At 41.4% G+C, this 58719-nt stretch overlaps 4 protein-coding genes and 1 long non-coding RNA gene across 19 annotated transcripts in view; 3 read left to right on the top strand and 2 right to left on the bottom strand.

The window, feature by feature from the left end:
* LOC111243169 (uncharacterized) overlaps nucleotides 1-4768 on the bottom strand; it is an 11840-nt gene extending 7072 nt beyond the window's left edge. For 3 of the 4 annotated variants that reach the window (XM_022788324.2, XM_022788326.2, XM_022788325.2), the window contains exons 1-5: nucleotides 4497-4768; nucleotides 3780-3936; nucleotides 2863-3006; nucleotides 698-870; nucleotides 222-329 (exon numbers count right to left, since the gene is read on the bottom strand). In XM_022788324.2, coding sequence (XP_022644059.1) covers nucleotides 222-329; nucleotides 698-870; nucleotides 2863-3006; nucleotides 3780-3846 — 492 coding nt within the window. In that variant the 5' untranslated portion in view covers nucleotides 3847-3936; nucleotides 4497-4768. The remainder of the gene's footprint in view (nucleotides 1-221; nucleotides 330-697; nucleotides 871-2862; nucleotides 3007-3779; nucleotides 3937-4496) is intronic. The other variant, XM_022788328.2, reaches the window with a different exon arrangement.
* Nucleotides 4769-5234: 466 nt separating this feature from the next.
* LOC147758192 (uncharacterized) lies at nucleotides 5235-7783 on the top strand. Its single transcript, XR_015318413.1, has 2 exons — nucleotides 5235-6224; nucleotides 6659-7783. It is a non-coding gene; the product is annotated as an uncharacterized LOC147758192 (long non-coding RNA).
* A 5798-nt stretch (nucleotides 7784-13581) lies between these two features.
* Nucleotides 13582-19980, bottom strand: LOC111254246 (uncharacterized). Of its 6 annotated transcripts, none has more exons than XM_086983371.1 (9): nucleotides 19890-19980; nucleotides 19417-19719; nucleotides 16419-16556; nucleotides 16236-16304; nucleotides 15902-16020; nucleotides 15442-15543; nucleotides 15070-15185; nucleotides 14541-14743; nucleotides 13582-14219 (listed from the first exon to the last, which is right to left on the bottom strand). In XM_086983371.1, exons 2-9 carry the CDS (start codon nucleotides 19589-19591, stop codon nucleotides 13864-13866), a joined length of 1278 nt encoding a protein of 425 aa, XP_086839497.1. In that variant the 5' UTR covers nucleotides 19592-19719; nucleotides 19890-19980; the 3' UTR covers nucleotides 13582-13863. The 6 variants fall into 6 exon arrangements, with proteins under 6 accessions (XP_086839497.1, XP_086839490.1, XP_022670626.1 ...); XM_086983364.1 differs by having other exon boundaries at nucleotides 19878-19979; XM_022814891.2 differs by having other exon boundaries at nucleotides 15902-16008; nucleotides 19417-19944.
* A 278-nt stretch (nucleotides 19981-20258) lies between these two features.
* On the top strand, nucleotides 20259-40599 carry LOC111242905 (uncharacterized). Of its 7 annotated transcripts, none has more exons than XR_015323528.1 (5): nucleotides 20259-20744; nucleotides 24229-24363; nucleotides 25216-25565; nucleotides 25910-26014; nucleotides 26332-27199. XR_015323528.1 is itself a non-coding variant. In XM_086983390.1 (4 exons), the coding sequence occupies exons 1-4, from the start codon at nucleotides 20672-20674 to the stop codon at nucleotides 40438-40440; spliced, it is 303 nt and encodes a 100-aa protein (XP_086839516.1). In that variant the 5' UTR covers nucleotides 20259-20671; the 3' UTR covers nucleotides 40441-40599. The 7 variants fall into 7 exon arrangements, 1 of the variants encoding a protein (XP_086839516.1); XR_015323531.1 differs by having other exon boundaries at nucleotides 25216-25250; nucleotides 26332-27196; XR_015323532.1 differs by lacking the exon at nucleotides 25910-26014 and having other exon boundaries at nucleotides 25216-25250; nucleotides 26332-27195.
* Nucleotides 40600-57349: 16750 nt separating this feature from the next.
* The window catches only part of LOC111255554 (uncharacterized), a 65035-nt gene continuing 63665 nt past the window's right edge, over nucleotides 57350-58719 (top strand). The window contains exon 1 of the mRNA XM_086975000.1: nucleotides 57350-58264. The gene's annotated coding sequence lies outside the window, so the exon portion shown is untranslated. The remainder of the gene's footprint in view (nucleotides 58265-58719) is intronic.

Raw genomic sequence — 58719 nt, 5'->3', positions numbered from 1 at the left:
TGTGCGTATGTGTGAGTATGTGTCTCTTTCTTTGCCTGCCTTTTTCATTTTTTTTTAAATTCAAGAAAAAGGCAGGGGATTATACGCATATATATATATAAGCATTAAACATAAGAAAAAGCTAAGTAACGAGGCTGTAATTTCTTAAAAAATTATATTCAAATAGAATTCTAGGACAAGAGAAGCGATTGAGGCCAATATTTTTGTCTGTAATCTCTTACCTTGTAGGCGTCTTTCTGCATCTCGATCTCAGCAACAATCTGCTTTTTGCTCACTTCAAATTTATGGATCTTTTCCTCAAGCTCAACCTTTGCCATAGCAGATGATCGCTAGCAAGCAGGTTCGTTATCAGTAATTATTTAATGTACACTTGAATATGCTTATACGCGCATACGTTATGAATTTTTTTTATCTATATTTATTCTATTTTTATTTATATGGGAGTGTATTCGTTACGATCTGGTTTTTCGCTAACTATTTAATTAAATAAATCTATAACGATCTTTACGAATCAGCCACAATCAGTATCAATAAGCAAAGGAAAAGATTCATATATGTCTCAGTGCCTATTTTATAAGCAATATACTTAATACGTTATCTGGCTGTTTTTTTATCCAAAACAATCAATTTTTTGAACGCGTTACCGTTTACTGCTAATGATCATAATAGCTGCACTGGTCTCTTTGGAAGTACATACCCGCAACAGGTTCTTTTCATATTCAATTTCCTTTTCAAGCTGCTCATTCTTTTCCTGCTCAGACGAAATTACCTTCTCGAGTTCACGAGACCTCCTGATTAGCCCAGCTAACTCTAAGCGCTCGTTTGTCGCTCGAACGGATCGATATTGCTGTAACTTCGATAACAACTTGGCTAAAAGAAACATGATGAGATTATTAAATTATGATTAAATTAATCCAGGTAAGTTTACAGATGGCGCACTGGACTTAGGGGTACCTGGGGTGATCTCGAAGGCACACATCGTTTGATGGTGAGGCCAGCCGTATAAATCTAAGAGCAACGCCGGACGTAGAACTTGAAGCATTTCTTTATGGGTAGCGATCAAGTATCTTAGCCAGTAAAAAGAAAGTGATTGAAAGAGTATTGTCGCATTATAACAGAAGCTTGATTTTATCGAGGGGACTGTGCTCACGGCTAAATCCCGGAACCTACTGGATATCGAAACCTTTGATATGTAGCGTGTTCAGTATTAGGTATCAAGTGCGATATTAAGCATATACTTAATGTATCTTCTTATTCCAGTCCATGATACATATTTGCTCATAGATAGATAGCTATTGCCAATAGATAAGATATATTTATAGTCATCTAACGGTTAACTGAATAGCCTCGCTTATAAAACGAAGCCTGCCCCCGTCATTTCAAAGTTATCCTCAAATATTATTATTGGAACTTTTGACGTCAAAATCAGTTAGATTCTTGCGTTATTTGCGTTAGAATCAGATGAGCCCGGCTAATCCTATTGATTCGATCTATAATATAATATAATAATAATCTTCTATAATAAAAGACTGTAGACATATATTGGGGCTGTACCAGTTGATTTCGGGCAAAAAAGCTAAAGGGATTCTATGTTCGAAATAAGTAAATTATGTCGGAATGGATGTCGTCACTTTTGTATTGATCAGTAGAGTCGAGCAGTGTATAGGTAATAATGGAGGAGTAGACGATGTGGGTCAAGCTGACCCCGATAACGTGTAGTGGCTACTTGACAGTATGACCAATAACTTATGAATGAAAGCTTTCGTTAACAATTCGAGAGTTACTAATGCCGCTGGATAAGTTTTGTTGCCGTAAAGCAGGTAAGGGTAGCCGTAGTTTAGTTAAATAAGGTGTCCGTACAACGGTTTGTCTAGCAGGACGTCACTTCATGCGTATTAGGCTGCCCAAAGCTAATTAGCCGGTCAAAAAACTTCAAATGCCCCTGAACCATACAGACAAAATTCATCTCTATCAGGCCTATTGACGACTATAAGCTGATTGTATGTTATTAGATAAAAATGAATTTAGAAGCGAAGATATATTTTAGTGCTAAAAATCAAGGCTTAATGACTACCTAGTTTATATTTTGCGAGGGTGGGACTGCTGGTCGGGCACGTCGAGAGCTGACGAAAATATTAAGCAAAGAGACCATTAGTTCAGCTGTGGTCTATTACCGATACAAATACAGAAATTGGAAGGTAAAATACGGCAGAAAAAAATGATCTCTGGGCCTCGAACGAACTATAGTGAAGACGCTGAAGATAACTCTAAACAGAAACTGGGAAGAGTTTGATAGTATTCCCGCATATATCGGACTTCACTGATGTTCGCATTCGCAACCAATCTAAGCAACATTTGTCATTACTAAATATTTAAGGAAAAAAACACGATCAATGTTGCTAGATATTCTGAATTATAAAGAGTCTCATGGATGTGTTATACGGCATTCGATGGTTCTCGGTGGGATTATTCGACAACAACATACGACCTTATCATCGCAGTTCAACAGGCTTAATCAAGGAACACTGAATCTCGTCTACGCTTTGCGCTTACGCTTACGCCTACGGTTTTGACTACCTTCTGATTTAAACAGGGCGATAAATCATAACGCGTATCTTACCGTCAAACACATTATCGGTAGCCAGATTCAACGTGGTATTGCAGCTCAAATTCTCCAGAGCACTGAGTTCAATGTATGAAAAATAAAGGGAGTAACTTAACCCGAATTACCCTTGTGAACCCTTACACGGTTAGAAAAATATTCAAATTTTCCCGCGCGCTAAACAGCTCCAGACAATATATATATATATATATATATATATATATATATATATATAAGCAAACATTTGTGTATTAACTCACCATTTTCTATGATAAGTGTACAGGCTTCTTGTTCTTGCTCGGCATGTTTTTCCATTTTACAGGCCAACACAGCGATGCGGTCCTCAAGTACCTCAACAGATACGTCGGTCTTTTCATCGCAATTTTTATCTTGATCGTCATCTCCTAAAGGATGATCGAAAATATAAATCAAAAAAGTTTCTGCAATGATCAACAGACTCAAATTTTAAACACTCTTATTCATACGCTCTCTAAAGAAAGTGTGCTGGACATTGTTTCAAGTAAACAAAACGAAAGGTAACGTTCAGTTCTAGCTACGTTCGTTTTTTGTAACTTAATCAAAAACCATATAGCTCTTTTATGCCATTGACGCGATTTGTACAAGACAGCCTCTACAAAAGATGAACGAGACGCATCGCTGTGTCGCTTAAAAGATACTATCGATAGATAATAAGTTATATTCTGAATAGAGCATAAAAGGTTAGAGAAAGCACGCGTACGGTTTAAAGGATTAGTGTAGTTACCGAATCATTTGCTTTGATATAAGCTTTTCCAGTTTTTGGTTCAAACGATGCTACTCACGCTGGGTTCATATACAGTCTAGGGTAAAACACCTCCAATCATTGCTCAGTTATTTTCAGCTCCTACTCAACCAGTTCTGGTTTCCAGATCCGGACATCCATCTAGAGGCCATTTATCGCCAACTAACTACCTTTGCACTTCGACAACTTTCTCTGGTATACAAATTCGTACCTCTATTGCGGTTGCCGTTTGTTTAACGATTTACTGCACTTATCAGTTAAAGTTCTACGACATGAAATCCCATACAAGCCGCCTTATTTGCCAAAAGTCCAGTGTTTTCTAGAGAAAAAATGCAAAGTTTCGGACAATTCTTCCGCTTCTATTTTGGCCGTCAGAACGTTGTTTTGAAAACGCACCTTTGCACGTAGAGTTTCGGTTATCGCATCCAGCTTGAACAACGTTATCTTTCGATACGCTTGCCATAACAGCGGAGCGACACTGGCAATCCGACACGGAGTTGATAATGTACTCTTACCATTTCAACCACACCACAGATTATTGAAGCACAACATCCTACAAGTAAATGTCGGAATATTTTCAAGTTCTCCAATTTCTGCATGCTTAAACTCGAATCAACACAAACAGATTGCTCCTCTTTATTCACACAGATTGTGCGTTATCTACAGTCTTTGCAGAGTTTTTTTGTTTATTCAACTTTTCAGTCAGCATAAGTGTGTATCATTTCAGCTGTTATGTTTGTCTGAGCATGACAGCTGAAATGAAACGAAGACCTTACGAATCGCTCATGTTACCGTATACGGCATAGCTCAGTAGTATGCACGACCCGTGAGAAAAACCAACCAGGAAAAAAGACTCTGCCGTACGCGCCACACAGCTGGTGGTCGTTTAAGTTCCGTGACGATTTAAGGCACGTCAATAAAGATACAATAAAGCTTATGAACGTAAGCTTTCTTTTCTGAACAATCGTTCAGCCATAAGCTATCATATCATTACTAATTACGAGGATAGCTTTGAGCAATGCTTGTCACACTAATAACGATTACAGTTTGGGTAATCTGCCTGGCCAGTAACTATCCCTAACCTATCCACATTACGATCCTATTCGAACGTACATCGGACGATGCTTCCTCAGTAGAACGTCAGCATTGTTCAACAGAATCGTCGCTGTCGTTAATGCCGGATACGAGTCCTTCAAGTCGAGTCGAACGATGGCGTATCCGGCCTTCGGCAACCGCAAAAGTTGATCAGTGACTCAACAGGCATCACCGTCTATGACCCTCGGGTACTATATTTCACTCCTGTCCTCGATGGAGAACTTTGCGTTATCTATCAGCTCGCCTGTTTGCTCTTACATTTGTATTCCGTGTAGGGCTTTCCGGCTAGTAACGTTTCCCTGCGGCAAAGTCTGGAAGGTGGCCGAAAGAATCACCACTACAGTAACGAGGGGCAAAGTAAGACGAGGACGATCTTGTAATAGTCTGTAAAAGCCACGTAGGTCAGCTTGCGTAGATTGATCATTGGCCTAGTTAAATATCCACTGTGTTGAGAAACAACCCTGAAACCACACGGTGAGCCCTTTTTTATCCATTGCAGATCCGCTACGCCTCTAACGACAGTGTTAGAATTTCACGGCCAATTATTAATGCCGATCTCTTCTAATGATTATCTTCCCTTTCGGAAAAAATATCCATTTCAGCTGATTTCCTAATTTGCGAGTGCACTGATCACTTGTGCTACTCGTTACATTAATTTCTCTACGAAAAAAAAAAAACAAAATACACACGCCGAATACAGAGATATTTACAAACTGCAACCGGTACATCTATGCAACAAAAACATAGCCAATTCTAATTTGACATTTAAAATAACGAAACCACGTAACTAGATCGTATCGAGACACAAACTATAGTCGCCAAATTAAGACTCGAACTACATTTGTGTTTTTTTTCCGTAAAACGGTACCAGTTCCCGTGACGGCCGCTGTCTTGAGGTATCGTGAGCTACCTCACACAGCATCCCTTCACGCAAGTGAACCATATTCGACATAAACATGTATTACGCTGGCCGACAAACGCCTCTATTAATGTCGCCGTATCAAGTTCAGCCACCCAGCCACATCGTGAGGCCTTATAGGATTGAGCCTACATTCCGTGATAATTTTGGTGGGGACTTGTCATGCCCTGGATGCGCCCCGACACCACTCCGTGGTGGAGAACCCTTTCAAAATTTTCTGTGCAATAAATGGATGTTGCTTCCGTTTGCCATTGGTCAACTAATTATGTCAGCAGCGTTCATTTACCTGCTTGATTCGTTTACGAGCAGAACGTTTTTGCCCGCGCATCGTTCGAGTACCGGTTCGTGTAGCCACGGTTACTTGCCGTACGAATATCTGTAGGAAAGCCAACATGATATCGTGCCGACTGTCGGCCTGAGTCTTGGTCAAATAAAACTTCGGTGACAGCTGACAGTTATTATTCTTGTTTGAAATAAGTGTTTATTGGTGGGCGGGCGGGGCGAGGGAGGGAGTGTTTGTTAATAAAACACACAATGTGTAAATTAACGAAGTTAACATTCGATGTACAATAGAGGAGCATCCTCCATGATTTTTTCTGCGCTTTATACGGATGCATAAATTTCTAATCATGGAATAGTTCTCTGGTCCCGCCATACCATGGTTCCAAGCGATCCGTGTATATTATATGTCACAAATTCGTTTCGTGGAAATACGACCACGCGTTTGTTACGTACATTTCTTTTTAGCCAGCGCATCTAAAGAGCTGACGCTTGTTATTGGCGGGACGCACTGCTTATTCACGGACGATTTTTGAGCCTCTCCTAAAGTAAGGTTCATAGAAGTCTATTATAAGTAAAATTCATAGAAGTCTATAGTGAAATCTTTGCTACTTAGCTTTCAGTGTAGCACATGTACTCATTGTTTAGGAAAAACAGATTTCTATGAGACAGGACGGACTAATGATCGTTGATAAGAGATGAGTAACCGTGTAAAGTTTTCTTTACTAATTCCTTAATCAGTCGAGATCTGGACCATTGCAAGTAAATAAGTGGAATTGAAAAAAAAATATCTGTCAGACGTGACAACAGTGCTTAATAATTATGCAAGTGAATAGAATTCTTAAACTAATTTCGGTTGGGCTAACGGGGGCAAATCTGACTTACGCTGAACAATCTATCGGCGGCTCTCTTGTTCAAGTTAGCACCTGTTTCAATTCACCTTTGTTGCTCTCAAGACTAACTTTTCGCTCTCTGCATTTAGACATTTTTTCTATGGTTACGCGGTTTAAGAACGCAGCCAACGTCAACGCTTCAGCAGTCGGCGACAACGAAAGTTGGGAGCCAAATCGACACGAGCTATCACTGCTGCTCTAACAGCATTGGCGTCATAAAGACTGGGGCGTAGTGATAGAACTGTGTCACTCAAAATTCACCGCAGCGATCTTTTATATCGACGATACTTACCGTCCCGTCGGCGTTCGGACGTTCCTGGTTTCGAATCCGTATCAAAGAGGCTTATGTACCAAACAAACAATGGGGAGGACCCCAGAGTATCAGCATATCAACAGGTACCATACAGAACTTCCTACCACCCGGAAGAGAGACCTCCGCCAAGCTACATAGCAGGTCAGCCGTATTCGGCCGGGCCATTGATCGTTGGTAATAGTTCTCCTGCAAGGACAGCGTGCTGTGTTGCCTTCGTAACAGGCACTAGACCCACACCTAATCAGACGTTTCGTGGAGGTGGCGAATGGAATCTGTTTAGTGCATTTCCAGACAGGTTAAAGGCACTGCCTTTTCTAACGAGTACGATTATTCAAGCGATGTGTCTAATTGGGCATATTGCAGGTGTGAATACTTCTGGGACATGCTGTGGCAGCACGCCCGAGTTGATAAGCGCGCATCGCCCCAGCGCATTGCCGCAATACCCCAGATCTGGGCCAAGCTATTATTAAATAGTGAACGAGGTGGGACTGCGTTTAATACTGATCAATGAACTCGATGGATTGCGTAAAATTGCCCGATGAAATGTGCATGAATAAGAGTGACTGTCTGCAATGATGGACGGAGGCAACATAGTAATATTGAATTGTTTTTAGCGAAGAGCAGCTTAGATCGATCGGTTATTAGCGAGTTGCTTTTTGCGAGTAACTGGGTCAACAATGATGTCAGGTGAGCTTCGCAACCGTGCGGTACATACAACAGAGATTTACTAATAATAAGCGAAAGTTCTACCTGAGCTGTGTGAAGTCTACCGAGTTGTATATTGCGGTACCTCAGGGAAATGTACCTTCGAACTTCTGCCTTCGCAAAAGCTAAATTGCGGATTTTTGGGTTTCTACGATGCCTAATAAATGTGCCTAAATATTTGGTTCCGTCAGAAAAACCTGCGGTGTTGTCAGTAATAGATACATCAAAATACATTGTTAGATAATTACACCTGAGGACGGGTTATTTATTGATCAGGTATTTATTTATTAATTTTAGTTTAAATAAACTTTATTATTAATTATTATTAATAAATTTAAGTTTATTAATTCATCCTCGAATATATTCGCGACATTTTGCTACCTGACACATCAGTCATCGATCCATCAACTGAAATTAGATACCAATGTCAGTCAGAACAGCTATCAAGCTCGGGAGACATCTTGGTGTATATATGAAGTGGCTGAACATTGATAAGGGTCCTTTGATTTTCTTTTGAATCAATCAGTTGCAACGATAATTGCGTTTCCTACTTTTTGAGCTGAAACGTGCGGTCCATCCGGATCAACCAAATCTGAACGGTTTACTTTTGTTCTTTTTCGGCTTCTATAGCGAACCCCAATTCACAATGGTCCGGCGGGGGGTCCCTACTAGCGACGAACGGCACGACTTCAAGCATACTTATATCAAAACGTTTTTGGTTAATCTACAATAAAGCTTTCTTACTCAAGTATCCTATGTATGTTCTGAAGTTTTCCTCGAGGCCATGACAATCGCTAGTTTAAAATGTCATTGAGGAAACGCTCAGATTGTACCTCGCGAACTCGCGTATTACGCGCGCCAACGAAGGGTGCAGTAAGAGCAAGCTGAATGATGTTGCGCCCACATAACCTCGCGCAATATGTGGGGGCAAACTCTACGGTACTCCTAGGCCTAAGTTTTAATACTTCGCAGTGAATCTTTATGGTTGGGTCGTAAGGCGTTCTTTCCCCCAGCATTTTATCGAGTTGGATAGGTTCGTCTTTTATAGATAGGCCAAGGTTATTTTGAAATGCCTTAAATATAATGCGGTATGATACCAGGACCTGGTTTAACACCCACAACTAACTTCAATGATCTGTGGAACTCTGCGCAAACCAACTGGGACTTGCGGGAGAAATTCTATGTTTTTTTTTTTAAAAGCAGCTTTGGCTCTCGGGACAATTTTAGCTTTTTTTTCGAATACGTTTTTTCTACTTGTTTTGTTAGTTCAATAGTCATCCAGTGATGAAAATGTCCAATTCAGTTCCATTTCGTATTTGTACATAAATTCTACAATTTATGTAGCTGTACTGACTTGGCCTTCGAGGGCGGCGTTACCCCAAGTAGAAGGCTTATGATAAGATTTTCTATTACGAGGCACAGACTCTAATAAACTGATCTGTTGTATTCTATTCTGTTTTCCACGGAAGTGCTGACGGGTTCCTATAAATCTGCCGTCAAAACGAACGCGGATCTGAACATTTCTCACATGCTGCTTTAAGTATCGAATACCACTGAATGAGCCAACGGATTTTTTCTTAATAATCGCACATGGAAGACTCTCCGATTCTATATACGCCTAGACTGCGTAAACTCTTCCAGCATCCGGCAATAACCCCATTGACGGGAGGTCGAAGATCGAATATTTCCATGTGTTGAATGAACACGCCACGCGCCAATCGCGTCGTTCTTCACATCAAATTGATAATCCGTCGTTTTACTATTTTACCAGATCTTTTTTAGCTTTTTCCCCAAGTGGCCTATGAATATGAGCCTAAAACACTGTTTTATCCGGTTGTAACAACCCGCAGCTGGTTTTTCCAGGGCCACAAATAAGGCTCAAATAACATATTATTATCGCATAGTGTAATGTATGTAGTTAAAAGCACGATTTGTTCGTTAAACATTTCGCGGCGACGAAGCGGGTAATAGTGCGGTCGAGAAGCCTCCGTCAGGTATTCGTGTACAAATAGGCAAAATTCCTTTTGAGACCAAGGGTTCCAAGCGTGACTAGCTTACGACATCGATTTAATCGCCGCGGAAGATTATTAATTAAGGATGTGTTATATAGATGAATCAGGATGTTGTCGTCAAAGAACCTCATCGAATCATGCTTCGAGCGCGTATCAGGACTTAAAACCGCAACAGATCCAAGGATTATATCAAGCCCCCGTTTTCTATCAGGCTCCAGTATCCTGTCAAACTCCGGTATCCTGTCAAACTCCGGCGCCTTACCAAGCTCCGGCGCCCTATCAAACACCTTATCAGGCTCCGGCACCTTGTCAGGCTCCGGCACCTTGTCAGGCTCCGGCACCTTGTCAGGCTCCAGCACCTTGTCAGGCTCCGGCACCTTATCAGGCTTCGGCACCTTATCAGGCTCCAGCACCTTATCAGGCTCCGGCACTTTATCCGGCTCCGGCACCTTACTTGGAAACCCAGCCAGTTCCAGCGTCCTCATACAATGACGATATTCCCCCCGGTACAACCTTCGTTGGGTTCGTGAGCACGAGCTTTCAGCCCGGAGCCCTTCGTGGAGGAGCTGTTACGATACCTACCGATACAGGTTTTAACAGTTCTCCCTTTGCAACAATGTTAAGGGAAGGAATAGTGTTTCTCTGTGCACTACGAAACCTGTTTTCCAAGCATGATTTCTAACAACAGTGAGAATTGTATTGAGAATTGTATCATGTTGGCAGCGTGAAGAACGGCCAGGAAATATTAAGCTGGTGTGTCTACGTATCGCTCGTATATTAAATAAAAATTGAATTAAATACAAAAGCTTTTGTGTTCATTTACTAATCATGATATGCTGCATTACGAATTTCTATTTTCTGTGAATTTTGTATTATGATTTCTGTTCTCAAGCTTTCGAACCTCTTTTTTTACGTACACGCATCTTTACCAAAGTCAGATATTGTTACTACGAAGACTCGCATAATGACGCATAAGAGACGCATAATGCCGCTGCGTGCGTGCAGTCATCTTGCGTGCCAGCTACTTCTTCATTAACAACGTAAAAATTCGAATAACGCTCTGCTTCGGACTACGGAGCCTTTAATTGCTTTACTGACGGTAAAAAAGTACTATAAAACCAAATTTCCAATGTTCATCATATTAAAAGCTATACGGTTTTTTCTACATCGGCATAGGCAGAGCAGATCTGTAGAGCAAATTTGTAGAGCACAATCGATAACCGTAGGGGGTCAGATGTTTCGTTTTTGGAAACGAAATAGAGCTGGTTTTTAGTAATATAGTTGTGTGCCGCTGTGCCTGTATTAAAATTCGATGACGAAATAATTTTACTATATGTTATATAATTTTATTATATGGAAATTAGTGTATAAGGCAACGCTCTGCTGAGGTTATATGGAACAAACTATACTAGTTGCCCATAGATCCCTTTACGTACAGCAGGGTTATTTTCATAGAAGTGCGCTCACTGTGTCTATAAATAATAGATTTACCTTTTAAGGTCATCTCGTTGCTTTCATAGACGCGTCACTATAGTTGTCAATCAGTAAGAAATCAACGGTGCTCATATGCGATGGCCATGCTTCCGTTTACCTAGTAACCTGAGTAAAAGCCTAAAAGGCCTAGTAATTTCTGAGTATATCTGTCTTCATTCCCAAGTGACCTTTCAGTAATAATCGCGCACTAAACGATGCTGGTAAGTGTAAATTCAAAAATTACATAGCAGGTCACCTAACAACACAGTCTAGTGGGAGCAAATTTTTGGTTGATCGCAAATGCAAAACACGTAAAAAGTCTAAAAAATGCTACTAGGCTCGAGAAATTCTAAACAGCTGACCTTCCTTATGTGAACGATCTAAAAAAAATAAAGTAACATTTTTATACACACAGATTGTGTAGCATTTGTGTCGTTGGCACAACTTGAGGTAGCGAATCTGACCCCTTTCGAGCGAAGCACAAAAAATGGGGGAAGCAGTTGCGTTTTTTAAATCGACCCACCTTACATGAAGCATAATCCTTCGACGAGCGCATCGTATGTAGCTTGTACGCTAATATTAAACATGTTACTACATGATCAATCACACCGTTTACAATGGTTGCTTGTCTTACATGAGCTGATTTCAGATATATATTATATAAAAATAGATATATTTTGTCATTTAATGGACCGCGCTTCTCTACTAATTGAATCTGAGAAGCAAGACCTTTTTAACGATTGGTCGGTCATTTTTAGGGGACAATAGGTACGTAATTAGTATTGGTAGCTTTATATGTGTATGGCTCACTCCGACTTTCTACTGTATAATGTCCACGAGGAAGAGGCAAGCGAAAGTTTGGGCTTACAACAGTAAAATAGGACTTGCCGAATGACGTAATGGTCGACAACTATTTTCACGGAAACAAATTCTGCTTCAGGGGGGATGCCTGGAATTAATTCACATATATAAGTGTTCGGTTCTTACTTTTCGTCCCAGGCCACGTACGCCATCGCCTATGCGTGGGTGAACTTTCCCATTATATAGATGGGCAAAATTCGGATACACAGCCCGTGTTATTGAACCACGAATCGCTTCGTAAATTTAACGGTTGTAACAGCCTTGAAAATAACTAGTTTCTGCGGCGTAATGAACCGGATCAAACTATTGTGAATCAGTTAAATTGGGTTTGTTGAGACCCTTGCTTCGTACATTTTTCGCCATAAGGGTATCTTGAATTGAGTCAACGAATATGGCTAACTTAAGAGACATAAATAATATGCAATCGATGGCCGTTTTAAACAATCGTAACATCCAAATACCAAACATCTATTAGTGTAGAACCGTTTGGCGAGACGCGAGCAAGTAATAGTCAGATTTTCTCCAAGGCTGACCCAGTCCAACGTTTTTTTCTCATTGCACCACGTTCCAAAGTGTACACGTTGGGACTTAAGCACCTATAAGTTGAGTTATTTAAATCTCATGATTGTATTATCATCAAAGTCTGTCTGCTGATCGATATATCGACTCACGTTTAATCGTATAACTTACGTACACATTTTTTTAAAGCGTATCCATGAATCTACTTGTCGCGGCTGAAGCTTTCGTACGAGCGTAGATGTTTTTCAGGTTGAATCCGGAAAACATTTATCGTATGCTACGATGCCAATCACATCTCTTTCTTTTGACGTAGGTATCATAGGTATAAATGTCGACTCAAAGTGTCGACAGATGCGCATCCTATATTATAAATTGTCTTCGAACTTGTATAAGAAGTAGCATGAACGTTCTAACGTTGCAGGTTGTCGAACGTGAACGGCGTTTCTCGGACGAGGTTACTCTTGTTGCTCTATTTTAAACAGCCATCCGTAGCGCACAAGCTTTGTTCGGTTGAGCGTTGCCAGCCTATACAAGTCCGGAACTCGTAGAAGACCCTGACCTCATTAACGTGGACAGCCGTCAAAAAAAACAAGCATTAGCAGATTACGGAAAATAAACCGTGCTGGGCCGTACCGCGTACTGAGGCTGACGATTTCCTGTAACGACGATGGTCTTTTGAATGTTGTCGGCTAGACCCATCTTAGGAGCGATTAAATACAGCTGCCAATTACACAGTCTGCTAAAATACTGACATCTCTGATAGCTACTTCGAATTACATTGGGATAAAGATAACATTTCATAATCCATAAAATAAATTCTCATTTTTCGAGATCGACTAATCTCCGTAGCGGAAAAAAAGACAATTTTTAAGTAATTTATCATGCTTCTAGTTCAAAAATTTTGGGTTGTTTTTTACAAGCGCTTAACTAGATACACAATGGTACAAGCCTACGAAATGTACCGTATCGGTCATTCGCGGTATCTCTGTGATCTGATATGATATTACCTGAAAAACTAGTTCCGTATCTATGGCGCTGTAACCCATTGCAAACTTCAAGGAACTACCACAATTCTTAGGTAAAATAATGAACAATGACCTGAACTGTAGATAAAAAAAGAATTCGGCGATAATATGATACGGCAAACAGCAACGACCCGCATTTTTTATTAACTTATTTACACGGGCAAACATTAACAATATATAATTCTACCGATTCTTTTAGACGCTAAACGAACCTGTACTTTTTTTTTTATTTGTGCCACAGCACGTTCGTCAGGTATATAGGAAAACTTTTCGATTATTGAGCGTCGCAGAAGCCTTCCCCACGAATCGCGTCCTTTGGTAGAAGTATAAATACAGCCAGTTTTCCCTGACCACCCCCTTCCGGCGAAAGCACATGTACAATCCCATCAAATAACACTTTCCGGAGATTCGCCCCAGCTGTTAAACGAGAATTCCCTACCTAGTGTTACCATCACGTTGTGCGTATCTAACCCCAATGCAAACGGCTCTTGTTCTTGCCGTTCATCGCTACCCCTGAAGTAATCGAACTTTTGAGCGGTGCTAACGTGATTTAAAAACAAAGACGACGTATCGCCATTAGCACTGCTTTTATCCAAGGCCGACATTGGGTACGTCTCATTCTCCATCGTTCGAATCTTGCGCATTTGCTCTTTCTCAATTGTTGAGACGATCTCAGTGCAGTAGTGGACATCTAGGAGTATCGAATCCTCTTGTGAGTCTAGTGGGTCGTCTACCCAGACACCTAACCAAAAAATTAAATGACATAGAAGCGATTAGCCTCATCAACATAATTCATTTTTCATAGGCACATATCTGTTGGCTTGAAAACGTATCAAAAATGTTATCAAAATATAAGTTTTGTGACTGTAGTTGACTAGGTGGTTAAGCCGGAACGGCGCGAATGATTGTGTATGCTTGCAGACAAATAATCCATAGTTATTTGCCATTTTTTTTTTTTTTTCAGTTCCTGCTACCAAAGTGCTCGATATACGCGATGAAAGGATTTCAACATTAAGCAAAGAACTGGCGTGATACCCAAGCGTGCGCGATACCATGGACTAACCTCGAAGGGTAGCTATGCTCCAGCAGTTGAATGTACATAGCAGGAACGCGGACGTTACCGTTACAAACCACATCGTGAAAAGGTCTCCTTTAAACGCGAGAGCCCAAAATTGCCACGAACCTCGCCAGTAGCAGATTGCTACTGTTGCTACGATTATACGCCATAGTTGCTCCACGACAAATCGGGATATTTTTGGAAGTCTCCTATAACAGGTATAAGTAATGACTTCTGCCACCATCGAATACGTTTACTTAAGTAACGCTTAGCCACAGAACGGAAGTGACATATATGGTGTTGTTAAGGTTTTCGTAAAAAGTTTACATTGCATTAGATGCAGCGACCTCTTCTGGGAAACGGACATCAATCAATACGATTGAACGAATCGTCTACCAAAAAAAAAACAAACACTTATAAACAATGTTTTGGGCGTTAAGTACTTTTGCTGCCGAAATATTTGCTGCGTATTCTTGTCTCAATTTCCAGCAGTAGAAGTACCAATCGTACGATTTCGCCGCCTTTTTCGACTTACTTTACGTATGAGTTCAGTGGCCACTGAATGATATAACACAGGAAAGCGCCTACGACACCGACTCCTAATGTTACGGTTCCAGATAACAGGAAGTCTTTTGGGTAGATCACATAATCCTGCAACTCGTGTAGGAACGAAAGGGAGGACGAATGAGCGAACCCTTAGCGACCATAATATTTCTCTATTATTCATGCTCAGGGAATATGATATAGAACCTTCGTCTCTAATTTGAAAAACCTACGGCGCGTTATTAGCATTATTCGGACCCAACTCGGACATGATGCCTTCAAGCAGAACCATATTTTGTTTTTCAATTAGATATTCTACTATCTGTTTACCTATTATAGAATACTGTTATTTTCGTGTTGCTACCTGAAGGTGCCAAACTCCTCGCCAGACGATGATAACACTGGGTTGAATGTAGAAAACGGAATATAAATGATCAACAAGATGTAGCACGGAACTGCGGGAGGACTGCGTCAAAATTACGAAAGAAACACTTTTTATAACAGGCTCTCAAAGTCGTTATGTGTGTTAGAGTGTGTTAGTATATATTGACTTGCTTAAACGCTGCTTCCATGGTACGTCATGCACGTATGCAGCATAGTATATAGTAAAATTAGTACTTAATTGAGGACCAATGAGGATCGTTGCAGAATCTAGACATGTATTTCATTAAAACATGCTAAAATAAAATGTAGATGAAAATAAAGACCACTCTGTATGTCTAAGTTAGAAAAGGGGGTTAATATTTGACGAGGTCATTAACGTCTTCGATCTTTTGTCGAATTTTCATATTAATGGTACTATAAAGAGAGGATTCAACACGTACCAAGTGCGAAAATTTGGACAGAGCGATAAAGTAGTTGGTTTTGTCGTCAGCTATGAAGATGAACGGAACCACTCCGGTGATACTTTTGCTGCAGCCGCTGGTGGCCACTAAAAAGAAACCTTTAATAATGTCCAATCCGGATAACGCTATTTAGTTTATCAACAAAAACCCATAAGCAACCCATAAATAGGTAAGTTTTCTTAGCACCTTGATTAGTTGCGCAATTAACTAGCTAGCCTATCTAGTTAATTAAGCCGCGCAATTAAGTAGCTAAGTTGGCTAGTTACGAACAAGTTAAGACATAATGCTATAAGTTACGAGAAAGTATTCCTACCTGCCGCAATGCACGCGCAGCCCGAGATATAACCAGGACCTAGGTAATGGTCCAGAATATACCAAAATCCTGAAAGTAGAAAAGGACAGATGAAGTAAAAATGATTCATAACATGGGTAGAATGCGCAAATCTAGATAGTGTGTTAATTTAAGTGCAATATAATAACCCAAATTTGTACTAACCGCGCCATTGAAAAACTATTACGATTATGAGGATTATTGAATAGAAACGAGCCAGCGGATTATATAGGGCGTCCGTTAATTGCGCCAATCGTGTTAGTCGCTCGTGGACCACATGGCAAACGAATACAGCACTGAATCCTGTAAAATAGAACGCCTTAGTATGTGTATGCACGCGTAAACTTCTGCATGCTCAGTGGAGAGCCTTGAATGTATATAAAAGATTTTTTTTTATAGAACAAAAAGGAAATTGAAAAGCTTCATTTACGATGACGAGCAATGCGGCTAATTCGATTGATCACTTTTTCGAAGGCATTGGTTTGTTAAAAACAGGCACGTCCCATTCCAGTCGGACGAAAAACCCGGACCTAGTCTAAATGGTTAAAAAAATCTAAGGAACTCGACGTGAGTTCTCCTTGAGAGGAGTGTCACACAAACGAACTCAGGCTTATATACTATCTGCACTTTATCAATATCACACGTTGTGACACACCTCTTATGAACGACACTTTATTTTTATCTAATCTATAGATAGAGGTTGACGACAAGCTAAGCTCTGGCCTATTTCGTTAAAGAGGAAAACATTCGAAGACGGTGTTACGGGCGTCCCGGTAGAGTTCTGCTAGATCTGTCTGAAATATCAAATATTAGCCTCGCATTTACTTCTCGACCCCTGAGATCACAGTCTGTCGTTCGTACAACACCTTTAACTACTTAGTTTTTCTCTTTAAATAATTTCCAGAACTTCCAAACACGTGTAAAATTTGGCCAAAACTCAATACGATACCGGAACTGCAATAGCATCAGCAATTTAAAATTATATAAGGGAAAACTTACTTAGCTTCTTTCTGGCTCGTGAAATTTAATTTCGTCCATTCAGTAGTTATTTACAAGCTAGTTAATCTATCAGTTCCTACAACGGCAGGGACCTGACTTCTAAACACTGGCTCTAAAACATTTCGAGGAATCTGTATAGGTTTAGAACGAAACTCCTACGAACGAATGTAGTTGCCGGCCTCTATAATAACGAGTAAGTGTTATCACGCTGACATCTTTGCCGCCGACACTGTTCTATTAAACGCTTTGCATCTATATAAAATGTATGGGATTTTGTTTTTGAATTTTCACTTCCATGGACATCTAATAACCATCTAACAAACGCCTACAATCTCACAGACTAGCAAAGCTAGTGCTTTTCTTCAGAAATCTGTGATCGTACCCTGAACCTTGTACAAAGCTGTACGAGACAACATAAAAATATTTTTTTTCTGTCCCAAAAAAAGCTTGATTCAAAAAATGGCGATTACCCCTTTCGTTTAAGATCAGAAACGTGTAGCTTGAATACGCCGCGTGTTCGTTTGTTTCATTTAACAACAGTTCTTAATCATGTTCTAATTGCGATCGACACGCCCTTTTAGGGCTGATTCAGCTGGCTGCGTGCAGGCTGTCAAAACTATGGGAAGATGCGGTCTGCAAAACAGGCATATCCTGCTTTATCCAGACAACGTATGTCATGTTGATAGTTGCAGCAACTCGTTATTACAAGGACATGCCATCGCTTAAGAGATCTCTGGAACAGCTTTCGGACGAAACAGGCCCCTTTTACTAAGCTATGATTTATGACATGTATACGCCATTAGCAAATGAAAATCCCGGACTCACCTAATGGTCATCCACTGATAAAGACATCACTGTTATTAAGGCTTGTAAAGGTAGTGCGTATACATAAACGCTGGCAGATAGTCTCCGTCAAAAATTGATTCACACAACATTAGAAGTCGATTGCAGTTAACCGTAAGAAATTATGAGGGAAAGGGTTACCTCAACAGTGAGAAGCTGATGATTGCAAATAAAAATAAAAAAAAAAAAGTTTTCCGTTATCGCTCTGATCTAACGAGGTAGCACGCTCGACTAACCATTGAAAATGTTCGAACTTCGAATCTTTGTCGTCGCTTAGCCAGCGCCTTGTAGCGGGAGAGGTGCTGTTGTCTGCTGACACTTCGAAACTGAATATGCCTGCTTAAAGTAAACTTTAGTTATATAAATGACTTTATATATAGAGTTCGTGAAGTTTCCTATGACGCGACGAGGATCGTTGTCCTTGAAACGTTTTGAGACTAATAGGGGTCTTGTGTAAGAAGCTCGCCAAAATTCTCCCGGGAATCTTTCGCATTAGCTAGAGGTTATGCTAAGCCGTTTGTGAGGATACGATAAACTTTTTTCCAGCGCCGAAGTATGAAGCAAAAGCAGACGATATTTTAAATCCGGTCTTATAAGTCGTTTCTAATAGTTCCAGAATCGAGAAGCTTACTGAGTCAAAATTTTACCGAGTCCATTTTTTAATGGAGACAATCGCTAAGGCTTTTGTTGGAACATCTGTCTCTCCCAAGGACTGTCCTACATCTTCGCGTCTTTGAACGTAGGCATCATTAGGCAATATAATTTACAAATTGTAGAGCAGGAACTATGCTCTGCATTGTATGACTTGATCATTACGATACTGATAAGAAGCTAAAGGGCAAAAACGAAAATTTTAACACTGATAAAAGATCGTCACACGATTCTATAATGCAAAGCGATCCCTAGCCAAAGGTTCTGGTTCGTTCACGCACCTTCCGGAGGCTTTTGAATTGCCATACGAGTCATTCAAACATATGTATTCGCTACCAAACCGGAATATCTATAGTCAGCTCAATTTCGGTAAAATGCTTAATATAATAAAGAAAGCTGCCAGATACTACGGTTATGCACACTACAACCCCTTGTACATGAGTCAGTGTTCTCAGTTTTAAGCCACTACACCCGTTTTCGAACATACGTCAGTTTGTACATGTGTGCAAGGTCAAATTAAGCCGAAACACAAATTCGACGCAGCCAAATCAATTGTAAATTGAATCTGTCCTATGATATATAAAAATATAAGATATTGGTAAAAACACTCTTTTCCGTGTGACTTAAGCATATTATCAGATTATGCACACATTTAGTAGATCCCTCTTACCGAATAGACAGGTAAACCAGATACTGGTCACATAATCCTTAGGGAATACGTAGTGATCAACGAGGAAGAACATCCCACACCAATAGACGGAGACCAAAGGAGCTACGATACTGATCAATAGAAGATGATCAATTATAGCCGAAACGACAATCCGCCCAGAATATGAACGCGCCATTTTGAAGTTCTGTCGAGATAATCTTCGAGATGAACCCAGTAAATTAGTTGGCACAGTTTCACACCTTTCGTGACACCTTTGTCTCCGGCTTCGTACCTCAATGGCCGTACCATCGCAACACGATTTTGCTTCTCACCCGGAAGTTATAAAGTTAAAAATAAATTATTCATCGCACACTGATTCATGAATTCGTTTATAGAATAATGCCGTATTCTACAGTATATTATCTATGAGTATCATTTATCAGGTCGGCATCATCCATCAACTTTACATGAAAAAGTAATACCGATTCACGCACACTTGAAACGACTCCGTTACGCATGATTTCGGCCACGTTGTCGTGACCTATATTTATATATGCCACGATGAGGGACGTTAGCAGGTTCGAAGGAAAAACCGTTCCCGCCACTTTATCTAAACCACCGCAAAAGACCGGCTGAGAACGTTATATTTCCCTTGCCGGCACGCTTTCTGTAGGAGTAAATCTATTACTTATACACGCACGCACACACGCGCACACACACACACAAACACACACACACACACACACACACACACACACACACACACACACACACACACACACACACACACACACACACACACACACACACACACACACACACACACACACACACACACATATATATACACTCGGACCCACGGATACGCTATCGTAAAAATAGCGTCATCTCATCGTCGTAGAAGTCTACAGATGACTATATTTCATCAGTCAAAACATCAGGAGCAACACTACTGGGCAGAGCTTAAGGCTAGAAGAGACGCGTGCATGCCAAGTGCACTTCGGGCAAAACCCTCCGAGATTTCCGATCGCCTACAGCCCCTCGGATCGGCTCTATTCCATTGCGGCACAATGATGACGTCGGTTCCAGGAAATGCCGGCTGAGAGGCTACCATAAGCAGGCACTTCATCGATCGTCACATATCTGAGCGTAGCTCCGCGCGAATCGCTCTTGTCAAGGCCATCTCAACGAGAGAGTCAACGATAGCTCCTATTATCTATGTAGATATTTATCATCTACGGATACAATATGAAATCGATGTCAAGGAGATCGTTTGATGGACAGTTCGATGCTGAGTGGTTTCCAGAAGCGCAAAAGTTACTCGGTTCTCGACAACTTATCTACACAAGGTACGATCTAAGGCTAAAAAATACCATCCATTTACCACTGCAGCAAAATAGTAATAGAAATTTTTGTTGAAGCAATATGTAATGCAGTAAATCGCTATTGCATAATAATTGAAACAATGCTTAATAATAAAGCAATAAATTTCCTAGATAGGAAAACTACGAAACCTTACATTATTGTAAGGTTTTTTGAAAATGATCGAGGGCCGCATGGATATGCGTCGATAGAAGGTAGACTTAGTGTATTTTGTGTTTCGAAATTTCAGTTTTTCCGAAGAGATGTGTTTCTGCTTTTGGACAGTTTACGGAGTAAAGCATTCTAATTTGGACGTACTTTTTTTTGGTCACCCTGTAAAAGCTGAAATACATTTACCTCTTACTAAAAATAGTGCGTGATTCGGGCAAAGACAGACTACTGTGCATTGTCTTCACATCTGACAAACCCTCCACCAAACCCAAAAGCTTCTGCTTCATCTGAGATTGATGACCCTCATTACTGTCATTTTTCATGCGGTTTTCTCAAATATCAAAAAAGATCTCCATAAGATAAGCTTAATAATATCCGTAGTTTAGATTTAAAGGGCTCAAAGATTCTTCGAAATTTCAAAGGGCTCAAAATAGTTGAAAAAGCCATTTTTGACATACGGAGAGATGCTTTGTAGAGATTCTCACGGCCGACTCGAAGAGTGTAATAGTGATTAGTAGCAATAGCAGGTAAGCCCCGATGCTTAGTCTTCTCCGCTTTGCACCGTTTGGGCTTTCTGGCCGTTCTGTGCTTTTGAACCTTGGCTCAAAATTTAAGGCGGGCTTTTTCTAGTTTCGTGTATGTAAGCAACAGTTCAAATAATCAACAGCTACCGATATCACTTTATGCGCGGTTACTATTAACAAAGCAAAAGGCCTGTTAAAGATGAAAATCGTTAAATAGAGCGCGATCCGAACATATAACCGCGGTAGACGCGGATCTGCTTCTGCTCAGATCTGTTTAAAATCGGATAAGTATAATTACAAGAACCATTTTCAGAAAAAAAAAAATCTGGACATTCGCATTTAGCCTTATGAGAAAAATATTATAATCCACATATTGGTGGTTATAAAAAGGCATTGTGATAAAATTAAAGGGCAGAATTCGACTATCGGCTGTAAAGGGAAGGGTGTTGTTTCCGTTAAGCAAGTGCACTAGTTGTCGGGATAGTTTCACCTGTCAGAGAGCTATATTCGCTGGTTTATGGGTAATCCAAAAGGGCCTAACACGTACTGTTGTCACAGGACAATGTATCTTCCCGTCATTTGGCGCCTGCTTCAGGAGTTGGCAACGACGGCATTCAACTCGGTTGATCAAAACGTACCTCTGTGAAATAGCACTGGCACTCTATGTGGACCCCCTAACAGACCTGCAAAATTCATCCTTTTTCTAGTGTACAGGCCAAGTCAAAAATTTACATACAACTGACACATGCTGGCTAGTATTAGCTATCAGTATGAGTAGCACAGCGGTCTTACGTTCACTTGTGACATTTTCCGGGCTGTTAGGGATAATTTGTAACGAAATTGATGTTACCGTTCCGAAGCTGGCTCTAAATACTTGGATAAAATTGTCAATACGTGTTGGTAAGGAACCCAGTTTAATCACCGGCTTCAACTAGGGCCGCAAACCACTTACAAGACATTTTTTGAATTTACTCGTCCAAGTTTGCGCAAAAAACCTTTTAATGATTACCATGAGTAATGAGGCATTGGTTTGTATACACTTGTCGAAGTTCTGTCGGATACAAGATAAATCCATTGGACCTGATTGAAAATTTCAAAAAGTTAGGAATTTTAAAAAAACGAAAGGGAGCAAAAATCAAAGAAGACTAACTGACGAGGGCGAGACCTGTGTGAAAACCACCATTAGCTCACTAATGTTTAGAACATGCCCTATTTTACATAATAGCTAGTTATTATGACTATGAATCTAGGTAACTAATTGAATGTTTCGAGTTTCACATTTGCAACGCCTTCAGGGATTGCTCCAGCAAAAGTGAAGTGCGCTCACGCCACATACCACCTCATCGAACACATACCACCTCATTACCATTGTGTGTCTAAGCTTATCAAAGCAACACTTCATTACTAGAGCATAATGGAAGCGCTAAAATTTGCTTAATCTTAGTAAGTAAGTTAAGTTTACTTTATAATATGCTTTATTTATAGTTCATGCTCTCGGCGACCGTGTAGCGACACCAGCCTGACTCAAAGGAGTCCAGATTCTTAAAAAAAATGTAGACACGATAAACATGCGCTAAACAGTAAATAGTCTCATCCTTTACCCGACATAATCCCTTATACCTAAAAGTATGAGAATAGAACGTTCACAGCAGCAAAAGAAAAACATATTTTCAACAGTGATCAGCGACACAAAGCCTTTAATCTCGAGTCCATAGTACGAATTTACTTCAGTTTTTAACATGCGTGGCATTCTTGTCGATTTGATCATATTTGCCTATAGGTGGCACTTGGCCCCCTATCGCTGCCCCTCCTCTTGAGACTTTTCACGGACGAGCAGCTTGTAGTATGGCCTAAATATGACGGCCATCTTTTTCAGCCTCTTAAGCATTTTTATCTATCTGTAAACCTACTCGGACTGTTCTTCGTATTTTCATTATTATAAATTTACTACAGATAGCAGTAACAAGTCCTAAACAATCAGGCCAGGTTGACGATGCGACAAACTAGATTAGGTTGCGTGTAGTAAATGTTTTAATATGTTTCAACTATTATTGTGTAAGAGTTTCATTGCTGAGTTGTTGTTAAAAAGTAAATCAAATACAAATTCTGACAAATGGTGTTTTATTTGCATTTTGCTCTGCCATGTTATATTAACACGAGTGTTTTTTTCCGATTTAAATAAACAAGTTCTTTTGAAAAAGGTAGAAATGTACGGCTTTTGAACCAGCCGTGTAAATTTTGTCACACCAGTCGACTGCCGGAGTCACTGCGCCAACGATTTTTAACGATTTCAAAGGACTCTTAGGGGTGCTTAGGTGCACCTAATTAAAGCACGGTGAATGTGTAATGTATAGAGATAGTAATTACCGAAATGACGTACGTCGGAAGTAAATAAGCGGCCAATAGTAATAAGGCTACAGGTAGCGTCCGTAGTGATGTGCAGATTTTCGGTCGTAAAACCCTAATAAAAACCCATAAGAATAAAATCGTGAAGATCAAGCTATAAGCTAAGCTAAACACCTTTTAGCAATAAAAAAAAACGGCATGAGAGTTTTACGAGAGTCGGGTGCGCTATTACAATATCTGATTGGCAAGAAGGCGATCAATACCAATCTGCTAACCGGGTTATACTTTCCCATAGAGGCGATTTTCGGACCCTAGATAACAGCTGTTAGGACAACCAAAGCCTGATAACGCATCAGTGCCAACTCTAGTGAATTGTCATTATCGTTATCATTACTATTACTTTTTACATTGTTTTCTTTGAAAATTTCAGAAGCAACCTGATTTTCTGACTGTGTGATTCTACGGAGCTACCTCTGGTAACAGGGGGCAATCACAGATCACCTGCTTGAACGGCTTAGGTGTAACTATAAATCATTAAGCGACATCTCATTAAGTGGCATGAAACGTGCGTTAATCCTTTCTGGGCTTTCCTTATCTCTCACAGATTGACAAACTCGGCTAACCTGGAGTAATTACCTCTGTAACTCCAATGACTCGGAATAGTTGAAGCTTTAGTAGAATCTCAGGTTTAATGGAAGAACCCCAGGTTTTGTTCACTGGCAGAGATCATTGAAAGCCCATAAGTTTAACTATATTATGTCATAAATTGGGTTTGTAGTATGCCGCTTCTACGGATAGGTGTGAGACTATCGTGAAGCTATGATCATTACCATCATGTAATTGTATGGCTCCTTACCTGTGCACACATTAACTATCGATAACAATTTGCAGTCTGTCAACGTTTCTACTGTAATATAATAAATATATCTAGGTTTTGTTGAAAATATATGTAACCCTGATGAATTTTAGTTGATCGTGGTAATTTGTTGGGCTCATGGCAGAGGGCGAAACGCTCTATGACTGTTCAGAAATTGACGTAGCTCTATGGAAGACCAGTTTTTAAAATTATATTTTACGCAATCTATTTTCACTATTTCCCAGTGAATCCGTAAAAATAAAGAGGTGTAAAAAAACCCAACTTCGATTGATATCTGAAAAAGCTAGTGGATCTGAGATTGTTTAAGCTACACCCTTATCTATAGCTTCATATCATTTCTGCTTTATAGTAAATTTTAGTACTAAATACAGAGTTGCATACCTCTCTGAAGACCCTCTATTTACACACAGCTCACTTTTAACTATTTCCATAAACTATAGCAGAGCTGTTACGCGAGGTCACTAGAATGGCGACGCATACCTGCAAATATTATTTATATAGTGAGGCGGGATAATGGCTACCGTCTTTCTTTCTTTTCAGGAAGTCTAATCAAACAAAAGGCCCTCATACCATCTGTAAGTGGCACTTCGCACGTCCCAAATTTACTCGATGGGTCGGCATGCACTCAAGACCCATCCGCGCTTAACCCTGTAATGGCCATCATTTCTAATACGGAATAATTGACATGTGTAATTAACCTAAGCTTTGCTTCAGCTCGATATTAGACACGAGACTACGACAGGTTTTTTTTTCTTATTACCCCCTGCGGATCGGCGACTCTACAAAACCACCAACAGTTTTGTCTGAACTCTTATTTACCCACAACGACACCCTTCAGGTAGCCGCATGACGTCTTTCCATTGATGAAACCTACCGATTATTTACACGGGGTCAGTTAATTTCGCAAGGAACGCGTGTACAGAATTTGCAGAATGCTTTAACTCGTTGACAGAACTTGGCGCCTATTTCAAAATAGATTTCACTTATCGTTAGAAGCTTTTATATATTTAAGTAGTGCGCTTACTACGTAGATGTAGGCCACCTTTACTGTCCACTTTTATTGTCGATGCAAAATCAAAAACGGTACTATTTGTATAGGAACTTTTTAGAACTTTTACTATAACTTGAATATTCCTTACGAGACCAGTGCTCGTAAGCCGTCTCAAACCCGTTGAGTCCACCTACGAAAATAGAATCGCTGACTGACAAATAATTAATCTGTCTTATTTTTTAGGGCTGCACACCCTTTGTCGACCGTTTGCGGAAAGCAATTGGCCATAGCAGTGGAAAAGCTGAGAGATAGAAAGCAAAAGTTGCATAGATAATCACCTAAGGACAGGTGAAAATGACGTTTGAATCAGCCTAACTCTCGCTTAATTTTATAGCTGAAGAGTAAGAGCGGGATTCGTTTGGGATCCCCAAGGTCCGAAATCATTCTAGTCTATGCCGCGAATCATTCTGTTCCAGAAAAATCTGCCTTTTACCATTATGCGAAGCTCATTCATTATACAACACTGGTAGCCATATCTGAAAGTTGAGTCGAAAAGTAAACCTTATTCTGGAATAAAAGGCTAGTTAATAGTAATATATCGGAAACTTAACGCGATGCTACAGCTTGTTTTCCCTGATGTGTTTTTATTTAAATATACTTTCAAGGTATCGCTCGTTATCGTACATTGTACCACTAACGGCCAAATGAATATCTCTCAGGGTCCGTTACCAATATGCTAGCCAGCATAACATTGTACATGATGCCACTACGCATAAGCAGGCCACAGCGCTCCCGGCCGCTCCTACAACATCGCGAGCGGATCTCCAAGTAGAAGAGGGCCGGTCAAATAAAAACGCTTTTTCCTGCTCATTATCCGGTGGTGAGGGTTCTACCTAGTACTATGCGCGTCACATCATACATAATTTGTCGTTCAGTGAACCTAAGTAGGCCCAATAGGTTGTAGTTGTTGGATGCCGTACCCAGTCAGTGGTAGCGGCGGGTCGAACAGTCAACTCTGCTACCCGTCCAAGTCCGTGTACTTATCGCATCGAGTGCTCACGATAGCCAATCAACGATGGATCTGTCATAGTTCATTGCGCCTGATGACAGCTCGTTGAGTGATCGGTTTCGTCACAACGCGGCGATGGACGCTGGGCAAGATCAGAATGACTAGCGCAAACAGCCAATGAGGAGTGAAGGAGTTAGGTCTGAGACGCACCGGCTATGAGCCCTCCCAACTATAGAACACGTACGATGACCCGATGTGATCAGTTAGTCTTTCACATCTTTTCTATATGGAACTAAAGTGCATACACTCAAATCAAAGTCAGACTTCGGGTGACACTACTGGGATCCGTGACGGTCGAAGTTGCCGAGACCCATTGCAAATGTCAAAAACAACAATATTCAATAAAAATAAGTTGACGATGAGCAAGTTGTACGCCTTAATTTAATTGAGAGTCAGTGTATTCATCATTGTTTCTACCATCGAATCGTACAACGGAATGGGTGCAGTCTCGTAGATAATTTCCATCTATTCATTCCTTGCGGACAATGTGAGCATTGTTCAGCATCTACTTTACGAATCTATTCAAGGTTAGACGAGCTTCCTCGTTTGATGGGCTTTGGTCACTGTAGTGGTAGTGTTACGTCACGTATCTATCTATTCCTTTATGTTGTTCCTTTAAGATGCGTTAGATTTCGAGGGGAACGATCGCGACGACAACCATTATGATGTGTCCTTGACGAAAAGAAAAACGTAAACGCTTATTACTAAGCGTCTTTGGTATCATTGCGGACAATTCGTTGCGGGATAGGAAGATTCGTCCAAGCATATTTTGTAGGAAATCTTTGTACGGCCGGACTAACTGGTGCACTTCAGACAAAAACTACTCAGTCATTCGTAACTGCAAGTTAATCTCAATGAAGTGGGAATAAAGATACTTTTTTTTTTTTTTTTTTTTTTTAATAGATATACCAAGTGAAATAATGCTTTGGTAATTAGATAGACCGTTTTGCTTTCTCGAATGTATAAATATAAATCTAATATTAATATTTGACGCTTTAAAACTAGGGATCTGAGATACGACGTTGGTTACAGTTTCGGCTTGTGTGATATGTACAGACCTCGCATCGATTCATAACGTTAGGGCCTTCTCTGGTGTATATGTTTTTTTTTTTTTTTTTTTTTATTTCGTATGTTTGTATAAGCAATGTGCAAAATAGAAACATATATATTGTATGTATGCATCGTGAAGAATTTGCAGATGATTCCTAATGCCTCGACAAGCTTGTCAGTAGCGAAAGCAATTTGGTCCAAAAAGCATCTCGTTAACAAATAACATAGTACGATTTAATCTTTTTACTGAATTGTAGAGTGTTATCGACAACAAGCTCGGCTTTGGCGATTATAGACCTACCCTTAATATTACTAAGATAATATCATCAGGACCTTTGACGTTATTCCGTCACAGCTTTTCACGTGTCTGCTTGGATGATTGTTTGTCTGTTATTTACAATATGAGCTGCAAAGCGTTCGAACGCGTCCATTACATATTGTAAAGACTGAGTTGTGGCCATATCTCGCCGTCCTAAAACATAAAAATAGGGTACCGGCCTCTATGTGTTCAGACAGGCTTTTGGCCGCCAAGCTATGAACGAAGCCTGAATGTAGGAGTTCATTGGTTAATCAGTAGTCTCGCGACGAGCAGAAAGAGCTCTGAAGACAAAGTCGTTATTCTGGACGGCATGTCGCACCAAGAATAGAAGAAAACTGTATAAGAGACAAAACGATCAGGGCCGAGCGATGGTCGAATCGACGAGATAACAAAGGGTTAGGTATCTCCCATTAAATCTGACCGTGATTACCCCAAAGGAGGGAACTGGATTTCAATTATTTGGACATATACACGGGACGCAGAGCCCGATCCTTTTTTCACATTATTGTCGTGCACAGCTTTCGACCACCAAAATAACTGTTTCTATATAGAAACTGTTATATTTTTAACGGATAGTTAGCAGGAAAAGGTTGAAACTTTCGAAATAAACATACCAAGAAAATTAAATAAAACGAAGATTTAAATTTTCAACTAAATCGAACTTCCTACCCATTTTATCTTGAATGTCCTTTGATGAAATGAATTTTAAAGACATCTGTTCAGCTAATGGAAGCAATAGGCTCTTATATTTGAGGCACTTAATACTGCTGCATCTTGTAGCTAGCATAGGTTTAGGTTAATGAAAGGCCACTTACTTATCGCATGGACAAATCATGCCAATCTAGACAAATCTAGGAAAAGTTCTATTATGACCTTAGCCTTTTTAGCTGTGTTACGTATATATAAGAGCCAATTCGACGGTCAAATTTTCCACTTCCCATGCCCATAGATTGCAACAGGGAATATTTCCTAATTATACTGCGCGGCCGTCCCGCTATCGACATACAGATTTCGGCAGCTTTCGAGTGTGTATATCTCTGTAGTTTCTCATTAGTTTAACGCACTTCAGTGAAAGCATCGAACTACTACCCAGTTTTAGGACCACTGTTCCAAGATTGACCGAGCCATAATTTAGGCTCTCCCACCTTTAGCTGTGTTTAGTTCTACAAACAATACCCGTCCTTCACTTAGGCTGTACAAACATGGCAGCTCGAATAACAAAAGGCACAATATCCGTTTGTTGTCTAGAGATCAACGAGATATAGGCAGATTTTATCGAAGACTAGTTCTATTATCTTATTTGATGATATATGAACTTTGATCACACTTACAGCCGGTACTAGTATCCAAGTGTTTTTCATTAGTGCTTCTCAAAATAAACGAATACTCGAGGCCCGGACGAATGTTTGCCCCTGTTACCTGAAGTGGCCGATTTTCATGTTGCGGAATCGTTATAATCGTATTACTAAGGCAACTACCTAAACGACACAAATTTTTAATTAACACAACATAGGTTCATTTTGGCCTAAACGAACCATTTTTCATAGCGCTCTTCACTAGCTGTATGATTCCTTTGTCATACTTTGCTGAATTTCAGAAAGTATCTACAATCATAGATAGAAATCTTCCTCTAAAGGTGCTAAGTCAGCGCTTCAAGTGCTTACTGGTAAAGATGAAGAATAATCAATACTGAGCATGCATAACAATATACCTGGAGCGGTTGTTTTTTTCGAAGAAAGCGTCCACCTTTTTGAAGACTGTTCCTCCCCCAGAGACCCCCCGTGATCCCAATTTGTGAAGAGTTATGGATCAATTCTGGCCACACAGATTCGGATCAACAGGGTAAATCTGTGGAGGAACTGGAAGGAACTGGCTTCAACTCGTACACGTTGATGCGGCGGCTACGCGTATAGCTTTACTTGAGCTCTGACCGAGTCACGGCGATAGCGGAACGTCATCCCCATAGACGTGCGCATCTCATACACTTTGCCATATGGTGATGTTCGGTTCAGCCACTGGCGACAAATGAATAAAGTGACTATTAAACGGTAATCAAAAGATATATGTAAGCACGAATATTCGTTCATGACAAAGGGGCAAGTACTTCGCTGAAAATTAATTATTTCAAGCCTGCAAATATATACGAGGTGTAGCAATATGAGACCAATAAATATTAAATCTGAATAGATTCTGTCATCGAGTAAAAAACAGTTTGACAACATTACCTTGCTGACACTCTATTAACGACCATCACTCTGAACACTCAGTTATTGATGATCCACATAAAAAAAAAACTATAATCTTTCCGCTTGCTGTTTTTCTGGGGAACTTTGTATTACGCCTGCTGAAATATGTCTGGAGAACAACCGCAGTCCGAAGACGCTGGTAAAAATCGCGTTCCTCCCATATAGCCGTTAAGTTAAATCGAATTTGTCCTTTAAACGAATCCTGTCCCTGTAGACACAGAGGTCATAACAACAGCAGTATTGACTACACTTTTAATAGCGGCGATCGGCTCCACACAAATTGCAGAAAACACAGGAACAACTTGTTTAGCCCATAAACAGAAAATAGGCCTTGTCGAAACAGATGTCGGGTCGGACTGTTGCGGCCACGAGCGAAAACTGATGACGGTGACGACTAAAACAAAAAGCGAGTCAAATTAATATCGTTTAGGTAGCAGCAGGAATAACAGCGATAATAACCACTACGATATGGCCGCAGGATGCCCGAAGTCGGTACATACGCGCACTGAACCCGTGCTTCAGCACTCACAGAAAAATTGTCTCATAGCAAGCAGAATTTATAGGTGTTTACTGTGTGTGGACATTAGGGCCTGAAAGGTCGTAGCAGGAAGCGATTTTAGTTATTGAACTGTTGGGAAATTATTTGGTGTTATTTTTTCTGTTTGCTCGGCAACATTTTTATCTATAAAAACTAAATCAGCGGACTGGCATGAATCTACAGTATTTCAACAATCATCAAAAAAACGGATATCTAGCTAGCTTCAATCCCAAGTCCGCTTGATTCCACTTAGCTAGCGAGAACTTAAACAGCGCAATTTGTCCACTATTGCTTATAAAGGGACCATTTTTTACTTTCGAGGAAAACATTGCCCTGCGTTAGTTTGTTTACAAAAAACAATTTGTAAGCCATCAAGTTCCGCAACGTCATAGAAACTTGACGTGTTATTATGGACCGCTAATCATATTTAGCTAGTACATTGCTTTTCGGTTCAGTTACGATTAGCAAAAACTCCATTCTCTTCACTGTGTACCCGATAGTAAGCTCACACGAGACACTCAGTTCTAAAAAAGATAGATCATACAGAGCTAAATTGATTTTTACCAGTTCCGCTAAGAACCGAGTAACGACCTGGTGGCTCCCTTTAGTAACACCGAACCACATAATTTCATTGCCGTTTTAAAGTTACCGCGACATGAGGCAGCTTCGGTAACCCCATGTACTGCCTCCTTCGCCTGAGGGGTATCCCATGGCGGAAATGTGAAGCGACACAAGGACTATCGTTTACGAGAAGTAGTGCTCTGAATGCTCAACTCTTCTCCCAACAAACGTCAGTGCACGAACTCAATTCTGCTACTCGGGTCACAGATAACTCAGGTTGTATCAAAGCTTAACCGGTCTTTCTCTCATTCAGTTTGCGCGTTTCAATGTATTATAGATCGGCGCACATTTGCGTATTGAATATGGCCGTTTTTCGTCTAGCGCGCAAGCAGAATTTCACGGTTACGGCAACAATTACACAGGTTCTCTGCCGAACCCACTTCTGGTCCGCCAATGATTCTGTTAGCCATCGTAAAAAGTTCGGTCAGTACTTATCAATGTTGGATGGTATCCTATCGAAACTAGTAGAACGGCAAAGAGCGCTCTTAAGTTGAATCGAGATACCCCGTCGAGAAACGTCGTTTTCTCGGTAGCTCGGTAATTGGCCTTGCATGTAGATCAGACAGGGCTGTTTCGAGTGTACGTCGTTTGTGGGGTTAGTTTGGAGAGAATGCGCTATGAGTTTAAAAGATCCAACTTGAGACAGGTATGCCGGCAGCACACAGCTATAAGGGGCTCAGGAGTTTGCCCGAGTGTGGTCCCCAGGGACCACAGATCCGTCTTCAAGGTAATTTCGTTCTGACTTCATTTTTGACGTTTTAATATACACAAATATAAGGGTGTTAGAAGAGCAGGAATACATAGCGCTACTGAATTAAATAAATGAACCAACACCTCGATTGTATACCTAGGACACGTGTGGACCAGAAGAGTTTAAAAATTGATAATATTTTTCTTATGTGCCTACTCTCTTGCAAACAGTTTTCATTGAAAATGGCCTTCGGATTAGGATAGAAATTCATTATATAGCAAACAGGAACACAGGTGGGGTGGTCCAGGTTCGAAGCCGGGCGTAGACACGCGGATCGTTTCGTGCTAGAGGCGGCTAACGTCCGAAGCAGTGCTTTACGGCAGGTCCAATCTCATAAGAATCCAAACATTTGTAGGTAAGGTGGGAAAAATAGATATTTCTATACTATATTTTACATTGGGCATGTAAATTAAATTATGGCAAGAAGTAAAAATTCACTTTAAACTATACTATATAAGCGATATGACATCAAAAAGTAAATTAAAGGTTTTTCTAATTATTTAAATAAAAGATTTGTCATAGGCTAACACTTGCCTGGGTCGCCCAAGTAACGTTTCCCAACTTCTTTACCCCATTCAGCCTTCTGGTGCTTTTTTTTTTTGTCCTGGTTCGAAATAAATTTTCATTTAATTTACAACGTAGACATGCTGCTTTAAGCAACCAGTTTCGGCCTGTACTCTATTTGAACAATAAAAATCAAAATTGAGAGAATTCAGCCTTAGCAAAAATAAGGGGTAACACTGATAATAGGGTACGTGATGCTCTGTCTGAAAATAAGGAAATTAAGTATTTCGTGCAGCTTCATAATGTTACAACATCTAACAGATATGACGATGTTGATGCCCAGGCTGATAAACGTACGAGCGCTGTTTCGATGAAAAACGTATAAATCTGCTACTTAATTTCTTACCATTATATATTTACTTGAACCCCCTAGACGACCACTGAAATTGTTTCCAATTTTCAAATAACTTATGCAAAAGTATCTGTGGTGATACAAAGTATAAAATACTTCCACAATGGTTTCAGTAGGTTATACACAATAATCAGTGGGAAAATTTTGCATGGTAAAATTTATAGAGCTTCAGCGATCTTACGCTCGAACTGTTATCCCGCTCTGACTTTTCATTACCGTATATAACAATGGGATTAGTAATCTCATTAATTATACACTGCATGCATTACAATAAACAGGTGTTGGCCTACCTAATGTTGACGAGCATACCTCTCATGATGAGCATCGAAGGCTACTGTTGTTCGCAATTGTACGGCTTAAGTTCCTGTTAATCGGCCGAGAACAAGGTGAGTCCTAAAGATAGTGCGTTATCTAGAGGTCGCGGAACTCTCAGCTGACTGGAGCCCTCGTCTGAATGAGCATTGTATAACGGCAATGAAGTTGATTCCTCCATCGGAACTCATTTGCCTACTAAGATGAACAAATTGCAGAACGTAAGATAAGTGACAGATAGGCCAGACACCCCACCTTACAATGGCGCGTTTTTCAGCGACAGACGTTTTTAGATAAATGTATTGAGTTCTTGTTCTTTTTCTTTTACTAGTTGACAATCTGCGCCCACTAATCGAGTTCAACAACGGTGTTTTCTATCTTCCAGGATCTCTCATCACCCTTCCACCTATGCATCGGTACCAGTTCGCATCGTTTCATGGTGTTTGCTACAACCGTTGACCCGTTTCTTAGTGACCCGATATGTCTATAGCGTTATTGTGGGGAATATGAAACTTGATTCTATTTATGAGCTCGTTCATACCGGTCGGTGACGAGTAATAGATGAACGACGGCGAATGATGCCAAGAAAGTATGTCCGAAAATTTTGAATTGACTCTTAAATTCGACAGGGAGTCAGCCTAAGTCATTCTGTCAGAGGTCGATTCGGGGGGTTGGACTGGTGGTATTCATGCAAGATGCTTCTTCGCTGACTGATTTACGATGCCTGGATACTGACCTCTTCCCCCTGCAGCCAAAGGTGCGATGCGGGCGAACAGCAGATATCAAAAAAAAAAAAAAAAGTAACTGGAGCGGCCGATAGTTTTAAACAGAGGGACACACGTACACAGATCGGCCAGCGCTCACCAGTTAGTCAGAATCTAGTCAGAAGCAGAGACTATCGAAAGAAGACTACAAATCTCGTAAGGTTTCGTTCGGAGGTCCCACGATTCTTTCCTCCCGGTATCACACGGCGAAATGGTCGAACGTTGAGAGAGACAAAAGGGACGAGCGGCCGCTGCCAGCGGCGGTGGCGGCGGCGGCGACGACAACTAAAAAGAACAGGGCAGCAGAAGCATCAATAAATGCAACAATAACGTCAGCGGCAGCAGTAGTTTACGAAGAACCTTTTCGAGCTGAACCCTCCCGCCAGTCATCGAAGCAGTATCACACCTATTGTTTCTAAGGCAAATGCTGTCGAACACTTCAGGTACAGGCTTTTAGGACCGACTTTCCAGCCACGTTGTTCGCGAAAGGGGACACTTTTGACAGGATCCGTTGCCTATCTGTTGCATGTGTGCGAATAGAAAAATCTTTGTAAGTTAGGGGAGAAACAGCTTTACAGCCACGCAGAAATGGTCTTGCTATGCGCAGGTCCGTAGTACAACTGTAGGCCGTATTATAAAGCGTATGCGGGGCCTGCTCGAAGTGTTCTTGTGGCGTCGCAGCGAATGCATGGACCTAGGACCGATAATCAGAGACCAGGAGGATTAGCCTACATTTTTACATTCGATACGCATGGCTGCAACAGTGACTTACTTTAACGGAGAACATCAAACCAGCGCCATATTGGAGTGCAATCGTGAATACATTCACAACCAAATACTTCCAGTTCCCACACAATGTCTGAGTTGTAAACGGTGATCCGGATGCGGTGTGCGTCAAAAAAGCGTAAGATACGAATGCAGTGTTCAGGTCAGTGCTGATATGTGGACACTCTTCGTCATAACAACAGTGCTCTAAGTTAACAACAAAATCCAACAGTTCTATATTGTTGCTACACTGGTTCTCGAAAATGGACCCCCGCTGGAAGCGCCATGCAAAAGTCGCGTCGCGCTGGCTTCAAAAACTGGCAGCGTCTCCTTTCAAGCGCTCACGTATCGACCTAAGTACGTCGGTCGCCCCGGCAACTGTCGCACCACATTGAAGTCACGCTGCCACAACTAGAGCTGAATGGCGAGATTACGCACATGGGCTGTGAGGTCGTTCACCTTGGTAGGACTATTGCCGCTGTCCTAAGGATTCAGGCCAATAAAGTGCCGGACGCCGTATTCGCGGTATCGTATTTCGCTATAAGTCTGCCACTTACTCAATGAGCTCTCAGCATCGTTCAAACTGGGCAGAAGACGAGCACTTGCACTCGAACTTATTGTCACACATTGTCACCAATGGACCTGCTCGTTGTTAGTCAGCGGGGGCCAGGCTGTACGATGCGTTGCAGTAAGCCAGACCCAGATAGCAAAGCGAGACGGCCTGGTTATTCTCAGACAAAAAACACATCATTATTTTTGCCTGTTGAATGATATCTTGCTCCCCAGTATGTAGTGAGGCTGATCGCGGCTCGTTTCCATTTGTTTGGTGGAAATCAGCATCAGAAGCGGCCCGGCATTGAAACATGGCCAAATAGAGAAAAGGCTTGATATACAACGGGTTCGGCTGACCAAGACCAGCTGTATGCTACTGTTGATGTTCATTTTCGCAGAGGGAGTTTGCGTAACGGTGAAGGTCACCTCTGATCGACACAAATAACTTCGATGACATTCATCTTTCCGTAACCCAGGGGACATTCGCTGTTGTCAGGGCATCCATAATCACTAGCGTGGTTTTCATTCGGGAATGCCAGCTCACGATAGGTACTCAACTAGACACGTTCGCACCGAATTTGCTCAAGGTGGGCAACCAGGGCCCCGAACGAAGTCCAAGTTCATTATAATGGCCACATTTTTCTAGCCGGCGTCATAATATGCGCGCCATCACGGCAAACATTGGTGGCTGTGACGGCGGCCGTCGTTGCAATCGAGGCATCAGTAGCGTTTTTATTTGGTTACGCCTGAATCAACTTGCTTTATTTTGTCCCTGCGTGGCAACTCAACATCAGATCAAACTTACGCGGTGTCACACTCAGCCAATCTTGCAGTTAGCCATTGTTAAGTCAGCGTTGCTTATCCCAATAAAAGGTGCAATTTCGCCGAGTAGAAATGAAAAACTTGAGTCAGTATTGCCGTGAACGATAAGTCGCTATCGCTTCAGACGACAATTTTTGAGAGCCTTCACCAACAGAGCTACTACGACTGTCGGTGCGTCGCAAAGCCTCTGACAAGGCAACACGCTCTCGCAGGACGAAAAACACCACACATCAGTTAAGTGGACAAACGGCCAGGTGGACATACAGACAGACAGGCCGCTCGACCGACCAATCGATCGTCTGACTAGCTCCAATATTCAGACTCCGGTTAGCGGAACCTAGAGAGCAATTGCTATCTAGCTCCTATCCATGCGGGAAACGCATTTAGCGGCGACAGAGGCTACATCGCCTGGTCACTCCAAGCTCAAGCTTCGAGTTCGTTTACTGCGATTGTTGCTTTCGTATGCTGACTGTTCCTGTTTTTCCAAGTTCTGCCATTTCCGCTGCGACAGCTGCTGTTGGTACAGAACGGAGGACCGAATTCATAGAGCACGACGACTACTCATGGAAATGGAGCTATCGAAACGACGATGCCACGGTCGTACACCTCTCGCATCATCTATTGCCGCCGCTCGGAATCCCACAGACCGCCAAACAGAGTCGGCATGCCAGCGGCAGTAACACGGACAGCAGTGGCAGCCACGACGACGAGGACGCCGCCATGTTGGCCTGCTCATTATGTGGTCCGCCCATAGCGAAGCCAGAGCGGCCAGACAGCTGCTGCCTGGCGCGGCCGCCGACCGCGAACAGCCCGCGAACGACAGATCGAGCCACAGAGCAAACGAACGAATGAACAGGCAACGTACCCCTGCCTATCTGCCTTGAGCCTGGCTGTTCCTCAGTTTGACTCGTCCAGCCCGCACTCATCTAGCCAACCACTCATACATCTGACAGTTCCTGGGTAGGCATCGAGTAGAGGTGTGGACCGGTGGGAAGTCGCCGGCTGCCGCGGCTTCGTCAGCGGCTGAGTCGAGCTGAGCAAGAACGAGTCGCCATCAACATCAACGACTAATGCGCCAGCTATTGTTACTAACGCTACAACCGCGGACACTGTTGTCGTGGATGCATTTGTGCCAAACGAAGGGAGCACTGCTTGGCGACGCTCAGCCGACGCTGTTCTCAGCGCGGAGGGTCGGTTATAGCAGTAATAATAATAATAATAATTGTATATAATGGTAATAGGGTAATGATAGCATTCATAGTATCCAGCCCGTCATACAGCGGCGGCACCGAGTGCGTTCGGCACAATACAAGTGACGTTATGACAGCGCTAGGAACTGTGCTGAGCCCGTTTCTGTGGCAGGACTGCGCGCAGCGACAATTGTCGTCACCTACAGAAACTGACGCTATTGGTCGCGCTGCGACTGTGATATCGGCTGCTGTTGTGCAGGAACCATACGTCGATGTAGGTGATGTTGGTTATAGGCCGTAGACTTTAGGCCATAGGTATGATGGCTTGTCGATTTTCTGGTTCGTGACGCCATCTGATGTTCTGTGACACGGTGTTTGGGAGTTGTCGATGCAGTGGGAGCGTCCTTGGAATCCTGTCGACTGGTGCCGTCGTTACTGTGGCAATAGACGCGGCGAATAAAGCAGCTCATCTAGTGACGGTCGCTGAATGTCAGAGCCACTGATGGGATCCGATGGTAATAGTAATAGCAAGCCCCGGCGAACGCCCAGATCTAACGAAATGTCGCGTTTGGTCGTTTGCGCACTTCGTAGATAGTATTGCAGTTGCCACAGTTTCTCGTCTCGTCGATGTTCATTGGGCGACTGTCGCCCTGAGTCCTCCCGGGTACATCAGACTCGAGTGCTGGCTCAACGCTGTGTCATCTCGTTGATGCTCGTGAGGTGCGCCGTTGTCGCCATTCGTGTTTGCTGTTGGCTTGTGTTTGCGGGTTCACTTAAAGCAACTGAGTTCAAATTAGATTGAAGCTAGTCTGGACTTCGTGCGGATTCGTCCGATTTCGTCCGGGACTCGAAGGAAATCGGCGGCTGTGCTGCAAGCTCCAGCAAAATGGGTACGCCCCAAACGCCCAAGCACACGCTTGCTGACGAAAGCTACTAACCCGGCCGGGGACTTGCTGAGGCTCTGACTAAGGCAACTCTCATTATTGTCGGGAGCGGCGTCGTCGTTATTGTGCACTCCGTTGGGTCGCTGGGTCGCTAGCCGCTCGTTGCGTCGGCTCTTCCAGGAATTGAATAGCAAGACAGCGGCACCCCGCCCCGGTTGGGAAATTTTTAAACGAATCCCAAGTTGCTGCGTCTAGCTAGCATCGCTTCGGGTGCTCTGAGATCAGGACGCACGGCCTGGTACTTCACCGCTGCTGCTCCGCCGATGCTGCACTGTCATACGGCCGTTCCGGCTTATCCTGTTCAGGTCTGAGGATCGGCCATGTTCTCTTCGAGGCAGCATATAGTGACAGGGCGAAACGATGGTGCTTCGGCCTGCACGAAATGTGTATGGCTAGCGTCGACACGGATTTCAGACGACAAGATTAAAAACTTTGGCCTGCGTAGAATAGCCAGACAGAGCTCCAAAGTGCACAATATTGTGAATGGTTGTGTGTGCATATCGTTTGGAACTGACAGCATCTCACCATTGTATATCGAGCCAGGATAGATAAATGGCAGCAATCAAAAGTCAGCTCTGACGACGGCGAATTCAAGCAAGCTGCGGAAGAGACCGCTTACTTTATAATATTCTTATTTGAATGCGACTGCTTGCTAAACTATTGATATGGAAGTGGACACGGCGCTGCGACACTATCAATAAGTATTGGGCGGAAATACCTGGTAACAGCCCTTATTTAATCAAACCGTATGACATAAAGCCTGTTTTCCATTCAACATTATGGCTTTTTATGTCTATGTCTGCACATTCGACAAAAATCGATAGGGGAACCGTACAAATTTCTGTTCAAGAAGAATCATTTAGAAGGTCAATTATGCCAGTGATCATAGGCAGGTCCTTGTGTGACGTGTGGTGTGTCCTAGTACACCTGACTCAATTTAGGAGGTCACGGTATTTCCTGTTGACAGAAGAAAGTGTATTGTAATGTAAAATGTAGTTGCGTGACTGGATCCTACGGCACACCTACGGGAATTGTCTATCGAATGCGCCGAATTCAGTAAAGTTGTCCAGTTTCCTTAATACATCTCTCTGTCGTCAATCAAAAAAAAAGACGGTACTTAGCTTCCTGTCATACAGCCGTTTGGGTCGCAACGCGTCATCTACATACGCAGCACTGTTAAGCGCAAATGATCACCCATCCTTTTCATCAGATTTAGGTGCGTATTCTAAACGTGCCAGCTTTATAGTGGGCACAGGTATCAGGCGAATGTTTCTCATCGGATTTTCTCGAGGTCGCTCATGACGCTCCGTTGCTCTACCGAGCCGTCTACGGCATGTTTTCGCTGTTTCAACTATACTCTTGACATTGATTTGACACAGATCTAAAATGGCCAGGGGGTTGTTAAGCCTTCTTGCCGAACGTAGGAAGTAAGATGAATGAAATAGCAGTACATCCAATGACGCGTAGAGACCTAAGAAAAGTTGGCCTGAACTTTTTCCAACGTCAAGCACTAAAGTCGTGAAGCCGTGAGTTCCGTTCCGTAGACGTGGATGCACTTGGCAGTGAACATGTTGTGCGCGTGAAGTTATAGAATCTTGTTAAAACTTTTCGTCAACCAGGTCTTCCATTCCATTTTCAATTATATAACGATAATGATGAGAGCTGTGTCTATGCTAGATTATAGATAGGCGTTTTCACCTTATATCGAACCCATTGGCCTAGTTCTTTTCTATTAATGTTAGCCTTAACCTAAATTATTTAGCGTCGAACACCTTCGTATATTTTCCAGGCGACCATCCATTATTAATATCGTTACAAATATATTTGCAGGCAAAACGAATCTGTCAAACGCTGTGCAGCGGTAAGCGTGTACAGGCGAAAGTTCCCCCTTCTCTGTGAAGCTTTAACGGCATGAACTACTTCAATAAACGCGACGTCATCAATCGTTCAATGGAACATCAGCTATTTTGACATTAGTCAAACATTGGCTGCTCCTTGTCATTGTGAAATTTGCCTACTTAGAATGTATTAGAAATAAATCCATAGGAACACCTCTGCTGCATCGATAGGCTTATACATGAGTGCTTACTTTTGCGTTCAGATAAATAGAAAAAAAAATATATACATAGTTGAACAACGTCACTCAGTATAATAGTCAGTGCCGTTAGAATATCTAACGGACTTCACTATAATTACATAGTAACTATATACTAAATAAGTGATCATCAGCGGAGGGTAGAGGTGACGTTTCTAAGGTATTGAGTAGTGGCCAATAACAACTTTTGATCTTCCTAAGAAACAGCGCTTTGACGTCCGTTAGCAGAAGTGGGGTCCATAACTGGCTCCATCATACGGCCGTATATATAGTGTTTGTTGACATGTCGAAAGAAGCACGAGTCATCAACCAATACTGACTGAGCTCAATCCATTCCGCGAAACATTATATAGCCGCATATAGTACTCGCTCGGCTGATTTTATTATGAGCCATTGTTTCGAGTAAAACACTAGGACTTACCTACCGGCTGGTGTACTTATTACTTTGACGGAGTCGTTTTTTTTTTTTGTTTTTCTTCTTTCCCATAGCACATCACAATGAGCTTCAATCAAGGGGCGCGCTGCTGGACGAGAATAACAACAGTAGTTTGTCAGAAACTCGTCAAAGTTACATAAGACCTTTTTACATAAACATTACCTTTTCTGAGAATGTATAGTAATAGTAACTGTTTTACTCCCACATGTAAAACTGCACATATATAACTAGCGTTATTACATACCTATATGCATTGCACATAATAGTAAAAAATAATTAACATTACAGTGGTTTAACATTTGTAAATATTGCCTGTGACGTCCGATATCTTCGTAATCGTCATGCTAAAATTTATTTATATTGAATATACATCTGTAGTAACTTCATGACAAGATTCGTTAGTTCTAGCTCGAGAAATGTTCCCCAATAGAAAAGTCATTCAGATCAATTGCTTCCAACCGTTTACAGACCTCAATTTGCCTACACTGCATGACTACAATGTACTGCTGTTCATCCAAAAGCAAACTAACCGAGAGGTGAGAGTTGCAGCGGGGATTGACGAAGCCCGTCTACGAAGGGGCTCACGAAGATAACACTATATAATTAAAATTAATTTAAAAACGCTCCTGCTAGTCCTTGCAGTAACATATGCGTTCCTTTAACTACTCGTTCCCATAACTCGCTTTTGCAGTGTTCCGAGTCTTACGTCTTGCAGGGCCATCAGGCCGGGACACTTGCATAGATGTGGTGCCGTTTCTAAGCTGGTCTCGGTACAGCGCTATCCCGTGCACGCGCGTCATAATTCCGTAAGCCTAAGCTAGATCCTACAAAATCAGTGTTGTACCATATATATATCTGGCATGCGGTAGCGTTTTTATATAGGGTGTCACTTGTTCTAATAATGTAAGCGTCAGACAGAAATAAATTTGGAAAACGCTGAAAAGACAGTACATCAAACGTATAATTTGCCCCCACTGGGGCCGAACAGATAATTCGCTGTAGCAATTCGGGGCAAGCGCCTCTTATTATAGCTGATAATTCCTTCTTGTGCGTAAGCAACCGACAAGCGATCCTTTTTAAGCAACTGGATTTTGCCCTTTTCGGTTTTGGGCAAGTCGTCGAATTCATTACTGTATTTCACTGTTTTTTAGCCCCAAGCGAATTTCCGAAATCGGCGAGATCGCAGCTACAGCGTTAGCAGGCTAGAGCTGGCAATTCCAGAAACTGCTTTCCGTTTTTTTTTTCAAAATTAATACACTTATTATTAAAGAGTAAGACCATTTCAGGAAGGCACATCAGTCAGTCGATCCTCATCTTCCCGTTCTTTAGATCAGGACTGGAAGACAACGCGACTAGTGTGATCCGTGTTAAAATATCCATGGAAATCCCCCTACGCAGATGTAACCAATTTTAAGACATTATCGAGAAATACAGTCACTTAACTCTATATTGTCTGAGTTCTAGCAAGACCAATGTAAATTACATGGTCCTTGAGTGGAGCAAAAGTCCCACTTGTCATTACACTCCTGTACACCTTTATATATATTGCTGTTAGGGATTGAAGCCGATTTCACAGCCGTGATTTACGAGATGAGACAGATCAATAAGACTCATAGGGAACGCGTTATGACATCCATACGGCTATATTGGCTTATGGCCACGAGTATCGCATTTATCCATTCTCCTACCCAGTATCGTGTAGCTGATCGAAAAGTTTACTTTCCACAGTTTACTTTCTTTGTACAACTATCACTGCGCTAGTCGCCGGCAAGCACCAGGCGTAATATGCGTTCCCGGTTAGACGCTCTGTGTTGGGGACTGAAGTTAGACGCAGACGCTTCCGTACATGCTGCTGTTGAGTCCCCATGTTCATAGTAGCGTTCTTCGACTAAGTAAATGCTTATATTCAGTTTTGTCACGTTACTATGACGAAATATAGAGGGATATTTTGAATACGCAAAATTGTATTTTGGTGTCGCTCTCATCTCTGCCTGACAAGCAAAACATGGCCAGAGTATAGGCTATATTCCGCAAGTAAAAGTGGGCAACAAATGAAGTATTCTTTCAGATTTAATAGAATAAGTTCGTATCCAGTTTATGTCAGATGATTCGTTTGGGTCGTGACGCATGCTACCACTCCCCTTCCTGTTCAAATCCACATGTACCGTTCTCGTTTCAAATAGAAGATATAGATTTCCCCTATTACCTACTATCCCTCAAACAACGTAGGCAGACAAGAGAAGTAAGGGGGAAAAAATACTACTCGGGTTCTTTTTCACAGCGTCATAGATTTGTGTTAAAAGCAGTAATTCTAAAGTTGAAATCTTCAAACTGGCTAGCCAGTAAAAGATTTCTGGCAGCGCCATCTGGGTAAATAGTTTTCTTTACTAGCACAAAGGGCGACCGTATGCAATCTCGTGGCGGAACGTTGGCGCTCAGTCGAAACTTATATTACGCTAATTTTAGCGTATCCATCGGCTTCATCCTGTAAGTTCCTCTATAAAACTTCACATCTATGCCGATAACAGCACATAGTGTCAAAATGCTGCCTCGCATAGGCCAATCAGTCTGCTTCGCTCTAACCAGAAGCACGTCTGCCCATGGAAAGCCCAAAATGATAGACGGTATCTGATAAATAAGAACTTTATTACTGGGATGAGCTTCTATTTTAATTAGTCGTGTTAGGGTTCTACTTAGTAAATTTCGCAATTAGTTGCAACATTGAAATAATGAGTGTATCCGTGCGCTAGAAGCTGTAATATAGTTTTTTTTTTTTTTTTTTTTTTTTATATTTAAAGATAACGAGCTTACATAAAGAACGCATGTGCTGGAGTGTTTCACTGCTACCAAACTCAGGAAGACCGCGTTGACTTACGACATTGCTTTCTTCTACCTTGTTAGGCTTTAACAGATCCTTTCGGGTAGAATAGGCCAACGCTATTTTGTCCTATTCAACACCTGATGCTAATTAGTGCTCTATTATTCATTAAGTAAAGTTACTAGGAGGGTAACACATATCTGCAATGACATAGCCTGTTGCATAACGGCCGTATCATTTCAATGAACTGAGAATTCTTATCTAAAAATATATTTTGTAAGGCTAAATTTATTACGATACTATTTTAGTTACGAAGTATTAGTTAAGCCTAGCTTTCTTTCCTAGTAGGGTAAAGCATTTGGCCAATTCACTTATCCTGAGGATCCTTGGATTAAGTAGAAGCTGAGGCCAAGTCGTATCTTTGTCATGCATTTGGATCCGCCAACGTAGGCAAGAATAATTTATAGTTTACTTATTATTTTGGATAAAACATTTTATTCAAAAAGGACAAAATGGCCAGGGTTGAGTTTCTACATATTTAGACTATTGGAACATTTACTTCACTCTCTGCATTTCTTCTTATGCGAACTGTTCAAGCTCTTTTTTTTTTCAATGAAAGGTCCAGTATATCGACCGTATTGCCAGATCGGGGCGAATCTTCGATATGTTACGTAATAGATACGTACAATCATTAAGTGTCAACGAGTGGAGCTCGCAATAAAAACTGAGCCATTTTCGAACAGCCTGATTGTCTTCAGTATGAGTCGTTAAGAAACAACGAAACGTGTGTCTTTTGAAGTTCTTCACAACAATAGCCGTTTGATTCTGTGCGAGCTATGACGAGAATACGAGAAGGTCGTCACCCGGGGTCAAGCTGGATGTCCACTGACTCGTTTTCACTCTCGATTTTCGCGTAAAATGCTCATCGAAATTCAATTGCAGATATTGCGGTATTTCGAATTGCCCTGTCGAACCAATTGTCCATCAGGACATAAACTATGTCTGGGCCAATTTTAATCAGCGGCCTAAATTTTTTTTCTGCCCATCATAGCCGCTCAACGTTTCCAGCAGAACAGTGACATATCCCCATCCTTTGATCAAAGCAGAGTAGAAACATTAAACATGCTACGTACAGATAAATGGTTTTCATACATTGACCCAACGCACACCCGAGAAATTTCGATTTCTGTTTATAAAGCTCTAAAAGAGTCTATAAAGCGATTCTGTCTATATATATATATATATATATATGTAACTGCTGGTCCATCTTCGTTAAACCTTTACGGACAATATGATACCTACTAAATCAAAGTGTACAACAAGTTAGTGGGCCAATTCGGCTACCGCCCGAACTACTGATAAAATCGACTCGTCCTGTCGCTATGGTCGCCTGCCAACGGTGGGCTCCGCGCTGCTCATTGAGGCGCTATGGGGCGCTCGATGATTGGCCGCCTCCGCCGGCAGGGGAGTACGACTCGACCAATCACGGCTAAGCATCGCCGGGCTTTCATTGACGAAAGCTCACGCAGACGCAATGGATCATCGCGTTGAGTGCGCGCGAAATAACGAATGATGTAGCAGCAACAGCCATATATTCAGGAGTTACGGAGAGAAAAACAAAGGCAATAACTATAAAAATAAATAACCAAAGCTGTTGACATAGGCAGCAACAGTAGTAACAACAAACAGATTATTTGTAGAAGTTATCGACAAAAAGAGAAAGCTAAATAAAGAGAAAACGTCGTTGGAAGGAGACACAGCGTAGATATTTCTTACTTTCGGACAGCGGTTTTTAACGTCTGTTTATATATTTGTATATTTGTGTAAGTTATGTAACAGATACATCTATTCGGCATCTATAGGGTTATCTGGTGAGCGAATCTGAGGGGTGAGCGAGTGACGATGATGAGGTAGAGGGAGACGAAAACTGTTACATGTGCGTTGAAGGAATAACCTATGGCCGCCAGTATATAATATTGTATAAGATCGCTGTTATAAATAGAAAATAAGGTAAAAAAACTAACGGACTGCGTCAATAAACATTACATTAATGGATAAAGGAGCGACAACCCGAAACGTATGGCTTTAAATGAACAAAGATTAGTTTAAGTAACTGATGGCTAACTGGGTGATGGGTTGGCATTGTCTAAAAAAGTAACAGATATAGCCTTGTCCTCTATGGAAAGTTGTGTAGACTTCATCTGCATTCCGTCTAATGCTAGTATAGATGTCCCTGCTGAGGCCTCTTGAGGTGTTTCGAACAAGCTACAACCTCGTGCATCCGTCTTCGGTCCTATCGGCACATCATACATGTAAACGTCAGGCGGTTTTTACGTCGTTTTAAGGCATAGACGTCTCTTAATCATATTGGCGATATTCATAATAATATATATATATATATATATATATATATATATATATATATATATATATATATATTAGAAGCTGTGCTGAAGAAAAGCTTACAAATGTGGATATATGAGGCGTGTCTTCTACGTACGGTGCTATATAACTTTCAAGACAGAGGCGGCTGAAGTTCATTTATTTTACCAAATGAACTTGAAATTCATACATTAATCCGTTCGCTACACAATAACAGTATCCAGGACATTATTCAGTATTGTATGTAATAGTTTGTTACACATCATTTTCTGTCTACTTCCTGGTATACTGCGTGTACCGTATGTTACTAGGTAGGCTTGAGTAAACGGAGCCATAATCTTTTGGCGAAGACTATTGGTAACTGGGATAACAATCTCAAACGTGAACGACTATTACCGATATCGTCATCATCGATAATATGTTTGATAAAGCGATTTTTGCTCAACGCTCTTTATAGCCATTATGGATGGTTTAGAAAGTTCCCCTTATATAAGCAAGCTCTTCGTGTTGGGCCTCTAATGATTGTTCATCGATTCCGATCAAGGTTACACACTATAGGTAATTCACAGAAGTTTTCAAGAAGTCTAAATGTGGATTGGCAGAGAGAGTAGGCCTTTCTTTTCGATGAGAATTACGCTTCTACTGAAAAAACAAACTTCCAATGGACAAATTCAATGACGCAGATATATATATATATATTGTATTCTCAAAATAAGTCTTTGAACGTCATAGACATATAAGAAAAAAAAACTATAAGCGCAATTTCTACTACTTCTATTTAATTATGAAATGAATAAATACGTACATCAAAATTATTGCTCCTCTTAACGTATAATATTCCACTTCTACGAAAACACTTCAATCTAAAATCGGCAATATCAGAAAGGATAAGTAGATAAAATTATTTACAGGAGACGACCATAGACATACATATCGAAGAAATTGTCGGTCTCATATTCTGTGCCCTACGTTTCGCTGGCGAAAAAATACTCTCCGCTGGCAGCCACCGGTAGAAACCGAGGAAATTAAAACAGAACGAGCGTTGACTAAGTGCTAGATCGGCAGGCAGGGTTCTCTAGCCAATCCATGACGGCGATTCGCCTGCGTCAACTGATTCTGGGCTCCGACCCCATCAAAACCGCAACGACTATCTGATAGATCAGACTCCAACAAGTCAGATCAACGTAAGGAGCGATATCCGTTCAAATCGGACTATTAGAGTGGGTGAATACTAGTGTCTCGGCTGACCCTTACTACCCTCACTATAGGCTCGCCGCTTTTTTGTTCGTCCCGAACTTAGCCCTGGGGCCTCCTTCAGATAGCCACAAACTTCGCCTGTCGGCTGGACTCACAAATAATGTCATGTAGAAAAAAGAACCAACAGCTATAATAATAATAATAATAATGGAGAATTTTCATATGTCCTGTTTTCTCCTGCTAGAGCTTTCAGTGACGAAGAATGAATACAATGCGATATTGAATACAGGACTCTCTATCACGCCACGTATGGATCGCATCAAATATAAAGCGTTTTTATTTCTTCTAAAGTTTAGATATGTTGGGAAATGCCGTTCCAATGCTCTACATGTACAGTACGTCCTCCGAGAAATTAACGGGTGTTATTAAAGTTAAGAGGCTTGATTGGATATCGTAGTTGCAGTTCATTCGTTTAACTTAAACGGAACAACATGGAAAGGAAAGATATCTCAGTTTAACCATGATCGCCTTTCTATTTTCAGTGGTTTCAAGATTACTGCGTTAAGCAATATGTCACTAAAAAATTCATCATGTAAATCTATAGTGAAAGAATGTAGTTTAACTTACTGATGCGCTATGTAGCGTGATTATCCAGTTCCTATTTCACACAAAGAAATACTGCAAAATGTTTGCGAATTTGGGAACATTTGCCTGAGTAGACCTAAGAAATATACTTTTTAGGTTTCCATTAAAATTTAGATGTCTTCTACTAACGTGAAGCTCATTGGGTTAAACAAGCTTTTTAAAAACAGTCATTCTTTTTGATACCGTCACTTTGAGCGATCTTTAGGAAACGTAACGGACATTTGGTGGTATTACGAACTTGGCCGGGCTTCTTTGAAGTTTCGTCAAAACATTAGAAAAGTCAGATCAGTTGCTTTTACGCAAAAAACACGGTATGCCCCTAGCTGCTATTAACATGTTCAGTATGAACAGCAACTTCATGATCGAGCCAGGAGGTTAAGGTCCTATTAGGATTGGGGACTCAATACGAGCAACGTAAACAGGATGGAAGTTTGTTATCGGAGACCATTATTTTTTTACAATTGTTTCTTATGTAAGAATGGGAATCGAACTTGCAGTTCCCTGAATCTGTTATGATTGCTATTGGAATATACTATTGCATAGTATTTTCACAATAGGTAAACAGGTAACAAAAAAAAGCTCTTTGGCGTTATTTGACTATAAGCTACATTCATTACATAATTTAAGTGCAAGGTCACAAACAGACATATAATCATATTGATTAAGGGAAGTTTTGAAAAAATCAGAAAAGTGATCTGAGAGAGCTAAACCCTGCAGGCCATGTTATATTTTTAGATTCGATCTCGCTTTTTGAAACAGATTGTTGATGTCTGAGTGAATATATGAGTTGTCTTAAATACGGAAACGACTCGATCGCTAAGAGGACTGCTCAAAGTGTGGTTTGTCAGGTCCGAAAATAGCCTCTAGAGAATCGTTCCCCGGCTCTGGCCAATTGTGTCAGCTTAATGGCGATCATCGGAAGGTACCTTTAAAGAAACTTGGCCTATAAACAAATTCGGAATGAGCCGAAAACATGGGCTGTGGCCACACGCTCGCTGTTGATCACCTCAAACCTTCTAGGTTTATGCATGAACTTGGACCTTGAGTGCCCAAAGAACATTCTGACTTTATCAAGGAATTACGGTTTAAAGCTGTATCTCAACATTCTGGTTTGCATCGAGCGTCCTGCAAACAAGATTGTCACCGAAAATGGGAAGTGGCATTAGTAGGTTAATATGAACCAACGATCGAATTGCATGATTTCAGGCGGGAAGTCAAGATTTTCATTCAAACAAGGTTATGCTTTGTATCCGAGGAGGTGGGAAATAAGGGTGACTGGGAAGCTTTCATTCACGGAGAAGCACTTCTTCCAAGACAGAGACCAACACATTTATTCGATCTAGTTAGATCGGGTCGATTAGGTTATTCAATGGAAAAAATTCGACATACGTAAGGAGGCCATCTACTTTCATGACAACGCAACGCTACACACGGCAGATATTATCAAAGCTACCCTCATGGATTTCCGATAAAAGGTTCTCTTACACCCTCCATATTCCGTAAACCTCGCACTGACGTGTTTTGGCCTTTTCCGTTCGGTGGCAATTAACCTCGTAGTCTTACCTTCGATACGAATAAAGGATATAAAGCATCGTTGGAAAACTTCTTTGAGATGAAACCTGCAAGCTGCTGGCGAGACGACATGTAGCATATGGTGTAAGCAAAGCAGGAGAGCGCAAATAATGACGAAAAATACATAACTAAATAGCTTATTGTCACGGAAATAAACAAGTGTGATGTTTTCTACTCAGCAAAAAGGCACGGAAGTATCTCCAACCTTTGCTGACAAAGCTAGTATGCGCTTTGTAAAAGTATTGATCACTAAGAACCGTTATTCTGTTTAAGGCCCTTCAACTCAATAAATTAAATAAAGTTAATTGACTCTTAGACAATATAAGTGACTCTTAGCTGGAACAAAAGAGATTTCGGCCTATCCTAATTATTATCTCCTGAAAAAACATCAAAGGTTTTAGTACGATCCTAATACGGCTCTCCGATTAACCGATCCTAGCTTGTTATTTCTGGAACAGTCTTGATGACATACGATTATTTGAAAGGATACCAATTAAATAGTTGATAAGTTTTTCAACAACAGACATGGTAACGTTGAGGGAATCAACATGAAATGTTTCCACTGAATGATTCCAAAAGCACGAGGTAAACGATTTACTGCTTCGTCCCGTGTCAACGACGCCATCAACAGTTGACGGGACAATATCGTCACACCTTCTTCACACCTCCGTCAGCTACATATACCGGTTTACTAACAGGATAATAATGATATTACGAGACTATGAATATAAATTATGGAAGATAATTTAAATAAATTTTAATTAAAAAAAAAAAGAGAAAAATAACTCACTCGTACAATTCATTCAAACACAAAACTTCTACTCAAGATTAGTTTCAATAACTTACTACATATAATAACAGAGTTCTCTGCACTAACTTTACTATTTGTTAAGAACTTTAGTCATGGAGCTAGAGAAGAAGGTCCTTGAAGATGTAGGTTTTCTCGTCGACCTTTGAAAAGAGGATGCGTTAGTTTGAACCCGATCGAGCGATTTTAGGCTTTATTCCGAAAAGCTCAATCCCTGTCTGAAACTGTGAATACCTCTATGAAATACTCAAAATACTGTTGTAGCAACAACAAACGACGTTTGGGATACACGATAGATAAAATCAAGGGCAAAAATGTTCAGATCCATAGTCTTCATAGCACCTTCTACGAGGAACAGAGTGCTTACGTCAGTTGTCAAAATCTACAAAGTTAAGCCCCAGTTCTCCTCAATTATGCCTAAATAATTTCTTCCCGGCCGACATTTAGTTGAAGTTCCTTATAACAACTCGTGTTTGAAGTTCACGCGGACAGCACTGCTTCGACGCCGTGAGGTTCCCTCTAAACACTTCGTGCAGCTTCCGAACGCTACGTGGGTACCGAAGGGATAGGTTTGCATTATGAAAAATATTTGCAGTGCGATTTATTAGAGTGATTCACCTAATTCAGGCTTGTCCTTGTTACTGTGAACCAGTCAGTCAGGCAGCCAGATCGACTATAATAAGCTTCAGGCACTTTAATCAAAGCTATCGAGCGAGAAAAATTTCTATACATAATAGTACTTCATTAGAGTGTGGCCCATTTAACGTTTCGATTAGTGTTAGCTACATTGTTGAAATTGGGCCTCGAAAGCAGCTTCTATAAATGACTAACCGACCCATTCTGCACAAAAATGTTTTGTTGGTAATGTTTGCTTCCGTATTACTAGTTTCAGTTAACGTTCAGTCTGTAGGTCGGTCATTGTTCGAGAAACAGAAAGCTAATTTGACTTAATTTAGTCTAATGTTTCATTTTCTATTAAATCGCTGAAAGCCGTCAGCTTGAACAGTGTAGTTAATAACAACGTACATGAACTTAATTATGTTCCAGAAGGAAATGCTAGTTTTTTTTCTTTTAATCTCAGCTTTTATTCAAAAACAAATAGAAACAATTCTATCTGGTTTAGCTTGTTAAAATTAGTAGAACAGAATTAATAGAAAGCATTTTGACCGTATTACGACACAACACAATGCATTGGTAGTTACTATTATTTTAATTTATTGAATTAGCCTAACTTATTGAATACAACTTAGAACAATTAGCGGTGTAACCATCGCAACCAGCCTAAACAAATGTATGGTAGAATCAAGGCTTCTACTTTTGTTAACAAGTACAATTTCGGTTCTTATTCATTGCAACCTTTTTGTGAAGACTAGCTTTTGTCATTCCCTAAATAGCGGAATCGTTCCTACGGAATAGGTAATTGCAACGTCTATATTTGAAAAGCGAGGCAACTTGACTTAGTGAAGACTGGTACAGTGTGACCATTTCGTCGCAAGACCTTTGAAACTTTTGTTATCAGAAAAAAAAGAAAGGAAGAAAAAAGCAGACTTACTCAAATGTAGGTTGATTTTTACCATATTCAATGGTACAAACGACTGTCCCGGAAGAAGCACACCAATTAGAACTGATATTGTATTCGTCAAGTTAACAAAACATCTACAACGTAAATATTTGCATGTATACTATTATAATGCCCATTTGAGCTATCTAATTTTTCTATAATATCTTACTAAAAGTTATCAACTAACTCAATGAACTGCGAAAATGAAAAAATATCCTTTTTTATTTAAGATATAACAAGTTACCGGATTTCCTAACACTGTGTATGCACACTTACGGCTAATGGCGTACAAAATTTCGATTACTCCTCGTAACGGCTACCCTCTCCCCCATACAATAGTAGACAATTTGCTTTTTCAGCCATGAAAAGCCCCATTTAAAATTAAGGGCATAACGTTAAAGGGTTCCACCCTTCCGTCAGAAATCGGTGGTAAAACTGAAATCTCGATTTAATTTGGTCACTTTTACTTCTTACTATTTATCATACAGTTATTGTGTTTGTCCTTTTATCCAAGGTAATAAAGCGACACGAACGGGTGTATTCACTTTGTATCGTTACTCGTATTGCCCCTGCCGGCTCCAACACCAACCCACCGGGTTAACCTCCGTTACACGGGGGTTTTCTACCTTCGATGTTTTTGCAACTAGACGTATCAACACTGTTCCCGTTATCGCGACGAACTGCAGTTTGGCCCGCATATCAGTGTGGCCGTCGGTGATAACGGCGAAGCTACGACAAAACTTAGCCGTATCGTTGCTTCGACCGACTTCGGGTGCGGATAGGCTTGAGAGAAAAGGAAACCTGCTGTAACAGCAGCTAGTGACTGCCCACAAGCTAAGACCCTCGATTTATGGATCTTCGCTATGTCATGTCCCCCCCCAGAAACAACGACATTGATATGCAAACGTGCCAACGTCCGCTTACCATTACTCGGTAGAGCTTAAACCATAGTGGTAATAGTACTGCAGTTGTTATTGCTGCTGCTGCTATCTTCCGCCAACGTTAAAACTGCGATCTTTCGTGCATTTACCGTTAGTTCCGCTGTGCAATTCTAATTCGCAACTTTATGCTTCTTCTTCGTTTTCTTCTTCTTCCTCTCCTGCTTATATAGAATAAAACGACTACCAACAAGAATTGTTACCCCAAGGAGATCCCCGAGCTTCATCAGCTGCCTCTCCACCGCCGATTATTTACCTGATCTCCGTCCGTGTCACTGTAATCATTGTGCGCATGCTTCATGATGCACGGCGCACCGTCGCGCGCGCTTTCTTTTTATTCTCTTCCCTTTCGTGGCCGCATTATGGATGCTTTCATCGCTTTTCACACAGCCATTGTATTACTGCGTAACGAGCTATCTTCTTTTGGCAGTAACACCCGCTAAGGGGCCATCATCGAAACCAAATCTAACGCACATAGCGTTTCAGTTCATTATAAGTATGACTTTATTAACTCCGGTAACTTGAGCAACTTCAACGATCCACTAACGCCGAAAAGGGCTTAGAACATCCGTGAACGTTCGATCTGTAACTTAGCTCCGTTTAACGTAGCTTGGCCTGCAAATTTGTCGCACATGCTGATCACCCATTGATTCTTGTTTAAATTTGCACTCGTGCCTGCATACTCGTATTTTTCTACATAATCGCTGTTTTTGAAACCATCGGACCTAGTTAGTATCGGCGCCTTTGTGACTAGCACCGAAAGCTTACTCCATCGTGGGGAAAATTCATTCAGATTCGATTACTGTGTGGAAACATTTAGTAGGCCCATTAAGGGTTCATGTAGGATTCTCATGGAGGACGCCAAGTTCGTTGCACCTGGTCGTCTTGCACAGTCGCGTCGAATAGCGCCAGTTGTCTACTCCGTACGTCGCACGTATAGCTAGAAGTAGACGACGCCATTTACTTTAAAACATCGAAACTTACCCTCAGATCCATCAGGTACGCTACGTACAATCACGATTCTCGATACCACATCGCAGTACTACAGCAGGAATAGAAGAAAAGCAGTTGGCTGTCTCATGATTTGAACAGATAGGAGATCCAAAATGTAAATCTGTTTGGTGGACAGGAAAATGGCGCGGAAATGATTAACATCTGTGTAGCAGATAGTAGATCAAGGGGCGGGGGCTGAAGTTCTATATAATTTAGATCATCGATATGGAGAAGAAAGAAATGAGACACATTGGACAAGTGTCTGCTATGAAAGGAGAAACAAACGGACAAATGGCAAATTCTATTGTGCCTTTCATTCCTGCCGCTAACCGTGAACGATCGATAACCAAAGGCAACAGAAAAGGCTAAATAATACTGTCAACTGACGACAACCCATAGGGTACCAGGTTGAATTGTTTAGGACAAAACAGTAGCGCGTGAATCAATACACACAGCACTATCGCGAACTCTGCTCTAAAGCTTCTTAATGGTTATCTTTTACTATTGTGTTACGGAAGGACCTACTAGATTACCGACACGAGGCACCTCTTTACTTCTCATTCTAAAAAATCCATTCAGTAAAGCATAGAAGATTTGGATGGGCATGGGAATAACGCGTCAGCGGCGATGCATTGGACGTCGCAGGAGCACAAGGTTACAATACGAATCCTTTCCGAATGTTAGTGAAGCCTTGTTTTTCGCCGCGTAGCAAAGCGTTCGAATAGAGAAAGCTCTCTTAGAACATATAAAGTGCGGGAAAGATCGTCTCAGGTTCTCCGCAGCATCGGTGTTTATGAAAGCCAAAAGTACTGTGCTAAATAATAACATATACATATGCTAGAGGGTTCAGTGTCTGTACATACTATATCCGGTCATAATAGCTATTAAGTTGCAGAAGAAAAGGAGTAATGGAATTATAATGAAGCGCATCGGAGTACAGCTTCTCTACGGAGTTCCGCTTTCAACGGTTTCTCAAGCTAAATGAACTGTGCCCAACATGGACCTCGTTTGCAATGTTCATCAGAAGTTTTAGAATTCAGAGCTTCATTGCATGGTAGGAACCGGGCATAACTCCGACGCACCTAGGTAATAGTAGAATAGGATAAATATGTGATTCATTTAAAAAACGCTGTTTCGATGAAGCGTGTACTGATACAGGTATCTAACATAAGAGATTTACTTAATAACAATATAATGAAAAGATGAAAACAGCGATTGGGGTTGTCAAGTAGAAGTGCTTAGGTATTTTTATAAAGGTAGGAAACCTGAAAGTAGTGCGACAATGCGACTAATATGTTATGGGGCACAGCATCTTGGTAATTAGCACGACCAACCGGCCAATGTGCTAATTTTTAGCACGGTTGCAGTCGGTATATAAGGAGGGCCGGCTAATAATACTAATGACGCAGCAACAACAACATAAGCGGACAAATGCCCAATACTTAGGCCAATGAGCCTAGCAGGAGCCTACTCATCAGCGCGGGCAGTACCCCAACGGTGCTGTCCGAAGTCAGTACAAGACATCGCTATCCTGTGGGCAATATTAGTAGTTCAGCTGGCCAAAGAAGCCGAACCGAGATAGATATAGGTCATTTATAGTATTAACACAATTGTATTATACATCATATTTGAAATAACGGCCCTCAAATGACTCGAGGTCGAAATTTCGATCCAGCGTTCGGTTTTTCCGATTATTAGGACATACTTGGTCATTTGGTGGTCCGGCAGTTGTGTAGCATTTTTATAGGATCGACAAATACACAGACGTCCTGCACTGTTTAATGCACCCCAGTTAGAACCTGTTTGATTCCCAGTGGCGACACCACATCGTCCGCGTATGAAGACATTGCCATGCTAATATTGACACGGTAGTCCCACTCTGGCGTCGTATTTTCGCAGGCGTTAATGAGAATTTTCTTTTCTCGGTGCCCAGAAGAAAGATCAATTTCCCTGCGCTTACGTTTATTTTCGTTATTCTTTTGTTTAATAGCGCACTGCATTGGCAGTTCCCAGCCAACATTTCCGAGCGTTCCGGGGGGTTCTCTTCTATTGTATTGTAGTCACTCGTATCTAGTTAGCGTTGTAGTTCCGCTTTTAAAAGGCTTCGTACGAACGATAATCGCACCGGTGGCAACGAAAATCGCAACGGAACAAAAAGTAACAGCATATGTCAATAGATAACATTAACAACAATTAGTTCAAGAGAGACTGCTAAACAAATGCCCATGGGAATATGGAGAGGTAGCGGAGAAAGTGCAGCAAATTGAAACACCCGTTCTACTGTGGTACGCATCGAAACTTAGAAGAAAAGGCTTCCAAGTAAAACCGACCGAACTATCGTTTTAAACCATAGAATACGCCTTATGCTGCCATAAAAGATCCCGTGAGGAGACTCGAGATCTGAATTTTGCTTAGCGTCACACGCTTCGTGTCAACGCCATTTGTTGCCATGTTCATATTCTAACGTTTTTACATTCCATCGCTTTTCCCCTTCTGCGCCGAAGACGTTTACTGAATTTCAATCGCTAGCTGATACTAATGAACACCGCGGGACCAGCAGTTTTACCATCTAGATTCCCAGACCATTAAAGCGTGGCTGGCCTAGAAGGAGACGTTCGATTATTGTTGTTGGTCCCGTTGAACATTTGAACGTTTCTCTACCGGAGACTAGCACTGTTGACTGCTCGGAGAGCAGGCATCTATGGGGTATAAGACCGCATTGGGATCGACTTCTGTTCATAGCAAAGCATGATCTCGGATGAGAAACAGAAATTTTGCAGAAAAGAGGCGTCTACGAAGACCCACCGTTAGCCGCCTGGTAGGCGTTCTAAGCAGGAGCCATAGTAACGGTGGGGGCAAGAGAACGCAGCAGCCTACTTACAGACAGATCTAACCTTTTCTTATTGTAAGGTAAGCCGTTGTCTGAGTGTAAGTGCTGAGTTTTCTAGAGTTTTTCTGGAACGACCAGAGGTATCTAGAGTTTATTTTAAACTGCCATTTACGAACCACGAGTGTAAACATCAAAGCGCTTGCTGCCGGATCCGTGAGATCATGGTAGCCATCTGGTGAAGCTTTCGGTATGTAACCATCGTTCCTGATTTGACAATGACGAGAACGACAAAGGCTGCACTTGCCTTTGCCGCTGCCACTCGAGCTGCTCCCACGGCTCGGTTACCCTCAATTTTCGACCAGATTGCGACTCACCACCGCCCTCACCGCCCCAGGCGCACCGCGAGCTGTAAGTTTCCCCCACTGATGTGAGCACCTGCTTGTGGCAAGAGAGCCAGCGGCGAAAATAAGCAAGCCGAGAGCTGCAAGAACGGTTCGGCGAGGTAGAAGAACACCGCGGCAGATCGACACGGGCGCAGGCAAAGAGCCACTAACGTCTAACGCTTTTACTGAAGTCGACTGGATCCGAGAAGTCGGTGTTCGTGTTGAAGTTGAAGCGCGTCGCATCGCGCATAACTGTCGACGGAGCTCTCTCCTGTTGGACGAACGGACTGAAGAACAACGGTAGCTCCGGTGTCAAGCGGATCTCTTCTATCTGCCTACCTCAAACGGACGTGTGCGCGACATCGAAGTACACGTCAAGTAAGCGTGACACAACGGTGAATGCCAACCGCGGACAGCCGTGAGATTTATATCACGAAAAGCTGTAGCTTACCCGTAACCAGCTGTTCAATTTTAAGATAATTTAAAGATTCTTTGAAACGTTTATATACGCATCTAAGAAAAGTTATAGAAAACCCGGTTGGCGAAACTGAGTATTAAAGTTGACACTCCGTAGTTACGTGCCAGACAATCGGTATCAAGCGTAATATTACGCCATCTAGTCCTGTGAAAATCCGTTGCCCACTTCATTCATTGTGTTTCTTTGCCAGCACATAATTTCGTCCAGCTGACTCTTTTATCTGTGTAGGACCGTTTATATCTTATCTTCGACGTCTTGCTGAATATTACTAAAGAGATCTTCAAAGAACGAGTGCGGAGTTTAGAAAGTAGAGCATGTAAATGGGGTGTACTGTTCCGTGTCAAGTGTAGTGTCGTTGATAAAGAATAGTTTGTGTTTGCTTGTATTACGACTACTATCAGTATATTACGCCCCTGGATAGCGTATCGCATTTTCGTGCCCCTCGAAACAGCAACTTCTGGGTTGAGGACGCCGCTCTGAACCTAATAGAACTTAACAGGAAGCCCAATACGAATCGATAGCCCTCTGCGACGACCCTATGGCTTGGCAGTACTGACTACTGATCCATTTTGCTCCAGGCTTACTTCATTGACATCTAAGCGGGTAAGTGCTAGAAATCAACATATAAATGGGCTTTCCTAACTCTGGCTTACGTGTAAGATTATGTAGATTAATCACAGATGAGAACATTTGAGAATATCAACATATAGGAAAAATTGATAGGTTGATTGTTGGTTCCTGAAGCCGGTATCAGGAAAGGCTATTAAGACATATCAAAGAAAACTAATAAAGATTATCAAGGATAGGGGAATTCAACAAATGGGTAAAGAAAAAAAAGCAGTGTTTGTGGAGGAGCTTCGTACGTATTGATACAATATGTATACTCAGCTATTTTTCTTTTAAATTTTTTATAAGAGGTCCTCGTTACGATTGCATACACAAATTTATTTGGGCTGAATCTTCAGGTGAACAAACATTCGAGTATTGAAATAAACAACAGAAATAGGTCTCTATAAACAACATTGATCTAAGCATTGACCACAGTTAGTAGGTTAATG

Source organism: Varroa destructor, unplaced genomic scaffold (assembly GCF_002443255.2).
Source record: "Varroa destructor unplaced genomic scaffold, Vdes_3.0 BEIS01000001.1, whole genome shotgun sequence".
In the NCBI taxonomy this organism is placed as follows: Eukaryota; Metazoa; Arthropoda; class Arachnida; order Mesostigmata; family Varroidae; genus Varroa; species Varroa destructor.
This window is presented reverse-complemented; position numbering and strand designations above follow the sequence as displayed.

What these genes read in the sequence shown, in the direction of transcription:
- LOC111254246 (XM_086983371.1), bottom strand. Translation starts at nt 19,591, where the DNA reads ATGGCGCGTTCATATTCTGGGCGGATTGTCGTTTCGGCTATAATTGAT. An exon ending in CTGCGCGTGCATTGCGGCAG is followed by an intron (nt 16,021 to 16,235) that starts GTAGGAATACTT and finishes ACATTATTAAAG; the next exon opens with GTTTCTTTTTAGTGGCCACC. An exon ending in TGTCCAAATTTTCGCACTTG is followed by an intron (nt 15,544 to 15,901) that starts GTACGTGTTGAA and finishes ATTTTGACGCAG; the next exon opens with TCCTCCCGCAGTTCCGTGCT.
- LOC111242905 (XM_086983390.1), top strand. Translation starts at nt 20,672, where the DNA reads ATGGACAGTTCGATGCTGAGTGGTTTCCAGAAGCGCAAAAGTTACTCG. An exon ending in CGACAACTTATCTACACAAG is followed by an intron (nt 20,745 to 33,454) that starts GTACGATCTAAG and finishes TACAATAAACAG; the next exon opens with GTGTTGGCCTACCTAATGTT. An exon ending in GTTAATCGGCCGAGAACAAG is followed by an intron (nt 33,563 to 33,873) that starts GTGAGTCCTAAA and finishes TCTATCTTCCAG; the next exon opens with GATCTCTCATCACCCTTCCA.